This window comes from Petromyzon marinus, unplaced genomic scaffold, assembly GCF_048934315.1.
Source record: "Petromyzon marinus isolate PM22_M1 ecotype Great Lakes invasive population unplaced genomic scaffold, UKy_Petmar_22M1.pri1.0 PM_G_Scaffold_27, whole genome shotgun sequence".
Lineage (NCBI taxonomy): Eukaryota > Metazoa > Chordata > Hyperoartia > Petromyzontiformes > Petromyzontidae > Petromyzon > Petromyzon marinus.
The window spans coordinates 1410370-1482458 of NW_027422839.1; the positions used below are offsets into that span (position 1 = coordinate 1410370).

At 45.1% G+C, this 72089-nt stretch overlaps 1 protein-coding gene and 1 long non-coding RNA gene across 8 annotated transcripts; one reads left to right on the forward strand and one right to left on the reverse strand.

Moving 5' to 3' along the window:
• The first annotated feature begins 29223 nt into the window (after positions 1-29223).
• Positions 29224-47178, forward strand: LOC142913929 (heterogeneous nuclear ribonucleoprotein L-like). 6 transcript variants are annotated; one of them, XM_076061042.1, is made up of 14 exons: positions 29224-29313; positions 30971-31371; positions 33744-33862; positions 36107-36344; positions 36726-36811; positions 36943-37039; positions 38480-38549; positions 40963-41049; positions 41537-41793; positions 42149-42270; positions 42944-43145; positions 43757-43814; positions 44665-44760; positions 45217-47178. In XM_076061042.1, exons 2-14 carry the CDS (start codon positions 31120-31122, stop codon positions 45270-45272), a joined length of 1740 nt encoding a protein of 579 aa, XP_075917157.1. In that variant the 5' UTR covers positions 29224-29313; positions 30971-31119; the 3' UTR covers positions 45273-47178. The 6 variants fall into 6 exon arrangements, with proteins under 6 accessions (XP_075917157.1, XP_075917158.1, XP_075917162.1 ...); XM_076061043.1 differs by having other exon boundaries at positions 30971-31341; XM_076061047.1 differs by lacking the exon at positions 33744-33862 and having other exon boundaries at positions 30971-31341.
• Positions 37482-56378, reverse strand: LOC142913931 (uncharacterized). 2 transcript variants are annotated; one of them, XR_012934986.1, is made up of 4 exons: positions 56089-56378; positions 51759-51963; positions 49446-49568; positions 37482-37560 (listed from the first exon to the last, which is right to left on the reverse strand). It is a non-coding gene; the product is annotated as an uncharacterized LOC142913931 (long non-coding RNA). The 2 variants fall into 2 exon arrangements; XR_012934985.1 differs by lacking the exon at positions 37482-37560 and having other exon boundaries at positions 48399-49568.
• Between the last annotated feature and the right edge of the window lie 15711 nt (positions 56379-72089).

Genomic DNA, 72089 nt, shown 5'->3' on the forward strand with positions numbered 1-72089 from the left:
GCAATCATTGGAAAGATTTGATAAACCATTTCAGGTCTTAATTGATTGTTCACGCTTACAGTGGCTTTCAGACAGCATACATTATAAAAAATTTCGTCTCCCCCCTCCTCTTTTCAGAATATAGATGGACTAGTCCTGGGTAAACTGCCAAATCGTTGCGCGTGGCGCTAACGTTTTTTTTAAATAAATAAATGCGCCGTTTAAAAATACATTTATGCGAACCAACACACCTGAAGACGACCGTTTGAGTTATGGTCGAAACGTCGTGAGAATTTTTTATTGTTTTATATATATTTTATTATTTTGTTGTTTCTCTTCAACGTAACTTTACCGAAAAAACTAAGAATATGAATTACTGCAGTCACGAAAGCTTTAAATCAAAATATAATTTATTCAGTTACAGAGCCGCTCATTATGGGAGGGGCGTGTCTCTTACCCCGGAAGTGACGTCACGTTACCTGCTTACCCGCGTGACGTCGCGAGGTAACAGGAGGCTGCCGATCCGCGCTTGCACTGAAATCCGAGGTGAGAAATTCTCATGGTGGTAGTGGTGGTGGTTGTTGTTGTTTACCAAGGTAGAGCCTCTCTCTCGTAGGGATGTCAGTTGAGTAGCAGCGAGCATGGGAATCGATGTCCATGGTTGAAACTTTACAACGCGGGGCCTAGCCAAGCGGGGCCTTGCCTCCTGCCCTCGCCTGATTGCGTTTACTTTAATTATCTCGCTTAAGTTTAATTTGTCTTCACCCGGCTCGCCACTTTGTAACTTTGTTTTATTGTAAATATTTACGCAGTTTTTATTTTTTTCACCAGGCCAAGCCCGCTTGAGCTGCTATACCGCTCTTGTTATCAGAAGCGACCTGCCCACAACAACACAAGGTGAGGCTTTGTCAACGTGTCTGAATGTTTTGACTTAAAACTTTGGTGACTGCAGGAATTAATATTCTTGGTTCTTTCGGTAAAGTCACGTAGATAGAAAATTAAATGAAAATAACAATAAAAATGAATGTAAATAAAGCAAAAAAACTCACGTCGTTTTGATCGCAACACAAGTCTTTAATGTAATTGTATTATCAATTATTGTTATTTTCTATCTACGTAACTTTACTGAAAGAAACAAGAATACGTGTGTCAATGTCTATCGGTCAAAGACGCTATACGGAGAGACGCGCAATCTCCAAATATACAGCAGGCGTCAGGGTCGGAATCGAACCCACGACTTCCTGTATACCAGGTGAGGTAGTTAACATCACACCACGGAGAGAGACACGCAAACTCCAGTTAGCCTCAGCTATGTTCGTTGATCCTCAATTAATTACTTGGTGGAGTGAGGAAGCATTCATGCCGAGCAGATGAAGGTGGCCAGGCGTGATTCTAGACACGCCACCGCCTGTTTACCCAGTGACAGTGTACAGTTTGTGTTTGCAGTAACGTCTATTAACTCTGTTGAACACGGAGGTTATTACGTAACAATAGTTTACCTTTGTTTTCCTCTGGAACTTTTTATAAGAATGGAAACAGGAGGTGAACACAGTACGCACATGCAGCTGAAATCGGAACTGTTCATCCCAGCATTCAAGGACATCTGAGCCTGGATTCACACCTCTAAGTTGCGATTGAACATTAATTTATGCATAACACAAATGGTATTTTTTCAACACCCTTTGCTATGTCAGCTGAATTTAGCTCTCATAAAAATTCCTTTTGTAGCCAGACAGCCGAAATTGTGTGCTCGGAGTTTTGGGTGAACATTCAATTTGAAGATACGAGGGCTTCCAGGCATGTTTATGACCATTTGCCCTCTTATTATGTGCCATAACAGCCCTGTGATGAATTTGCGAAACTTTTTCACTGCATCATGAATATATGAATAAGTATAGACGTGTAAGTCACATGTTAATGTATATATGCATTCCTCTGTGCCTCGATACTGACGTGTAGATGGTGTGGATATTATTTTTTTCTGTCTGCAGCTGACGCTTCCTCTGACGCTTCCTCCGCAGAATTGGTCTGATGGAGCAAATGCACTCAGCGCAGCTCGGTATGACAAGTCAATAATGCGACCAGCGTGCATACAGCACGGATCGGACTGTAAATTTGACACAGCACCAGAGAACTCGCACAGGAGAGAAACCCTTCAAGTGCAGTGTGTGTGACAAGGCATTTTCACGGTCATCTGCTTTTAAAAGACAACAGAGAACACACACGGGAGAGAAACCCTTCAAGTGCAGTGTGTGTGGGGAGGCATTTTCACAGTCATATAATCTTAAAAGACACCAGAGAACACACATGGGAGAGAAACCCTTCAAGTGCAGTGTGTCTGGGAAGGCATTTGCATGGCCATCAGTTTTTCAGATCCACCAGAGAACTCACACAGGAGAGAAACCCTTCAAGTGCACTGAGTGTGGGAAGGCATTTTCACATTCATCAAATCTGCAAAAACACCAGAGAACACACACGGGAGATAAACCCTTCAAGTGCACTGTGTGTGGGAAGGCGTTTGCACATTCATTAAGTCTGCAAAGACACCAGAGAACACACACGGGAGAGAAACCCTTCAAGTGCACTGTGTGTGGGAAGGCGTTTGCACATTCATTAAGTCTGCAAAGACACCAGAGAACACACACAGGAGAGAAACCCTTCAAGTGCAGTGTGTGTGGGGAGGCATTTTCACAGTCATATAATCTTAAAAGACACCAGAGAACACACATGGGAGAGAAACCCTTCAAGTGCAGTGTGTCTGGGAAGGCATTTGCATGGCCATCAGTTTTTCAGATCCACCAGAGAACTCACACAGGAGAGAAACCCTTCAAGTGCACTGAGTGTGGGAAGGCATTTTCACATTCATCAAATCTGCAAAAACACCAGAGAACACACACGGGAGATAAACCCTTCAAGTGCACTGTGTGTGGGAAGGCATTTGCACATTCATTAAGTCTGCAAAGACACCAGAGAACACACACGGGAGAGAAACCCTTCAAGTGCACTGTGTGTGGGAAGGCGTTTGCACATTCATTAAGTCTGCAAAGACACCAGAGAACACACACAGGAGATAAACCCTTCAGGTGCACTGTGTGGGAAGGCGTTTGCACATTCATCAAGTCTGCAAAGACACCAGAGTACACACACGGGAGAGAAACCCTTCAGGTGCACTGTGTGTGGGAAGGCATTTTCGCAGTCAACTGTTCTTAAAAAACATCAGAGAACACACACAGGAGAGAAACCATTCAAGTGCACTGTGTGTGGGAAGGCATTTTCACTGTCATCTGTTCTTAAAAAACACCAGAGAATACACACAGGAGAGAAACCCTTCAGGTGCTTTTTGTGCGGGATGATGTTTGCACAGTCATCACATCTTCAAGTACACGAGAGAACACACACGGGAGAGAAACCCTTCAAGTGCACTCTGTGTGGGAAGGCGTTTTCACAGTCACCACATCTTAAAGTACACCAGAGAACACACACGGGAGAGAAACCCTTCAAGTGCAGTGTGTGTGGGAAGGCGTTTGCACAGTCATCTCCTCTTGTAACACACCAGAGAATACACACAGGAGAGAAACCCTTGAGGTCCACTCTGCAGGAAGGCGTTTGCACATTCATAAAATCTTCAAGTACACCAGAGAACACAGAAGCATCAGAAGATCTGCAAGGAGTGGAGTCTGAAATCAGCTTGTGAAAGTCAAAGTTCCGCAATAAGCCCATCCCTCATGAAACACGAACCGGAAGAAAATCCCACCTTGGACACTTTTAAAGGTATCAAGGTGCAATATGAAGAGGTGATGGTGAAATATGAAGAGGTGATGGTGAAGAGGGAAGAGGTGATGGTGAAATGTGAAGATGAAGATTCAACTCGAAAATCGGACCTTCACATTGATGGAGGCAACGTGAAGCCAGAGGTGAATTCTGACTGAGGCAGAGCGAGGCAACTCCCAGCAATTCATGGAAGTGGAGGTGTGGGTGGACTTGCTCCTAGACAATACAAAGTCAAATGGAGACCCGGTAGATGTGTAAGCTTGAGACGGTCGCTACAATAGATGCACCTTTGTCATAGGCCTTTAATGACAAGAACGTGAAGTTGAACACTCAATTCCTAGGTTCAACCTGCAGAGTAAGAGCGAGCGGCCAGTCTTTGTGGACCCGTGGATTGTGGAGATCTCTGACCAGGAGTGAGAGCCAAGAAGCCCCCAAGCATTCACTATGTTATAATAATTGCATTTACACGGTGCTTGCTTAATCGCCTCGGCAACTCGGAGTTTCGTATCTCGTCTAAAACACTCGAAGAGCATCCCCAAGTAGCAGCTGCCCCTGTGTGGCACAAGGTGGTGGCCCTGCACCGGCCTGCATTTATTTTTTCCACCTGAGGACGACCGCTTGTGTTACGATCGAAACGTCGTGATCTATTATTATTTGTTCTACCTACGTGACTTTACTGAAAGAACCAAAGAGTATGTGAACAAGAGGCTGTCAGTAGGGGGCGATGATTGATGTTTCATCTCAGTTGTGTAATTTGTCGCTAATGTTTAGAATTCGCCAGCATGCAATGGCCTACTCGTTTTGAATGACACAATAGTATGTTTTACATCCACTGTTAAGCAGACGGTGCATATTTTTTAAAATAGCTTTTTAATCAGATGCTATCTGATGCAGTAGATTTCACTGCAGTTATTAAATTTTGTTAAAATTCCTGTCAATAATTTAGAATGAACATCTTCTTTGGTTCTTTCGGTAAAGTCACGTAGAATGAGAATAAAATAATAAATTAATTAAATAACATATCAATAAAATTCTCACGACGTTTCGGCCACAACACAAGTGGCCTTCAGGTGAAAGGAACAAACCCGTCGGGACGACAGAGCTTCAATGAACATTAAGATTCGTAGCGTCTTTTAAGCTGGTTTAGAGAAGTGAGGCACCTTGACAAAGGGGTTTACATATAAAACAGGAGAATTTAGCATTGAAATAGCTGAGTGATTAGCTTGTGACTGGTCATAGAAATAGACTGGTCTTGTAAATTGCTTTATTGTGTTATTTTATTTATTATTTTATTCTCATTCTACGTGACTTAAGATGAATCCTTGCAGTCACGAAAGCTTTAAATCGAAATTTAGAATGAACACTTGTCTGATTTTGTGTGTACATGCATCACTTTATTTTTTATAAGGGTCAAACATTGAGTGGCTCATTTAACCATCAGGTCTCTTTTTAATTAGGACATCCAAAAAAGGTAGCTTGCCATCTATTTCGACTTCCATGGTAAATCTGATGGCTGGGTGTATGGAATTGATGTGGTCGAAGAATTGGTCTAGAGCAAGCTACCTTTTTTGAATGTCCTAATTAAAAAGAGACCTGATGGTTCAATGAGCCACTCTGTCTACAGGAAAGCTACCCATACGGATGCTTATCTGAAACAGGATTCCCACCACCATCAATCACAGAAGAATTCTCTCATCAAGACTCTGTATCATAGAGCCCAATGCATATCCGACCAGGAGCACATAGGCAGTGAACTCAAGCACCTACACCAAGCTCTTAAGGCTAATGGTTACTCCGACTATACAATCCGCAAAGCTATCACTCAAACCATGAAGAAGGACCCTCTTGAGGAGCCTTTCAAAACCATCACTTTACCCTACATTGCGGGGATCACAAAAAAGATCTCCAAAATCTTGAATAAACACAAGATCCAGCTCCGTTTCAACACATTACATAAAATCCGTGATCTGGTTCCGTCTGTAAAAGATGTGATTCCGGACATACAATACCCCGGTGTCTACAAACTAAGTTGCCTCTGTGGTAGTAGTTACATTGGAGAAACCAAACGCCATGTCTCGGACCGCATTCGTGAACACAAAGCAGACCTTAAACACGGTAGGACCAACACCTCGGCCGTGGCAGATCATTCTTATAATTCAGTAGGCTCACATGACATTGACTTTTCCAAGACAGAGGTTCTTTGTAAGCCATCTGGCTACCATGAGAGATTCGTTCATGAGGCTATCCACATATACAAGCACAGAGACAATTTCAACCGAGAAGATGGATTCTGGCTTAGCAATCATTGGAAAGATTTGATAAACCATTTCAGGTCTTAATTGATTGTTCACGCTTACAGTGGCTTTCAGACAGCATACATAAAAGAAAATTCGTCTCCCCCCTCCTCTTTTCAGAACATAGATGGACTAGTCCTTCTAAATAAACTGCCAAATCGCTGCGCGTGGCGCTAACGTTTTTTTTTTATAAATAAATACACCGTTTAAAAATAAATAAATGTATGCAAACCGACACACCTGATGACGACCGTTTGTGTTATGGTCGAAACGTGAGAATTTTTATTGTTTTATTTATTTTATTATTTTGTTGTTTCCCTTCAACGTGACTTTACCGAAAGAACTAAGAATATGAATTACTGCAGTCACGAAAGCTTTAAATCAAAAGTGTACACACACACAGTGTATGCACACAGTGTACACACACACACATAGTGTACACACACACATAGTGTACACACACACACATAGTGTACACACACAGTGTCCACCAAAACCGGTCCACAGTTGGCTTGCACTGAAGCAATGCTGCAGTAATTATGGACTCGCACGAAGACCGTGGGATTTATATTTCGTGTTAAACATTCCTTTGTTTAGTGGAGAGACCGATTAAAACCGGGAGCAAGCGAGGGCTTTACCATTCTGGCGAATTGCCTGATGATGCTGGATGTATTTACCAGCGAAATGTCGTACTCAAACTGTAAATGTGGATTCACTCTTCAACACACCGGTGGGCTAAAGTAGTGAATTATTTGTCTTTTTGTCAACGTGACACTTTTTTTTGCTGATTGGCCGTGTCGGGTGTTGGAGGGTTACGACACATTTATAAATAAACACGATCTAACCCAAAAACCTTTATTATGAATAATATCGGTCGCGAAAGCCTACATGTTAAACTAAAGACGTCTTGTCTGCTGATCTTGTTCATATCTGCGTACATCGATATCCCACATTGCTTGCACGTACACACCACACGCAATTAAATCAATAAAAATAAGAACAACTTCCGGGCATTGCGATGATCGAGGAATCTCTTTCAATGGAGCGAGTTCAGTGTGTTCGATTCAACATCTCTCTGTCTCTGTCCGTCTGTGTCATCTGTTTGCCTCTGTGTTTCTGCCTGTGTCTCTCTGTCATCTCTGTGTTCCTCTTGTCTGTGTCTGTCCGCCTGTCTTGTCTGTGTGTGTGTCTATCAGCGTCTATCCAACCGTATTCAACGACTGTCAGTAGCAACACGCGCCTGGTCAACTTCCACGGCCCGCGACTCAAACTTGTTTATCTGTAACTTTCGCACCGTACGTAGCCAACCGTGTTAATCCATGGGTCTCTGTGTGTGTATATAACTTCTTTCGCACCATACCTATCCAACCGTGTTAATCTATGGGTCTCTGAGTGAGTCTCTGTGTGTGTATCTGGAACTTATTTTGCACCGTACGTAACCGAACCTGCCCAGGAGGAGCGGCTGGTATCTGTGGAGCTGTGGGCTGGGTAAATCTGTGAGCAGGAGCGAGAGACAATTAAGCTCCCAAGCATTCACTACGTTATAAACAACATATTTGCACTCATAAGTCGCTTGCCCAATTGCACTCAGCAACTCGGGTGTTACGTATCGAACCTCATCTCAAACAATGGAAGGGCGCCCCCTAGTGGCAGCTGCCCCTGTGTGGCACAAGGTGGCCATGCACCGGCCTGCACGTGGACATGAGTCTGTCGATAGGGGGCGATCATTGACGTGTCATCTCCCTGTGGTGTTTCTGGATAGTGTTACTGGAATTGCCACAATTTTGACCGTGACACCAACATGCAATGTGCGTTGTGAGTGACACAGTGGTTTGTTTGACACCCGCTGTTTAGTAGACTGCGCATGTTGTGGTGAATGTTACTGGGGTAGCCAGATATGCCTGTCGGATTTGAACCTCGGCAACGAATAGAGAATGCGCTACCATATTCCTGGTTCTTTCGGTAAAGTCACGTAGCTAGAAAAATAAAAGATAAAAATAATAAATTAACATTTAACGAATAAAATAATAAATAAAAATCATAAATTGATGAAAAAATGCCATGGGTCGACTGACTGAGATGACTGGCCAATGCACCACCTGTGCCCCCCACTACACACAGTGTACACACACAGTGTACACACAGAGTACACACACAGTGTACACACACACAGAGTACACACATACAGTGTACACACAGTGTACACACACACAGTGTGTACGTGTACACACACACAGTATACATACACACAGTGTACACACACACACAGTGTATACACACAGTGTACACACACACAGAGTACACACATACAGTGTACACACAGTGTACACACACACAGTGTGTACGTGTACACACACAGTGTACATACAAACAGTGTACACACACACACAGTGTACACACACACAGTGTACACACACACACAGTGTGCACACACATAGTATACACACACAGTGTACACACACACAGTGTACACACAGTGTACACACACACATTGTACACACAGTGTACACACACACAGTGTACACACACATTGTGTACACACACAGTGTATACACATAGTGTACACACAATATACACACAGTATATACACAGTGTACACACACACAGTATACACACACAGTGTACACACACACAGTGTACACACACACAGTATACACACAGTGTACACACACACACTGTACACACACACAGTGTACACACACACAGTATACACACAGTGTACACACACACACTGTACACACACACAGTGTACACACACACACACTGTCCACACACACAGTGTACACACACAGTGTACACACACACACACACAGTGTACACACACACAGTGTATACACAGTGTACACACACACACACAGTGTATACACACACACAGTGTACACACACACACACAGTGTACACACACAGTGTACACACACACACAGTGTACACACACAGTGTATACACACACACAGTGTACACACACACAGTGTACACACACAGTGTACACACACACACAGTGTACTCACACAGTGTACACACAATAATGTCCACGTTGTTGTAGCTGAGCTCACACACCCAAGGGAGGGAGCAATGAAAATGAATCTAAATCAACTTAAACTCCAATCCCGCTCTGTGACGTCACCACTCAGCATTACTTCATTGGCGTGAAACGCCAGGGGGAGGTGTACCTCACTAGTGACGTCATGTCACAAAGGTATTCCACCGATCTTTTTAGCGTGACGTCACCTCCGCTTGGGTCACTGCCGATTGCGGTCCAGTGCCAATCCTTATTTGGGCAAAGCTACGCCCAGTGACTGGCGGTACATTAACATAATGTATTCGTTAAAGCCGTCGCGAGTTTATTGCGACGGGTTCAGCACTCACAACATATGCGACGAGTAACATTAACATAATTTATTAATTATCTAATTTATTTAGTTACGGAGCCGCTCATTGTGGGAGGAGCGTGTCTCGTACCCCGGATGTGACGTCACGTCACCTGCTCCCGCGTGACGTCACTAGATAACAAGAAGCTACCGCTTCCTGCACTGAAATCCGAGGTGAGAAATTCTCATTGCGATTGTGGTTGTTGTGGTGGTGGTGGTGGTTGTTGTTGTTTACCAAGGTAGAGCCTCGCTCTCTCTCGTAGGGATGTCAGTTGAGTAGCAGCGAGCATGGGAATCGATGTCCAGGTTGGAACTTTACAACGCGGGGCCTAGCCACGCGGGGCCTTGCCTCCTGCCCTCGCCTGATTGCGTTCACTTTAATTATCTCGCTTAAGTTTAATTTGTCTTCACCCGGCTCGCCACTTTGTAACTTTGTTTTATTGTAAATATTCACGCAGTTTTTATTTTCTTTTGTTAGCAGGCCAAGCCCGCTTGAGCTGCTATACTGCTCTTGTTATCAGAAGCGACCTGCCCACAACAACACAAGGTGAGGCTTTGTCAACGTGTGTGAATGTTTTGACTTAAAACTTTGGTGACTGCAGGAATTAATATTCTTGGTTCTTTCGGTAAAGTCACGTAGATAGAAAATAAAATAACAGATAATAATTTTTCTTTTTTACAATGAAGCAAAAAACCCCACAACGTTTCTATGGCAACATTAATGTTGAAGATGCGAGGGCTTACAGGAATATTTATGACATTTGCCCTCTCATTGCGTGCCATGACAGTGCTGTTTGCACAATCACACATAGTCACTGTAAGATGTTTTTCTTGGTCCTGTTTTTGTTTTGTTGCTTGTTGTGGTTGCACCCGATTCAAGAGCCGAATGGCTCACGGGACTATAACCAAAATAAATCAAACTGAAAATCAAAAAACTGAAACCGCGTGATGAATTTTGGGAAAGTTTTTCACTGCATCTCCAAATATATATAAAAGGCAAAGTTGTGATTGTGTGTGTTGTCTGTTCAAAATGTTTAGCGTACTTCCCGACATGCAACAAACTGGAAATTTGCCATGTGGGTACTTTCCAGACTGTACACCGTGCATACATTATACAAATACACTTTTGTTTCTAGGGGTGGGGGGGGGGAGCTCAATAATGTATAGATTTTTTGCACGGCAAGTGAGCTGTAACGTCAAATTTGTCACGTGACCCTCGCATGTGGAAGCGTCACGCATTGTAGTGTAGCAGTTAGCGTTGTCTGTGTGTCTGTGTGTGTCTGTGTGTGTGTGTGTCTGTGTGTGTGTGTCTGTGTGTGTGTGTGTCTGTGTGTGTGTCTGTGTGTGTGTGTAAGCGTAACGCATTGCAGTGTAGCGGTTAGTGCTACGCCGCACTACGAACCCGGCGACCCGAGTTCGATTTCCGCTCACGGCCACCACCGGCGACGATTATTTGAACCGCTTCTGGGCCTCCCCTAGGTCGACTCAGCCTCAAACGAGTAACTGTTGTGGTGTGAACATCGCCACTGGGGAGACAAAGGCGGCCGGACGTGGTGGATCCAAGTCCCGGGCGAAGCCGGGTAGTACAGCTAGTCATGAATACATGAATGAATATAGACGTGTAAGTCACGTGTGACTGTATATATTCATTCCTCCATGGCTCGATACTGACGTGTCGATGGTGTGGATATTCTTATTTTCTGTCTGCAGCTGACCCTGGTCTGATGGAGCAAATGCACTCAGCACAGCAGCTCGGTACGACAAGTCAACAATGCGACCAGCGTGCATACGGCACGGATCGGACTGGAAATTTGACACAGCACCAGAGAACTCGCACAGGAGAGAAACCCTTCAAGTGCACTGTGTGTGACAAGGCATTTTCAGATTCATCGGCTCTTAAAAAACACCAGAGAACACACACGGGAGAGAAACCCTTCAAGTGCACTGTGTGTGGGAAGGCATTTTCAGATTCATTGACTCTTAAAAAAACACCAGAGAATACACACGGGAGAGAAACCCTTCAAGTGCACTGTGTGTGGGAAGGCATTTTCACAGTCATCTGCTCTTAAAATTCACCAGAGAACACACACGGGAGAGAAACCCTTCAAGTGCAGTGTGTGTGGGAAGGCATTTTCAGATTCATCTACTCTTAAAAAACACCAGAGAACACACACGGGAGAGAAACCCTTCAAGTGCAGTGTATGTGGGAAGGCATTTTCAGATTCATTTGCTCTTAAAACGCACCAGAGAACACACACGGGAGAGAAACCCTTCAAGTGCAGTGTGTGTGGGAAGGCATTTTCAGATTCATCTCATCTTCAAAGACACCAGAGAACACACACGGGAAAGAAACCCTTCAAGTGCAGTGTATGTGGGAAGGCATTTTCAGATTCATTTGCTCTTAAAACGCACCAGAGAACACACACGGGAGAGAAACCCTTCAAGTGCAGTGTGTGTGGGAAGGCATTTTCAGATTCATCTCATCTTCAAAGACACCAGAGAACACACACGGGAGAGAAACCCTTCAAGTGCAGTGTGTGTGGGAAGACATTTTCAGATTCATTTGCTCTTAAAACACACCAGAGAACACACATGGGAGAGAAATCCTTCAAGTGCAGTGTGTGTGGAAAGGCATTTTCAGATTCATCTCATCTTCAAAGACACCAGAGAACACACACAGGAGAGAAACCCTTCAAGTGCAGTGTGTGTGGGACGGCATTTTCAGATTCATCTACTCTTAAAAAACACCAGAGAACACACACGGGAGAGAAACCCTTCAAGTGTAGTGTGTGTGGGAAGACATTTCCAGATTCATTTGCTCTTAAAACACACCAGAGAACACACACGGGAGAGAGACCCTTCATGTGCAGTGTGTGTGGGAAGACATTTTCAGATTCATCTACTCTTAAAACACACCAGAGAACACACATGGGAGAGAAACCCTTCAAGTGCAGTTTGTGTGGAAAGGCATTTTCAGATTCATCTCATCTTCAAAGACACCAGAGAACACACACGGGAGAGAAACCTTTCAAGTGCAGTGTGTGTGGGAAGACATTTTCAGATTCATCTACTCTTAAAACACACCAGAGAACACACATGGGAGAGAAACCCTTCAAGTGCAGTGTATGTGGGAGGACATTTTCAGATTCATCTACTCTTAAAAATCACCAGAGAACACACACGGGAGAGAAATCCTTCAAGTGCAGTTTGTGTGTGAAGACATTTTCAGATTCATTTGCTCTTAAAACACACCAGAGAACACACACGGGAGAGAAACCCTTCAAGTGCAGTGTGTGTGTGAAGGCATTTTCACGGTCATCTGCTCTTAAAACACACCAGAGAACACACACGGGAGAGAAACCCTTCGTGTGCAGTGTGTGTGGGAAGACATTTTCTGATTCATCTGCTCTTAAAAAACACCAGAGAACACACACGGGAGAGAAACCCTTCTTGTGCAGTGTGTGTGGGAAGACATTTTCTGATTCATCTGCTCTTAAAAAACACCAGAGAACACACACGGGAGAGAAAACCTTCAGGTGCAGTGTGTGTGGGAAGGCATTTTCAGATTCATCTACTCTTAAAAAACACCAGAGAACACACACGGGGGAGAAACCCTTCAAGTGCAGTGTTTGTGGGAAGACATTTTCACGGTCATCTGTTCTTAAAACACACCAGAGAACACACACGGGAGAGAAACCCTTCTTGTGCAGTGTGTGTGGGAAGACATTTTCAGATTCATCTACTCTTAAAAAACACCAGAGAACACACGGGAGAGAAACCCTTCAAGTGCAGTGTTTGTGGGAAGACATTTTCACGGTCATCTGCTCTTAAAAAACACCAGAGAACACACGGGAGAGAAACCCTTCAAGTGCAGTGTGTGCGGGAAAGCATTTGCACATTAATCAAATCTTCAAGTACACCAGAGAACACAGGAGAGAAACCGTTGAGGTACACTCTGTGTGGGATAATGTTTGCACAGTCATCACATCTTAAAGTACACCAGAGAACACACGGGAGAGAAACCCTTCAGGTGCACTTTGCGGGAAGGCGTTTGCACATTCATAAAATATTCAAGTACACCAGAGAACACGGAAGCATCAGAAGATCTGCAAGGAGTGGAATCTGAAATCAGCTTGTCAAAGTCAAAGTGCCACAATAAGCCCATCCCTCATGAAACAAGAACCGGACGAAAATACCAGCTTGGACACTTTTAAAGGTTTCGAGGTGAAATATGAAGAGGTGATGGTGAAGAGGGAAGAAGTGATGGTGAAGAGGGAAGAAGTGAAGGTGAAATGTGAAGATGAAGATTCAACTCCAAAATGGGACCTTCACATCGATGGAGGCAACGTGAAGCAGGAGGAGAATTCTGACTGTGAGGCAGAGCGAGGCAACTCCCAGCAGTTTGTGGAAGTGGAGGTGTGGGTGGACTTCCTCCGAGACAATCCAAAGTCAAGTGGAGACCCGGTAGATGTGTAAGCCAGAGACGATGTCGCTACAATAGATGCACCTTTGTCACAGGCCTTTAATGACAATGTGAAGTTGAACACTTTGTGGACCCGTGGGTTGGGTAGATCTATAACCAGGAGCCAGAGCCAATAAGCTCCCAAGCATTCACTATGTTCTAATAATTGCTTTTACACGGTGCTTGCTTAATCGCCTCAGCAACTCGGAGTTTTGTGTCGTACCTCGTCTGAAACACTCGAAGAGCATCCCCAAGTAGCAGCTGCCCCTGTGTGGCACAAGGTGGTGGCCCTGCACCGGCCTGCATGTGGACAAGAGCCTGTCAGTAGGGGGCGATGATTGATGCGTAATCTCAGTTGTGTTATTTGTAGGTAATGTTTAGAATCTGCTACATTTTCACTCAGACGCCAGCATGCAATGGCCTACTCGTTTTGAATGACACAATAGTATGTTTTACATACACTCTGAAGCAGACTGCAACTTTTTTTTCAAAGCTTGTTAATACGATGTAATGTGATGCAGTATATTTCACTGCAGTAATCCAATTTTGTTAATATGCCTGTCAATAATTTAGAATGTATACTTGTCTGGTTTTGTGCATACTTGTAACATTTGATCTGTAAGGGTCAAACATTGAATAAGTGATGTTAGGACAAAGTGTGTGTGTGTGTTTGGAAGTAACCTGTACAGAGAACTCAGGTGAGACCCGTTGTTCTTGTGATACAGGTCAAACGGTGTTTTTGTGTTCCACGAAGCATCTGGAGCAACTCATTGTCTTTGAAATAGGTAGTAGGCTCGGATCATTCATCAGTTACAAGGTATACCACTTAAAGGTTACACGTATAGGAGGAGGTACATTCTCTACAACACGAATTGTAGTTTTGTGTTACGTGTTGACGTAGATTTTGTCTAACTGGGACTAGAAATGCTCCTTGCTGATTAACGTCTGGATGTTCGTTACCTATCGGTTGAAGCAAACCCCACTGCTGTTGTTGAGACGTTGTGCACCATTTAATGCTCCAACACATTGACGGCCTTCAGGCCAGGAAAGTCACAACATTTGCACACGAAGGACGCATTCACGCAAGTACCCCATACTCCGTTTTGAAGTTTTAAAATGAAACATCTTTGAATTGTGTTGTGTTTTGAATTAGATAATTTGTATTTCTTCATTAAAAGCTTGTTTCAATTTACATCTGGAAGACTTCATTGAAAAGGACATTTCGTGTGAATTTTCTCTCGTCATTAAGTAGATGGCCTTGCCGGGGGTTCGGTTCAATGCGGACACAAACAGTGAACACACACACAGTGTACACACACAATGTACACACACAGTTTATACACAGTGTACACACAATGTACAGACAGTGTACACAGACAGTGTACACACACAGTGTACACAGTGTGTACACAGAGTGTACACACAGTGTACACACACACTGTATACACAAAGTGTACACACACACAGTGTACACACACAGTGTACACACACAGTGTATACACAGTGTACACACACAGTGAACACACAGTGTACACACACAGTGTCTGTACACAGTGTACACACACAGTGTATACACAGTGTACACACAGTGTACACACACGCACAGTGCACACACACAGGGTACACACAGTGTATACACAGTGTACACACAGTGTACACACACACTGTATACACACAGTGTACACACACACAGTGTACACACACTGTACACACACTGTACACACAGTGTACAAACATACAGTGTACACACATAGTGTACACACAGGGTACACAGTGTACACACACACAGTGACACATACACACAGTGACACACAGTGACACAGTGACACACAGCGACACACAGTGACACACACAGTGTACACACACAGTGTACACACACACAGTGTATACAGTGTACACACAGTGTATACAAATAGTGTACACACATTGTACACACACAGTGTACATACACAGTGTGCACACACAGTGTACACAAACTGTACACACACAGTGTATACACACAGTGTACACACACAATGTACACACACAGTGTATACACACAGTGTACACACAGTTTACACACACGCAGTGTACACACACAGTGTATACACAGTGTACACACACACACAGTGTACACACACACACAGGGTATACACAGTGTACACACACACAGTGTACACACGGTGTACATACAGTGGATACACCCAGTGTACACACACAGGGTACACACACAGTGTATATATACACACAGAGTGTACACACACAGTGACATAGTGACAAGCACACTGACACACAGTGACACGCACACAGTGACACAATGACACACACAGCGACACACAGTGACACAGTGTATACACACAGTGTACACACACACAGTGTATACACAATAATGTCCACGTTGTTGTTGCTGAGCTCACACACCCAAGGGAGGGAGCAATGGAAAATGAATCTAAATCAACTTAAACTCCAACTGTGTGACGTCACCACTCTGCATTACCTCATCGGCGTGAAACGCCAGGGGGAGGTGTACCTCGCTAGGACGTCATGTCACCAAGGTATTCACCCCTCCCCCGTCCACCGCGCTCTTGAGCGTGACGTCACCTCCGCCCGTGTCACTGCCGATATCGTTCTAGTGGCAATCCTTATTTGGGCAAAGCTACGCCCAGTGACTGGCGGCTCATTAACATAATGTTACCATTAAAGCCGTCGCGAGTTTATTTGCGACGGGTTCAGCGCCCACGCCCCCATCCCTCCACATATGGGCCGGCCTCATTAACATAATTTATTCATATTCTTAGTTTTTTCGGTAAAGTCACGTTGAAGAGAAACAACAAAATAACAAAATATATATAAAACAATAAAAAATTCTCACGACGTTTCGACCATAACTCAAACGGTCATCATCAGGTGTGTCGGTTTGCATAAATTTATTTTGAAAACGGCATATTTATTTATATATATAAAAAATAACGTTTGCGTCGCGCAACGATTGGCTGTTTGCCAGGACTAGTCCATCTATTTTTTTGAAAAGAGGAGGGGGGAGACGAAATTTGTTTTTATGTATGCTGTCTGAAAGGCACTGTAAGCGTGAACAATCAATCAAGAACTGAAATGATTTATCAAATCTTTCCAATGATTGCTAAGATAGAATCCATCTTCTCGGTTGAAATTGTCTCTGTGTTTGTATATGTGGATAGCCTCATGAACGAATCTCTCATGGAAGCCAGATGGCTTACAAAGAACCTCCGTCTTGGAAAAGTCAATGGCATGTGAGCCTACTGAATTAGAACAATGATCTGCTACGGCCGAGGTGTTGGTCCTACCGTGTTTAAGGTCTGCTTTATGTTCACGAATGCGGTCCGAGATATGGCGTTTGGTTTCTCCAATGTAACTACTACCACAGAGGCAACTTAGTTTGTAGACACCAGGGTATTGTATGTCCGGAATCACATCTTTTACAGACGGAACCAGATCACGGATTTTATGTAATGTGTTGAAACGGACCTGGATCTTGTGTTTATTCAAGATTTTGGAGATCTTTTTTGTGATCCCAGCAATGTAGGGTAAAGTGATGGTTTTGAAAGGCTCCTCAAGAGGGTTCTCCTTCATGGTTTGAGTGATAGCTTTGCGGATTGTATAGTCGGAGTAACCATTAGCCCTAAGAGCTTGGTGTACGTGCTTGAGTTCACTGCTTATGTGTTCCTGGTCGGATATGCATTGGGCTCTATGCTGGGATCACAAAAAAGATCTCCAAAATCTTGAATAAACACAAGATCCAGGTCCGTTTCAACACATTACATAAAATCCGTGATCTGGTTCCGTCTGTAAAAGATGTGATTCCGGACATACAATAGTCTGGTGTCTACAAACTAAGTTGCCTCTGTGGTAGTAGTTACATTGGAGAAACCAAACGCCATATCTCGGACCGCATTCGTGAACATAAAGCAGACCTTAAACACGGTAGGACCAACACCTCGGCCGTAGCAGATCATTGTTCTAATTCAGTAGGCTCACATGCCATTGACTTTTCCAAGACGGAGGTTCTTTGTAAGCCATCTGGCTTCCATGAGAGATTCGTTCATGAGGCTATCCACATATACAAACACAGAGACAATTTCAACCGAGAAGATGGATTCTATCTTAGCAATCATTGGAAAGATTTGATAAATCATTTCAGTTCTTGATTGATTGTTCACGCTTACAGTGCCTTTCAGACAGCATACATAAAAACAAATTTCGTCTCCCCCCTCCTCTTTTCAAAAAAATAGATGGACTAGTCCTGGCAAACAGCCAATCGTTGCGCGTGACGCAAACGTTATTTTTTATATATATAAATAAATATGCCGTTTTCAAAATAAATTTATGCAAACCGACACACCTGATGATGACCGTTTGAGTTATGGTCGAAACGTCGTGAGAATTTTTTATTGTTTTAAATATATTTTGTTATTTTGTTGTTTCTCTTCAACGTGACTTTACCGAAAAAACTAAGAATATGAATTACTGCAGTCACGAAAGCTTTAAATCAAAATATAATTTATTCAGTTACAGAGCCGCTCGTGGGAGGGAAGTGACGTCATGCTACTTCCTGCTGTCGCGAGGTAACAGGAAGCTGCCGTGTGAGCGCTTGCACTGAAATCCGAGGTGAGAAATTCTCATCGTTGTGGTTGTGGTGGTGGTGGTCGTTGTGGTGGTGGTGGTTGTTGTTTACCAAGGTAGAGCCTCGCTCTCTCTCGTAGGGATGTCAGTTGAGTAGCAGCGAGCATGGGAATCGATGTCCAGGTTGGAACTTTACAACGCGGGGCCTAGCCATGCGGGGCCTTGCCTCCTGCCCTCGCCTGATTGCGTTTACTTTAATTATCTCGCTTAAGTTTAATTTGTCTTCACCCGGCTCGCCACTTTGTAACTTTGTTTTATTGTAAATATTCACGCAGTTTTTATTTTCGTTCTTTTGTTAGCAGGCCAAGCCCGCTTGAGCTGCTATACCGCTCTTGTTATCAGAAGCGACCTGCCCACAACAACACAAGGTGAGGCTTTGTCAACGTGTGTGAATGTTTTGACTTAAAACTTTGGTGACTGCAGGAATTAATATTCTTGGTTCTTTCGGTAAAGTCACGTAGATAGAAAATAAAATAAAAATAACAGATAATAATTTATCTTTTTTTAAATGAAGCAAAAAACCCCACAACGTTTCTATGGCAACATTAATGTTGAAGATGCGAGGGCTTACAGGAATATTTATGACATTTGCCCTCTCATTGCGTGCCATGACAGTGCTGTTTGCACAGTCACACATAGTCACTGTAAGATGATTCTCTTGGTCGTGTTTTTGTTTTGTTGCTTGTTGTGGTTGCACCCGATTCAAAAGCCGAATGGCTCACGGGACTATAACCAAAATAAATCAAACTGAAAATAAAAAAAACTGAAACCGCGTGATGAATTTGGGAAAGTTTTTCACTGCATCTCCAAATATATATATAAAATGCAAAGTTGTGATTGTGTGTGTTGTCTGTTCAAAATGTTTAGCGTACTTCCCGACATGCAACAAACTGGAAATTTGCCATGTGGGTACTTTCCAGACTGTACACCGTGCAAACATTATACAAATACACTTTTGTGTTTTTTGTTGGGGGGGGGAGGGGAGCTCAATGCATTTATTTTTTGCACGGCAAGTGAGCTGTGACGTCAAATCTGTCACGTGACCCTCGCATGTGGAAGAGTAACGCATTGTAGTGTAGCAGTTAGCGTTGTCTGTGTGTGTCTGTGTGTGTATGCGGTCAAGGGATGGCTCTCTATTGCTCAACCACGTTATGTATGCTGATGATTTGGTAATAGCTGCACATTCGGAGGAGTTGGAGACGCTGCTGCTGAGACTGGAGCGTGCCACTAAGAGGTGGGGCCTTACCATCAGCCCCACCAAAACTAAGCACCTGCCTGGGTATTTTGTACCATCGGACACTCCACCCCCACAACTCCCAATCGGTGATGGGGCAGTTGTGGAGAGAGTGGAGAGTTTCCCATACCTGGGCAGTGTGCTTATGACCGGCTCCAGTTTAACAGCAGAGGTCTCACTCCCAATCAGTCGAGCGGCAATATCTTTTCATCGGTTGCGTAACGCTGTGTGGAAGCTACCTGGTCTGTCGCTCCGCACTAAGCTTCAGGTCTTCTCGGTCATTCCCTCCCTTCTCTACACTTGAGAAACGTGGACCCCCCTAATGGAACATCTTCGCCGGTTAGAAACATTTAGGCTGGCCTGCCTACGATCCATCCTGGGTTTAACCAGATTGGATTGTGTGAGGAGCTCACAAATCCTTGAAAGATCTGGGCAAGGTCCCATCGGTGAGCTCCGGCGGGCAAGGCTGCGATGGCTGGGTCATGTAGCCCGCATGCCCAGACACCGCATGCCGAAACAGCTTTTGTTCGGCCGGATTGAGGGGGCTAAGCGGGCGCGGCACGGGCTAGAGAAGAGATGGAGTGATGTGGTACAGGAGGACGTGGAGCTGAGTGGATTTGCCGATGACTGGTACCAGCGGTGTCAAGATCGGCCTCTGTGGAGGAGGCTCGTGAAGGATGCTACTGGGCAGTTGGAGGTAGTCGCCCTCCAACAACAACGGAGGGCGGAGGAGCGACGCTCAGAACAACGAGCGGAGCGCCGGGTGGCTAAAGCACAGCAGGTTGGCACAGTAGGAGGCACAGGTGGTGCATCAGCCAGTCATCTCAGTCAGTCGACCCGTGGCACCTGGGTCTGCCCCGTGACCTCCTGCCAGCGGGCGTTCAACACTTCACGTGGCCTCAGGGTGCACATAGCCTGGCACAAGCGTCGTGGTGACGTCACCGCCACTTAGTGGCGAATGGCGGTTGTTGTTGTTGTCTGTGTGTGTGTCTGTGTGTGGAAGCGTAACGCATTGTAGTGTATCGGTTAGCGCTACGCCGTGCTCCGAACCCGGTGACCCGAGTTCGATTCCCGCTCACGGCCACCACCGGTGACGATTATTTGAGCCGCTTCTGGGCCTCCCCTAGGTAGACTCGGCCTCAAACGAGTAACTGCTGTGGTGTGAACATCGCCACTGGGGAGACAAAGGCGGCCGGACGTGGTGGATCCAAGTCTTGGGAGAAGCCGGGTAGTACAGCTAGTCGTGAATACATGAATGAATATAGACGTGTAAGTCACGTGTGACTCTATATTAATTCCTCCATGGCTCGATACTGACGTGTAGATGGTGTGGATATTCTTATTTTATGTCTGAAGCTGACGCTGGTCTGATGGAGCAAAGGCAGTCAGCACAGCAGCTCGGTACGACAAGTCAACAATGCGACCAGCGTGCATACAGCACGGATTGGACTGGAAATTTGACACAGCACCAGAGAACTCGCACAGGAGAGAAACCCTTCAAGTGCACAGTGTGTGACAAGGCATTTGCATGGCCATCAGTTCTTCAGACCCACCAGAGAACTCACACAGGAGTGAAACCCTTCAGGTGCAGTGTGTGTGGGAAGGCATTTTCACGGTCATCTGCTCTTAAAATACACCAGAGAACACACACGGGAGAGAAACCCTTCAAGTGCACTGTGTGTGGGAAGACATTTCCAGATTCATCTACTCTTAAAACACACCAGAGAACACATACGGGAGAGAAACCCTTCAAGTGCAGTGTGTGTGTGAAGGCATTTTCAGATTCATCTACTCTTAAAAAACACCAGAGAACACACACGGGAGAGAAACCCTTCAAGTGCAGTGTGTGTGTGAAGACATTTTCACGGTCATCTGCTGTTAAAACACACCAGAGAACACACACGGGAGAGAAACCCTTCAGGTGCAGTGTGTGTGGGAAGCCATTTTCAGATTCATCTGCTCTTAAAACACACCAGAGGACACACACAGGAGAGAAACCCTTCAAGTGCAGTGTGTGTGACAAGGCATTTGCATGGCCATCAGTTCTTCAGACCCACCAGAGAACTCACACAGGAGTGAAACCCTTCAGGTGCAGTGTGTGTGGGAAGGCATTTTCACGGTCATCTGCTCTTAAAATACACCAGAGAACACACACGGGAGAGAAACCCTTCAAGTGCACTGTGTGTGGGAAGACATTTCCAGATTCATCTACTCTTAAAACACACCAGAGAACACATACGGGAGAGAAACCCTTCAAGTGCAGTGTGTGTGTGAAGGCATTTTCAGATTCATCTACTCTTAAAAAACACCAGAGAACACACACGGGAGAGAAACCCTTCAAGTGCAGTGTGTGTGTGAAGCCATTTTCAGATTCATCTGCTCTTAAAACACACCAGAGAACACACACAGGAGAGAAACCCTTCAAGTGCAGTGTGTGTGACAAGGCATTTGCATGGCCATCAGTTCTTCAGACCCACCAGAGAACTCACACAGGAGTGAAACCCTTCAGGTGCAGTGTGTGTGGGAAGGCATTTTCACGGTCATCTGCTCTTAAAACACACCAGAGAACACACACGGGAGAGAAACCCTTCAAGTGCAGTGTGTGTGGGAAGCCATTTTCAGATTCATCTGCTCTTAAAACACACCAGAGAACACACACAGGAGAGAAACCCTTCAAGTGCAGTGTGTGTGGAAAGGCATTTTCAGATTCATCTCATCTTCAAAGACACCAGAGAACACACACGGGAGAGAAACCCTTCAAGTGCAGTGTGTGTGGGAAGACATTTTCAGATTCATTTGCTCTTAAAACACACCAGAGAACACACACGGGAGAGAAACCCTTCAAGTGCAGTGTGTGTGGAAAGGCATTTTCAGATTCATCTACTCTTAAAAAACACCAGAGAACACACACGGGAGAGAAACCCTTCAAGTGCACTGTGTGTGGGAAGACATTTTCAGATTCATCTGCTCTTAAAACACACCAGAGAACACACACGGGAGAGAACCCCTTCAAGTGCACTGTGTGTGGGAAGGCATTTGCACAGTCATCTGCTCTTAAAAAACACCAGAGAACACACACGGGAGAGAAACCCTTCAAGTGCAGTGTGTGTGAGAAGACATTTTCAGATTCATCTGCTCTTAAAACACACCAGAGAACACACACGGGAGAGAAACCCTTCAAGTGCACTGTATGTGGGAAGGCATTTGTACAGTCATTTGCTCTTAAAACACACCAGAGAACACACACGGGAGAGAAACCCTTCAAGTGCACTGTGTGTGGGAAGACATTTTCAGATTCATCTGCTCTTAAAACACACCAGAGAACACACACGGGAGAGAACCCCTTCAAGTGCACTGTGTGTGGGAAGGCATTTGCACAGTCATCTGCTCTTAAAAAACACCAGAGAACACACACGGGAGAGAAACCCTTCAAGTGCAGTGTGTGTGAGAAGACATGTTCAGATTCATCTGCTCTTAAAACACACCAGAGAACACACACGGGAGAGAAACCCTTCAAGTGCACTGTATGTGGGAAGGCATTTGTACAGTCATTTGCTCTTAAAACACACCAGAGAACACACACGGGAGAGAAACCCTTCAGGTGCAGTGTGTGTGGGAAGACATTTTCAGATTCATCTACTCTTAAAAAACACCAGAGAACACACACGGGAGAGAAACCCTTCAAGTGCAGTGTGTGTGGGAAGGCATTTGCACAGTCATCTGCTCTTAAAAAACACCAGAGAACACACACGGGAGAGAAACCCTTCAAGTGCAGTGTGTGTGAGAAGACATGTTCAGATTCATCTGCTCTTAAAACACACCAGAGAACACACACGGGAGAGAAACCCTTCAAGTGCACTGTATGTGGGAAGGCATTTGTACAGTCATTTGCTCTTAAAACACACCAGAGAACACACACGGGAGAGAAACCCTTCAGGTGCAGTGTGTGTGGGAAGACATTTTCAGATTCATCTACTCTTAAAAAACACCAGAGAACACACACGGGAGAGAAACCCTTCAAGTGCAGTGTGTGTGGGGAGGCATTTTCACAATCATCAAATCTTCAAGTACACCAGAGAACACAGAAGCATCAGAAGATCCACAAGGAGTACAGTCTGAAATCAGCTTGTGAAAGTCAAAGTGCCGCAATGAGCCCATCCCTCATGAAACACGAACCAGAAGAAAATCCCAGCTTGGACACTTTTAAAGTTATCGAGGTGAAATGTGAAGAGGTGAAGGTGAAGAGGGAAGAAGTGATGGTGAAGAGGGAAGAAGTGATGGTGAAGAGCGAAGAAGTGATGGTGAAGAGCGAAGAAGTGATGGTGAAGAGCGAAGAAGTGATGGTGAAATGTGAAGAAGTGATGGTGAAGAGTGAAGAAGTGAAGGTAAAATGTGAAGAAGTGATGGTGAAGAGCGAAGAAGTGAAGGTAAAATGTGAAGATGAAGATTCAAATCCAAAATGGGACCTTCACATCGATGGAGGCAACGTGAAGCAGGAGGAGAATTCTGACTGTGAGGCAGAGCGAAGCAACTCCCAGCAGTTTGTGGAAGTGGAGGTGTGGGTGGACTTCCTCCGAGACAATACAAAGTCAAGTGGAGACCCGGTAGATGTGTAAGCCAGAGACGATGTCGCTCCAATAGATGCACCTTTGTCACAGGCCTTTAATGACAAGAACGTGAAGTTGAACACTTTGTGGGCCCATTGGTTGGGTAGATCTGTAACCAGGAGCGAGAGACAATAAACTCCCAAGCATTCACTATGTTATAACAATGGTATTTACACGGTGCTTGCTTTATCGCCTCAGCAACTCAAAGTTTCGTGTCATACCTCGTCTGAAACACTCGAAGAGCATCCCCAAGTAGCAGCTGCCCCTGTGTGGCACAAGGTGGTGGCCCTGCACCGGCCTGCATGTGGACAAGAGCCTGTCAGTAGGGGGCGATGATTGATGCGTCATCTCGGTTGTGTAGTTTGTAGGCAATCTTGATTCGAAGCTTTCGTGACTGCAGGAATCCACACTCTTGAGTTCTTTCGGTAAAGTCACCACGTGGGTAGAAACATAACAGATCACGGCGTTTAGATCACAACACAAGCAATCATCATCAGGTGGGACACCCACAGCAAAAGAAACTGCTGAAGTAGTAGGCGCCTACTCCAGCAGTTTCCTCTTATTGCTGCTGTGCTTGTCCCACCTGATGACGATTGCTTGTGTTGCCATCGAAACGCCGTGATCTATTATTTGTAGCGTAATGTTTAGAATTTGCTACATTTTGACCCAGACGCCAGCATGCAACGGCCTACTCGTTTTGAATGACGCAACATTAGTACGGTGTACATACACTGTTAAGCAGACGGTGCGTATTTGTAAAATAACTTCTTATTAATACGATGTTATGTGATGCAGTCAATTTCGCTGCAGTAATTCAATGTTAATATGCCCGTCAAGGATTTAGAATGAATGCTTGTCTGATTGTGCGCGTGCATGTAACATTTTGTCTGAGGGTCAAATATTGACTAAGTGATGTTAAGACAAAGTGTGTGTGTGTTTCGGAAGTAACCTGTACAGAGAACTCGGGTGAGACCCGTTGTTCTTGTGATACAGGTCAAAGGGTACTTTTGTGGTTCACGAAGCGTCTGCCTCTGGAGCAACTCATTGTCTTTGAAATAGGGAGCACGCTCGGATCATTCATCAGTTACAAGGCATACCACTTGAAAGTTAAACGTATAGGAGGAGATACATTCTCTACAACACGAATTGTAGTTTTGTCTTACGTGTTGACGTAGATTTTGTCTAAGACTATGAATGCTCCTTGCTGATTGACGTCTGGATGTTCGTTACCTATCGCTTGAAGCAAACCCCACTGCTGTTGTTGAGACGCTGTGCACCAATAAGGGTCCAACACATTGACGGCCTTCAGGCCAGGAAAGTCACAACATTTGCACACGAAGGACGCATTCACACAAGTACCCCATGTCCGTTTTGAAGTTTTAAAATGAAACATCTTTGAATTGTGTTGTGTTTTGAATTAGATGATTTTATTTCTTCATTAAAAGCTTGTATCAATTTACATCTGGAAGACTTCATTGAAAGGGACATTTCGTGTGAATTTTCTCTCGTCATTAAGTAGATGGCCTTGCCGGGGGTTCGGTTCAATGTGGACACAAACAGTGTACACACACACAGTGTATACACACACACAGTTTATACACAGTGTACACACAGTGTATACACACAGTGTACACACACACACAGTGTACACACACAGTATATACACAGTGTACACACAGTGTAGACACAAACAGTGTACACACACACTGTACACACACAGTGTATACACACAGTGTACACACACACTGTGCACACACAGTATACACAAACTGTACACACACAATGACCGGTGTGCATACAGCACGGATCGGACTGGAGATTTCACACGGCACAAGAGAACTCACACGGGAGAGAAACCCTTCAAGTGCACTGTGTGTGGGAAGGCGTTTTCACGGTCATTTGTTGTTAAAAAACACCAGAGAACACACACGGGAGAGAAACCCTTCAAGTGCACGATGTGCAGGAAGGCGTTTGCACAGTCATCACATCTGCAAAGACACCAGAGTACACACACAGGAGGGAAACCCTTCAGGTGCACTCTGTGTGGGATGGCGTTTGCACAGTCACATCTTAAAGTACACCAGAGAACACCGAAGCATCAGAAGATCCACAAGGAGTGCAGTCTGAAATCAGCTTGTGAAAGTCAAAGTGCCACCATGAGCCCATCCCTCATGAAACACGAACCGGAAGAAGAGGTGATGGTGAAGAGGGAAGAAGTGATGGTGAAGAGCGAAGAAGTGAAGGTGAAATGTGAAGATGAAGATTCAACTCCAAAATGGGACCTTCACATCAATGGAGGCAACGTGAAGCAGGAGGAGAATTCTGACTGTGAGGCAGAGCAAGGCAACTCCCAGCAGTTTGTGGAAGTGGAGGTGTGGGTGGACTTCCTCCGAGACAATACAAAGTCAAGTGGAGAACCGGTAGATGTGTAAGCTTGAGACGATGTCGCTACAATAGATGCACCTTTGTCACAGGCCTTTAATGACAAGAATGTGAAGTTGAACACTCAGTTTCTAGGTTCTACCTGCAGAGTAAGGGCGAGCGGCCAGTCTTTGTGGACCTGTGGGTTGGGTAGATCTCTAACCAGGAGCGAGAGACAATAAGCCCCCAAGCATTCACTATGTTATAATAATTGCATTTACACGGTGCTTGCTTAACCGCCTCAGCAACTCGAAGTTTCCTGTCGTACCTCGTCTGAAACACTCGAAGAGCATCCCCAAGTAGCAGCTGCCCCTGTGTGGCACAAGGTGGTGGCCCTGCACCGGCCTGCATGTGGACAAGAGCCTGTCAGTAGGGGGCGATGATTGATGCGTCATCTCAATTGTGTAGTTTGTAGGCAATCTTGATTCGAAGCTTTCGTAACTGCAGGAATCCACACTCTTGAGTTGTTTCGGTAAAGTCACCACGTGGGTAGAAACATAACAGATCACGGCGTTTAGATCACAACACAAGCAATCGTCATCAGGTGGGACAACCACAGCAAGAGAAACTGCTGAAGTAGTAGGCGCCTACTCCAGCAGTTTCTTCTTCTTGCTGCTGTGCTTGCCCCACCTGATGACGATTGCTTGTGTTGCCATCGAAACGCCGTGATCTATTATTTGTAGCGTAATGTTTAGAATTTGCTACATTTTGACCCAGACGCCAGCATGCAACGGCCTACTCGTTTTGAATGACGCAACAATAGTACGTTGTACATACACTGTTAAGCAGACGGTGCGTATTTGTAAAATAGCTTCTTATTAATACGATGTAACGTGATGCAGTCAATTTCGCTGCAGTAATTCAATGTTGTTAATATGCCCGTCAATATGCCCGTCAATAATTTAGAATTAATACTTGTCTGATTGTGCGCGTACATGTAACATTTTATCTGAGGGTCACACATTGAATAAGTGATGTTAGGACAAAGTGTGTGTGTGTGTTTGGAAGTAACCTGTGCAGAGAACTCAGGTGAGACCCGTTGTTCTTGTGATACAGGTCAAAGGGTACTTTTGTGTTTCACGAAGCGTCTGCCTCTGAAGCAACTCATCGTCTTTGAAATAGGGAGCACGCTCGGATCATTCATCAGTTACAAGGCATACCACTTAAAAGTTACACGTATAGGAGGAGGTACATTCTCTACAACACGAATTGTAATTTTGTCTTACGTGTTGACGTAGATTTTGTCTAACTGGGACTAGAAATGCTCCTTGCTGATTCACGTCTGGATGTTCGTAACCTATCGGTTGAAGCAAACCCCACTGCTGTTGTTGAGACGCTGTGCACCATTTAAGGGTCCAACACATTGACGGCCTTCAGGCCAGGAAAGTCACAACATTTGCACACGAAGGACGCATTCACGCAAGTACCCCATGCTCCGTTTTGAAGTTTTAAAATGAAACATCTTTCAATTGTGTTGTGTTTTGAATTAAATGATTTTATTTCTTCATTAAAAGCTTGTATCAATTTACATCTGGAAGACTTCATTGCAAAGGACATTTCGTGTGAATTTTCTCTCAACGTTAAGTAGATGGCCTTGCAGGGGGTTCGGTTCAATGCGGACACAAACAGTGTACACACACAATGTACACACACAGTGTACACACACACAGTGTACACAAACAGTGTACACACACAGTGTACACACACAGTGTACACACACACAGTGTACACAAACAGTGTACACACACACAGTGTACACAAACTGACACAGCGACACACAGTGACAAAAACAAAGATACAAAGATCCCCCATATAGCCTTAGACTGTAGGGGCAAGTGCTGTTAGCGAGCACCTATGAAGGCCTGAACAGTACACGAGGGGGTGGGCGGCCAGCACCACGCCCGACCGCCTTTGTCTCCCTAGTGGCAATGTTTACACACCGCACCAGGTACTCATTTTAGGCTGAGTCGACCTAAGGGAAGCCCGGGACCGGTTCAGATAATCGTCACTGGTGTTGGCCGTGAGCGGGAATCGAACCCGGGTCGCCAGGTTCATAGTGCAGCGCGCTAACCGCTACACTATCGCTCCCCACACACAGTGACACACAGCGACACACACAGTGACACACAGTACACACACACAGTGTATACACACAGTGTACACAAACACAGTGACACACAGTGTACACACACACAGTGTACACAAACAGTGACACAGCGACACAGTGACACACAGTGACACGTGGTGTCAATAAAGTTACAGACACCACGTGGTGTCAATAAAGTTACAGTAACTGCGTGGTGTCACTAAAGTTACAGCCACCACGTGGTGTCAGTAAAGTTTACAGCCACCACGTGGTGTCAATAAAGTTACAGCCACCACGTGGTGTCAGTAAAGTTTACAGCCACCACGTGGTGTCAGTAAAGTTTACAGCCACCACGTGGTGTCAATAAAGTTACAGCCACCACGTGGTGTCAATAAAGTTACAGCGGCCTAGAGGGGCGGACCGCGAAGCCTCCTCGGCGAAAACTTCGTGCCGGTAAAACCCCTCACACCCCTTAGGCAGGGATCCCCTTGACCCCTCACACCCCCTAGGCAGGGATCCCCTTGACCCCTCACACCCCCTAGGCAGGGATCCCCTTGACCCCTCACACCCCTAGGCAGGGATCCCCCTATGGGCAGTGTTGAGTCTATGGTGCAGTGTTGAGTCTATGGGTAGTGTTGAGTCTATGGTGCAGTGTTGAGTCTATGGTGCATTGTTGAGTCTATGGACAGTGTTGAGTCTATGGTGCAGTGTTGAGTCTATGGTGCAGTGTTGAGTCTATGGTGCAGTGTTGAGTCTATGGTGCAGTGCTGAGTCTATGGGTAGTGTTGAGTCTATGGTGCAGTGTTGAGTCTATGGTGCAGTGTTGAGTCTATGGGCAGTGTTGAGTCAGTGGGCAGTGTTGAGTCTATGGGCAGTGTTGAGTCTGTGGGCAGTGTTGAGTCTATGGGCAGTGTTGAGTCTATGTTGCAGTGTTGAGTCTATGGTGCAGTGTTGAGTCTATGGTGCAGTGTTGAGTCTACGGGCAGTGTTGAGTCTATGGTACAGTGTTGAGTCTACGGGCAGTGTTGAGTCTATGGGTAGCAGTGTTGAGTCTATGGTGCAGTGTTGAGTCTTTGGTGCAGTGTTGAGTCTATGGTGACGTGTTGAGTCTATGGTGCAGTGTTGAGTCTATGGTGCAGTGTTGAGTCTATGGTGTAGTGTTGAGTCTATGGTGACGTATTGAGTCTATGGTGCAGTGTTGAGTCTATGGGCAGTGTTGAGTCAGTGGGCAAACGTACAAAATCAGCAGGGGATCAAATACTTTTTCCCTCACTGCAGTAGAGACGATGAGACGATGGGGTGTATCTACTTCATGTAGCAGAAGGTTTCAACGAGAACTGTTTGGTTTGATCAATTAATGCGGTTGAATCAGAAATGATTTTGTTGGATTGTATGACGAGGCTGTTGGTGGGATCTCTTTTTATTTTTGTATAGCTACCATCGTTGAGTAATTCTTGAATTTTGTTGTTATATTGTATTTTATCCACGATGACAGTGGCATTGACCTTGTCGGCTGAGAGGATGACAATGTCATCCCTCTTTTTTAATTCATATAATAATCAGATTTGATTATTTTTATATATTTATTCTTATTTAAAAATAATCAAATTTGATTAGTTACATACTAAAGGAAAATTTATTTATTATTTAAAATAATCAAATGTGATTATTTGTAAGTTTTATTAATTATTATTATAAAATAATAAAATTTGGTTATAAAGAAAGGCGAAATTATTAATTAAATATTTCTGCCTTGATTTATTATGTTAAAGTGATCGAAATTGGGCAATTATTTCATTATTTATTAATTATTATTTAAAATAATCCAATTTGATTATTTTAACTTATAATGGATATTCATTTATTATTTAAAAAAATAATCAAATTTTACTATTTTAATTTATAAATTTTTACTTATTTAATCTTATTTTTAAAATAATCAAATTTGGTTTTTATTTATTCTTATTTAAAAGTAATCAAATTTGATTATTTTTAATTTATTTTTATTTATTTATAATGATTTTACAATAATCAAATTTGAGTATTTTTATTTATCATTTTTATTATTATTTATTTAATATTATAAAAATATAATCAAATTTAATTGTAGTCTGAGTCCGACCTAGGGGGAGGCCCACGACTGCTTCAGATCTCCGTCGCCGGCCCCAGTCGGCCGAGAGAGGCGTCACGTGACGAGTGGCTGTGGGGTCACACCAAGCCGCGCGAACATCGCCAGAGGACACATCGATCCGAGAATCGATGTCACGCGTTGGAATCGCCCCGCCGCCGCCCGCTGCTGCTGACGCTCGGCGATCCGCGCGGGCGTCGGTTTCGAGCGACAGGATCGCAAATCGATTCCCTCCGGCGCTCTACGCCACCACGACGATGTCGACCACTGCCGCCGCCTCCTCCCCCCGGCACGCGGCCAAGCGCCTGGGAGTCAATGGCGAAGGCAACGACCGCGTCCAGGCGGGCGCGATGGTGAGCATCAGTGACGAGCGACTTGACGAGGTGTTTTTATAACGAGAAGATGTTTCTTTTACTCCTCCTCGCCCAGAGCCTCGTTGTGAGGCCTGGGCCAGAGGCTTCACTCAGGCGACGTGCCACCACCACCACCAGCCGTGTTTATATTATTTAACGTGATTGTTTAGCTTTGTAACTCGCACATTCCAGTGCCGTTGCGAAGAGCTTCTCGTTGTTGGTGTTGGGGATGGACCACGCGGACCACAGCATCGCTAGGCTCTGCTTACGTTCAGTAAAACGCGTTTTGGTAAACGTGGATTTCGTGTTCGTTAACACTTTGGGCTATTTCCAGTGTAATTTTTTTAGACGGCGTTTTCTCTTCTAAGGGTGTGTATTCTCTTTGCACTGAACGTTAAAATACTAAAATAATAAAAAAATATAAAACAATAAAAACATTCGTGATTGCAGTAATTCATATTCTTAGCTCTTTCGGTAAAGTCACGTTGAAGGGAAACAATAAAGTAATAAAATATATATAAAACAATAAAAAATATCACTATTGTTTTATATATATTTTTATATTTTATTGTTTCCCTTCAACGTGACTTTACCGAAAGAGCGAAAAATAAAAAACATTGCCTACCAGGAGAGATTCGTTCATGAGGCTATCCACATATACAACAAGCACAGAGACAATTTCAACCGAGAAGATGGATTCTGGCTTAGAAATCACTGGAAGGATTTGATAAATCATTTCGGGTCTTAATTGATTGTTCACGCATATGGTGACTTTCAGACCGCATCCATTATTTTCCTCTCCCCCCTCTTTTCCGAACATAGATGGACTCATATTCTTAGTTTTTTCGGTAAAGTCACGTTGAAGAGAAACAATAAAATAATAAAATATATATAAAACAAACAAAATTCTCACGACGTTTCGACCATAACGACCATTTGAGTTATGGTCGAAACGTCGTGAGAATTTTTTATTGTTTTATATATATTTTATTATTTTGTTGTTTCTCTTCAACGTGACTTTACCGAAAAAACTAAGAATATGAATTACTGCAGTCACAAAAGCTTTAAATCAAAATAGATGGACTCGTCCATCTGAATAACTGCCAAATCGCTCTCCGTGGTGCTGACGTTAAAAAAATAAAAAACGCCACTTTTTTTCAAAATTTCTTGCTGTGGTTTTCACACCTGATGATGATTGCTCGTGTTGCAGTCGAAACGTCGTGAGAATTGTATTGTTTTATATTTTTATTATTTTATTGTTTCCCTTCTACGTGGTGACTTTACCGAAAGAACCAAGAATATGAATCCCTGCAGTCACGAAAGCTTTAAATCAAAGGTTAAAATACTAATGAAGTTAAAATACCAATGTGTTAAATGTCCCACGCGATGGCGTCGTAGGGTAGCTCTTCGACCCTCCCCAATATGTTTAAACACTTTGTGGAATAATAAAACTTTACAGCGTCTACAAAAGCGCACCTGGCGGTGGGGGATGCGAGTTCCAGAGTTTATAACTCGAGGGCCGTTTAGATTTAAAGTTAAACTCGCGAACGTTCTTAGCGATTACTGAAATGGCACTGAGCTATGGCCACTTTTTTGCCAAACGGATGGAGATTTAAAAAGCCCTTTAATGCAAGTGTCTGCATCTGCTCCGATATCACTTGCCGGCGATGTCAGCCGTGGCTCCGCAAACGAACTTGTATCTCCCGGTTCATAGTGGAACGCGCGTTGAAAGCACTGCACCACTTTACCATGTCTGTCTGAAATGTTTCGCTCCGGATGACCGCTGCAAAGTATGATCTGTGTTTTTATTTAGCGTGCTGATCTTAAAGGTGCATTGAAAAATGTGATACTCCGGCTGATGCTCCTGTTGTTGTGGAGTGACTCATGCAGCCAGCTGTGGCTCTAGGGTTTGGTGTTACATGTTGTTTATGTGGTTTATTGTTAAACATTCGGTCACAGTCCCCGTGATCACTGTTACATTGCATTTATGGCTTTATTTTGGTGATTTTGAAAAAGTTTTATGGTTTGGCCATGTTTTGTTGTAGTACGGAGTTAGACTGATGTCCTTAATCTTAGTTGTCTTGTGGTTGTTGTTATTTGACTTGCATCCCACTGGGATTTTTGCACACAACGTTGGTGTACGGTGCTATTTCAGGAATATTTTGATGTTTTTTTTTTAACTGGATTTTCTGTTTGCACAGTCACACGTAGTCACTTTAAGATGTTTTTCTTGGTCGTGTTTTTGTTTTTTTGTTTGTTGCGGTTGCACCTGATTCAAGAGCCGAATGGCTCACAGGGCTATACCAAATAAATGAAACTGAAAACTGTCTTCTCGGTATAGGAGGAAACAACAGCTTTGCACAATAGTCGTGTTGAGTTTGCTTCCTTGCCGACGTGCACAGGACACGTTTGAGGACCCACACAAGCCCCCACCGTCGGCTGTGGTTCACGTGCGGGGACTCTCGGACACAGCCCTCGAGTCGGACCTCGTGGAGGCCGTGCGGCACTTTGGCCTAGTCAGGTGACCAGTCGGTGGTGACCGTTGCCCGCATGGGGAAGGAAGCTGTATTATTATTGTTATTATTGTTGTTTACCAAAAAAAACAAAGATTTATTCCTGCAGTCACGAAAGCTTCGAACCAAGTTTAAACCGCCTCTACGGGGAGGTATAAGGTCTGTATCTTTGTCTCTGTCTTTGTGTTGTCTTGTGTTGTCTGTGTGTTGTCTCTGCTTGTGTATCTGCCTTTGTGTCTGTGCTTGGATTTGTTTATCTGTGCTGTCTCTGCCTGTGGGTAGGTCTTGGTGCTTCCGAATGTTAGCTGCCGTGCTCCACTTTGCTCTATGCATACCTCATGCTAAAATGTCCCATTGTCTCTCAGCCTTGCCTTCTCATGCAAATATGTCCCATTGTCTCTCAGCCTTGCCTTCTCTGCCTATTTAAGACGACTTCATTGTGTGCTTGTACCTATGCTGGTCCGCTCTACTTGAATGTCTGTGTGTGTGTGCCGTCTGTATCTTAAATTTCATACTTAACTTGCAATTTAGCAATCTTTGAAATAACGTAATCAACCAGGCTTTGCGTTAATTGTGTTTTGACCGACCGTCTGTGTTGCTTCATATGGTTTCCAAATTCTGCTAAACTCTTGTCTGTTTGGTATGCTTCTCTCTCTGTGTCCCCTATTGTGTCGGTGTTAGTTCCCCCTACTTGGGTGTCTGTATATACATCTGAGGTTATGTTTCCCCTCTCTCGTAAATTTAGCTCTTCTTTACCTGATGATGGCTGCTTGTGTTGTAACCGAAACGTCGTACGCTATTATGTTATTTTATTATTTCTTATTTATACGTGACTTTACCGAAAAAAACAAAGATGATTGTTATTATAGTTATTATTATTGGTGTTATTATTGTTGTTATTATTGTTGTTATTATTATTGTTGTTATTATTGTTGTTATTGTTATTATTGTTGTGGTGGTGTTTGCGGACGTGGAGTGAACGTAGACCTTGGAAATTCGAGTATTACCAATTTTCGGTTCAACAACTCAAGAAATTGCATAACACGAAAATACTCGATGGTTCTTAAGCACGGGGTGGGAGATGCCCTTCCTGGGGGTGCAAGACATGCCAGATTATTTTTTACAAGGTAAATCATCGAAACACATTGAGCACGGGCACGTAAGCACCGCTACTTTGTTCCATCAAACCTCTAAATTAATAAACATTGTACGTTTAAAAAAAAAATATTGAGAACCAAAGGGGGGGTGGCAAGGCTGCAGGTTAAAGCTCAAGAACCACTTCCGTAAATAAAAAGTCGTGGCCGCGTGTGGCGGTGGACGAGAGGGCGCGGCGTTGCCCACGTCACGGCGTGATCGGCGACGCCGTGCGTGGCTTACTCGGGGCCTTTACAGCCTGAAGTGACCAACCAAAAACCGCTTCATCTTCTTTGGGGTTCTTTCGGTAAAGTCACCACGGCGTAGAATGAGAATAAAATAATAAATCGATCAAAATTAAAATAACACGATAAAATTCTCACGACGTTTCGGGCCACAACACAAGCGGCCTTCATCAGGTGAAGGGACGAGACTGCCAAACTGAAATAGGACAGTCTCGTCCCTTCACCTGATGAAGGCCACTTGTGTTGTGGCCGAAACGTCGTGAGAATTTTATTGTGTTATTTTATTAATTTATTATTTTATTCTCATTTTACGCGACTATACCGGAAGAACCAAAGAAGATGAATCCTTGCAGTCACGAAAGCTTTAAATCGAAACAAAAACCGTTTGTTTTTCAATTTCCCCAAGTCACGAATTCCCTCCGAATTAAAGTGCCGCTGCTGCTTTTGTTGTGCCGTCTGACAAAAGCGGCACACGTTCAACTGCGATTAGTAACCGTGTTAAAAATTAATATCTCGTATTGAAATGGTGCACACACGTACCTTGTTTATGTACGTTTGAAGAGGCTTCGTTTGTCAGGTGATACATCGACAGAAGAAGACTACATTACCCTCAAGATGTATTTTAAATATAATTATATTCTTACAGTACATTCAATTCCAACGTACTACACTGCCAAACTGAAATGGGACGTAGCATCTAACCTGCATCCAACCAGTCTCCACTCCGTTGCATGCATTGAAACATTTCTTGAGATCAAATGAGGTGACTTGGAGCAGACCAACCTCGTGTTTAACATTAACAACAGGCATGCGTTTTAAAGTCGGCCACATCTTTGAATAACGGCACTCGTTTGAATCGCTCCCTCCGTGCAGCTTCGTGGTGATGATACCCAAGACGCGGCAGGCGCTGGTGGAGTTTGAAGACCCGGAGAGCTCCCGCAGCTGCGTCGACTACTCGTCCAAGGGCTCCGTCTACGTGTGCGGGCAGCCGGCCTACTTTAACTTCTCTACCAGCCAGAAGCTTTGGCGCCCTGGCGTCCCGGGGGACAACGGCAACAGCAACCACATCCTGCTCTTCACCATTCTCAACCCCATCTACCCCATCACCACGGTGGACATTGTTACACTTACAGCAGCTGGACATTAATGTGTGAATAGTTTGTCGGGTGTGCCACGCACACACGCGCATGTTTCATTTATACGAGTGAAATTATGTCCGTTTTGGATTACAGTGAATGGCTTTGCTAAGGAAATTACATTGATCCTTTGGTTCATTTGAGGCAATTGAAGTCGTGTTTTTTGTTTGTGCTTTGAAGTCTACCAATGGCATTGAATAAAAAACAATATATAGACCTAATGTTGATTTTGGAAAGCGTTGATGTCCTGTATGGCTCGATCTTAAAAATTCACTGGAAAAAAAGCTTTTCAAATTTACTTGGTAATGCGTGCAAAATCACCTCGCTGCATTTGTGTGCTCCATGTGGTCCTGCAGGATGTGCTTTACAACATTTGCAAACCATTTGGGCCTCTGCAACGCATTGTTATCTTCAGGAAGAATGGCCTGCAGGCCTTTGTGGAATATCCTTTCAACGAAATGCATAACCGTAACGATATGTCCGCCATTCACGTAATTTTACGTGTTATTTTGGAGATGCTAAATGTATTGTTTTTAAAATGAAATGGTCGTGTTTTCCTTAATTTTTGGCCACGTTTGTTTCGGTTGAGAGCGCCGAGAGAGCGAACTCATCTCTGAATGGAGCGGACATCTATTCGGGCTGCTGTACTCTTATAGTGGACTATGCAAGGGCAAGTACAACCGATACTTTGTACATTCACAAGTGTGTGCACCACAACCTGGGTTTTTTCACCCGCAGACCAAAGATTTCATTTAATATTCTGAATTGACCACTTTGGTGAGCAAATAATGCTGAATACACACGGCAATTCATTGCTAGATGAGGGCTTCCGCACTCGATGCCTGTTGTGGGGGTTATTTGACTTGTGTGCGGGGTAAAGGAGTGTAGCATATATTGTGGCAGCATAGAAATACAATGCACCCAATGGATTTTACAGCTGCCCACCACACAGCCCCACAACCTACAACAACCCATTGTGCATGACGGGCATCCTTGCCATTGTCTAAAGTCAAACTTTTCCCAATTGATATTACCGTGTGAGGGTGGTTCTTATCTGAGCCAGTGCCCTGAGCCAGTTAATGGAAAATTCGCATCCAGTGGGAAGGGTAGAGTTGGTTTTCAATTCGATTTTATTTGGTGACGGGTGATTAACATTCAGCCATAGGCTGCTTTGCGAGACCTGCAGAGTACCTGAGGGGAGATGTTACATTGTTAGCAGGAAATAAAATTACAGAACAGTAATAACGAATGCATCATTTTCATAACGGGGTTATGGCACTTCAACATTTTTGAGGTATACGATCAAGGCTAACGCTTTACAGTACACGAGGAACACTGCAAATAAATAATACCGAGTTAGGCAGAGCATGCCAAACTTATGTGCGATTAAACAAGTTTGGAATTTAAATAGGCCACCGAGGGATAGCGATTTTTATCTGCAAACACGAAGGGAGCTTGTTCCAACGAAGAGGGATAATCAACACGTGATCTTAAAAAAAAAAACTGGTGGCAGAAGGCCACTGTTTTCCCACAACTCCGATAAGCACGCTTTTGCTACGTACGGTGCGAAAGTTTAGCTTATCGTTGACTTGCTACGTGTGGCAGCTCTTATTCATTCATCTCCCAGGAAGTTAAGGGTTGCGTTAAGTACCTCGGCTTTACCGCAAGTTGCGTGCCGTAATTGTCTCAGGGGTAATGACCGCTTAATAATTATTAAGCTTGTAAATTTTAAATGGTTCTAAAGTTTCGATTTAAAGCTTTCGTGACTGCAAGGATTCATCTTCTTTGGTTCTTTCGGTAAAGTCACCACGTAGAATGAGAATAAAATAATAAAATAAAACAATAAAATTATCGCGACGTTTCGGCCACAACACAAGGTCGGGATGACAGGTTTGTTCCTTTCACCTGAAGAAGGCCACTTGTGTTGTGGCCGAAACGTCGTGAGAATTTTATTGTTTTATTTTATTATTTTATCCTCATTCTACGTGGTGACTTTACCGAAAGAACCAAAGAAGGTTCTAAAGTTATATAATTTTTTCCCAGCATCTATGCCCTATATGCTGGCCACGAATAATGTTTATCTTTTCCCCCTGCTGTGTCCTCTTTACAGGCGACGCGTCTGAATGTGTTTAAAAATGACTCTGAGACCTGGGACTTCACCAACCCTGGCCTCAAGCAAGGTAAGACCAATATTGAGCATATCAGAGCCGCGCTCTCTCGACAGCTGGTGGTGGTGAGCCCTCGGGTGTGTGGGGGGGGTGACGTTTTTAACGCAAGGGCTGGGGGTGTGCACGGCGTGATGAAACAGGCATTGACTTTCTGTACGCGGCCGGCTTTGCCGTGTTATACTTGAAGATCAGTGGCCAAGTAGAGGGGGAAGTTTGGAGCGTTCTCAAGAGGATAATGCAGCTTCTGCACTTGAGATTTTGGTTGCAGAAAAATGTCACACCTGCAGACACTTGGTTGTCTTGAAGCACATTGGTGTACTGTTTACAATCTACAGAACTTGGTCGTTGTCACAGGAAGTTATTTGAAACGCCATTCCCCTCTTTTGTATCAATCATGCAATCACTGCAATTGTGTAGAGCTGGTCAAGGTTATTTTCGTTTATACCTATCTTCTCCATATATATAAAAGGCAAAGTTGTGAATATGTGTGTCTGTTCAAAATGTTTAGCGTACTTCCCGACATGCAACAAACTGGAAATTTGCCATGTGGGTACTTTCCAGACTGTACACCGTGCAAACATTACACAAATACACTTTTGTTTTTTTTGGGGGGGGGGGGGAGCTCGATAATGCATTTATTTTTTGCACGGCAAGTGAGCTGTGACGTCAAATCTGTCACGTGACCCGTAGTGTAGCGGTTAGCGCTACGCTGCGCTACGAACCCGGCGACCCAAGTTCGATTCCCGCTCACCGCCACCAACTTTCACTGGCATATTTGAGATGCCAACTTTCACTGGCATATTTGAGGTGGACATTGCACGTTGCGTTTTTATATTTTGTAGGGTTGAGAAACCTTGACTGCGTTATGTGGTGTCTGGGTACTAAGCGGAGAAGCTTAGAGGATGTCAGAAAAGCCGATATTTACGATTGAAAATATCACTTATTATAAAGTAACCCTTTTAATTTGGTACGATTGAACCTGAACAGGAAAATGGTATCTTTGTCCCGAGTACATTGTGTGTACGCACAGATATTAGTTTCCGAAGAGGTAAGTCTTGCCACTTTATCAAGGGAGCTTCAGGGACACGGTGCGGTTTGATTTTATCGCCAAATTTTCGTAAACGTTTCAAAGGGTATTTTCCTCACTCCCAACATCAACGCTACAAGGAGCATCTGCGAGCATTGCCGCACACAGAAGCACACGGAGGCAATTTGCAAGCAACACACGAGCAATCAAGCGCCCGGCAGCCAACAGCCACCGACGTGAACGGCGACGACACGAACGGCGACATTGGCGACATCCTCGTCGGCACTTGGGAGGCACCGGGGACCAAGCAACCAACATGCCGCCGCCGCTGTGACACGCACGGCCGACCCGCGCCCCCCCACGCCTGCAGCGCCACGTCACGGAACACTCGGCGCAGCACGCCGCGTCCGCTGCACCGCAACCGCCACGTGCCGCTTGGCAGAGGCCATCGGATAACCCGCGTCCAGCCGCAGGCACCGGGGGACACGGCGCTGACAGACCGGCAAAGCACCGGCACCACCGCGAAGAAGCCGGGAGCGACGAAAGCCCGCATTCACCGCGAACGGGACTTGGAAATAAGCCGAACGGAACGCGTGCCGATGCGTTTGGGGCTTAAAATCGCTCCGTTGGTGAGAATTTACCTCGACGCTCGTACGTTTAGACTGCCTTGCTAAAGTTTTGTTTGCAAACGAGGCTTTTGACATTGCAGATGCCAGACACAACGCATTTCGCATCGGTTTATAAGCGGCGATCTTTTTCATTTTAAAGGTTTGTAAGGCCCCGTCGCCCACTTAAGTGTCCCAATTTTAAGCCCCAAACCAAAAAGGGTCGCCGGAGAGCGAGAGGTGCGGTGGCACGGACAACGCGGGGGGGGTCCATTTGTGCCGAGCGTGACTGCTGTTGGCGCAGGAAAGAAGCCGGCCTTTCTGTTGCATCCTCCTCGCGATGGGTTGTCAGCCGCCGCCCGACTCTGGGCAACTTTGTGTTCCCGTCGAAGTGTAGACTGGGTAAGAAACGAGCGGGCATCGCAGGCGGCAACCACGGACACTCGCTGACGCCGCACCTCGGAACAATTTGTCGCGTGCATCTGTACACCTCCAATAAATTTTGTTTTTTCTTCTTCTTGCGATGAGCGTTTCTTTACGCGCTGTATTTTGTATGGTGCTCGTTATTTATGTTGCACCGTGTGAAATCTGCATTTTAAAAATACCGCCAATTGTTTTTATCGACAGACGCAGCGCGCCCCCGTGTGGAGTGTGCCCGGAATTTCTTAATGTGTTGGTCATGTGAATGTTCTGGGTGCAGAATGCATTTTTTGGATTGTCCTTATTTTGTGCAGCAATGAGCGCTTATGTTTCCCGTGGGTGAATTTGGTGATCGTTTTTTTGTTGTTTTCAGAGGACAATGCAGTGATGCCAGCGAAGCAAACGTCTCTCCTTGGCGACCATCCCAAAGCACACGCTTGCGGTGGTGGCGACTGTGGAGGTAATCCCCTTGTTGCGAATGCTATAATTTCGGTTTCCTTCAGCTTGCTGTCAGATTGAAAGAACCTGCTGCCTGTTGAGAACATTTCTTATTTGGAATTAGTGTTAAGGTGCATCCTAAAAACCTTTTTTTGCGATTAACAATTGCAACGTATGAGTTGCTTTGTGTTTTAAGAGACGATATTTCCAATAGCTATCAGATGTATTGGGTATTTAAAACAAGCTATGCTGAATAAGAGGTCTAGCTTGGTGGCCCTCAACCTAAAATAAAAACTAGTTTAGTCTATTCCCTAGGCAACTGAGTCTTCTGGACCAATGTTTTCCAGTGTCTCCAAGGAGTAGAGTGGTGATTCCTGGGTTACCTGACCTTATAGGAAAGGGCACACGTGTGTAAGATGATGGCTGTCATAAATCTGTTTTTCAGAGAAGTTTAGAGAGTTTCAGCTAGTTCACGATGCGTTTCCCCCTCTTGTGTGTTTGCGTCACAGGCCACCAGCAGCCACCACCACCGGGCGTCGACTACGGATCTGGCGGCGACGGCATGGGCGGTGGGGGAGGAATGGGCATGGGAGTAGGCATGGGCAACCAGGTTGGGCCCCAGGGTGGTACCCAGGGCCAGCACGTGCAGGCCATGATGAACCAGCAGGCCGACAACAAGGTCCTCATTGTGTACGACTTGGACGCCGAACGCTTCAACTGCGACCGCGTGTTTAACATCCTCTGCCTCTTCGGCGACGTGGAGAAGGTGCCTTCGCTGGGTGTTGCGCGCACCTGCTTTGAAATGAGTCCCCGTTTTTTTTCTTCCAAAGGTTCAACCGCGGTGCAATGCGTACGCACGCGTGTGGTGCACGTCGTGCGCTGATCGTGTTATATAAAGTGGGAGATTCACACGACCAAATTTGTTCACCGATTGACAACATACACATTTGGTCATTTTCTTTACAAAAATGTACCCAATGCGAAGTGTTCTTTGTGCATGTTTTCTAATGGCCCCTCGGCCAACACTTCACATTTCAACAATGCGTTACAACGAAACTTGTAGATATTTTCGTGCAAGATTGCGCGATGCTGAACCATCTTACGGGTTGTTATTTTTGTAGGTTAAGTTCCTGAAGAGCAAGCCGGGAGCCGCCATGGTCGAGATGGGAGATCAGTACGCCGTGCACAGGGCGGTTTTTCACCTCAATATGTCTCAGATCTTTGGAAATAAAATCAACCTCTGGTGAGCCTTTTTGTTCCCGTGTTAAATTGGTAAATGTAACTCGTCATATCCTGTTAATGTAATTGGATACTGCTTTCCATTTAGAGAAGACAACTTTAGTAAATATTTAGTGCAAGTGACTAAATTTTAGGACGGTGAAAAAGAGAGCTGATGAATACCGTGAACGAAACACTTGTCACACAGCTCACGAGGACCCCGGTGACTTGCTGTCCAGAGCCTTTATTGAAGTGGCGAACATGAAATTTGGATTCTAGATTTGAAGCTTTATGGGGAGGGCCTTTATTGAAATAGCGAACGTGAAATTTGGATTCTAGATTTGAAGCTCTACGGGGAGGGCTTTCACCTATCTGTTAGAGCTTTCAACAGACAACGGGACAAGAAGTCAAAGCTCATCAAGACGCTGACCTTCCTCAAAAGATGCCGCGACAACAAGCTTAAAGGACGCGACCTGGGCTTGCTGTCTTCACTCCAACGCTGTCCTCTGGACAGTCCGGTCCCTTCACCTGATGAAGGCCACTTGTGTTGTGGCCGAAACGTCGTGATTTTTTGTTATTTTATTTTTTACCCACGTGACTTTACCGAATCGAACAAAAGAGCACGTGAAATTTGGAACGTGATAAAATAAAAACAGTTTCTTCGCGCTATTCCCTCCCTTCCGCCCTCGTCTCGGCAGCGTGTCGAGGCAGCGGTCGATTGTGCCGGGCCAGGCGTTCGAGCTGCTGGACGGCACCGACAGCTACAGGGACTACGCAGGTTCTCACAACCACCGCTACGCCAACAGCGAGAAGGCGGCGAAGAACCGCAACCAGCGTCCCACCGCGGTGCTGCACTTCTTCAACGCGCCCACGGACATCACGGCCGAGATGTTCGCGCAGGTCCGTGCCCCCGCCGCCCCTTCAGCCTGCTGCCAGCAGCGCAGAAGGGGAGCGCGTTCGGTTTCTTTAAAAGTTTTCCCAGGTGAAGCTTTTATAAATATTCAAGTCCAAAGTTTGCACGTGAAACAATCCTGGGTTTTTAAGATGAGCCTATTGATGTTGTGGAGTTTGTGGTGGCCAATGACACGTTTCCTGTGACGGGACAAATGTAAAATGGTGTAATGTAGTTTCCTTTCAGCGGTTAAAACATAAGATGTATAAATAATGCAGTCGATGTTCCAAAGGGACTTTTTTGTTACAGACTAGACAACACCTCGCGTTAATTTGTCCTGTTTAATACATTACGATTCATATTCATTCGTATTCGAAAGGTTTATATTTAAGTCTTTGGACATTGTTTCTGCAAATGGTTGCATTCCCCCTGAGTCTATGCTTGGTGTTCACAATAATCTGAGCACTTTAAAAGACTGCTCCAAAGCTGGCGAATGTAAATTTAAAAATGGACAACGGGATTTGTGCCTGCAATTAAAATGACATCTCCCGAATGCTTTACCGGTGCACGTTAACTGTTACCAACTATAACGTGAACGCCGCCCGTTCTGTCCCCGCAGCTGTGCGACGAAATGTCGATTGCGAGGCCCCGCTCTTTCAAAGTGTTTTCTGGAAAAAGTAAGTCCCGCAAAGTATGTTTATTATTTATCTTACGTGTCATGGCACAGAATAAATCGTGTACTGTATTCTCCATGCAATCGTCGCTTGATTTACAGCACGACACCAGATGATCTGCAACGTGTGCTATGAGGCCATGCTCAAGAAACCCTGTGAGAAATTCTCTCCCGAGAGCAATCCTTGCTATTCACTCGCGCCCAGGCTGACTGGACCGTGTTAGCGTAGCCAAGGCATCGGACTGAAGCCTTCCTGCTGCAGAAATTCACCGACGACTGACACCACCCTTTAAACACGGCAAAGGGTTTCATATTCTTGGTTCTTTAGGTAAAGTCACATAGAAGGGAAACAACAAAATAATAAATATATACAAACACAGACAATTTCAACCGAGAAGATGGATTCTGGCTTAGCAATCATTGGAAGGATTTGATAAACCATTTCGGGTCTTAATTGATTGTTCACGCTTACGGTGGCTTTCAAACCGCATCCATTATTTTCGTCTCCCCCCTCCTCTTTTCAGAACATAGATGGACTCGTCCATCTGAACAACTGCCAAATCGCTCTCCGTGGTGCTAACGTTAAAAATAACCGCCACTTTTTTCAAATTTTCTTGCTGTGGTTTTCACACCTGATGATGATTGCTTGTGTTGCAGTCGAAACGTCGTGATAATTTTATTGTTTTATATTTTTATTATTTTATTGTTTCCCTTCTACGTGGTGGTGACTTTACCGAAAGAACCAAGAATATGAATCCCTGCAGTCACGAAAGCTTTGAATCAAAATGGTGAAGGGCGTTGCGTTTTACACGACCCAAATGACTCCATGAGCGACGGTCCGTCCACGTGTCCAGCCGATAGGAGTGTGTCCGGCCTGACGGAGTGGGAGACCAAGAACGATGCCATGGAGGCTCTGGCGTGCATTAACCATCACCCCCTGAAGAACGCAAGTAAGTTGTGGGGTGTTGGCCATTTGTGTTGGTGCGATGACATTGAAGCGGTGCTGCATTATCGGCAAATCTTTGGTCGTACGCTCTGTTGAGCACCTAATGTTCAGATTTGGGGGGGGGCGCTTGTTATTACCATAGCACCATCTGTGTACACTGGCTGCCTAGCAGCCTTGGGTGAAATTGCAGGAAGTGAAAGCAGTTGTAGATTGTTGTATTATATATTAACAGGTTGTTATTTATGGGCGATTTGGATTTCGTTGTTGTTTGCATGTACAGAATGGGATTGTAAGTTGACATATCCAACCACTTTCACTTATCACAACTCAACGTTATCTTAGCTCCCTGAACGAGTTTGTTGACATCAACAAAGACCCTCCTAAGAATCGCTTCATTGTTTTAAGTTTTTGTGTGCTCCAGTGAAGACGTCATGTGGCTCCCCTGTTTTTATTTTCTCAGATGTTCCATACCTCTACACCCTCAAACTGTGCTTCTCCACTGCCCAGCCTTCATAGAAGACAACTCAACATGTTTCATGCCGTATTGAACGTCGGTGTCAACATCATTGTCACTTTGTGTACTATTTGTGAATGTCCCATCACTCTTGTTGAAAGTTAACCGTGGGTATAGGTCGAAAGTGCAATTTGACGCGTTTACATTTTAGTTGTCATTTTTTGGAGGATTAATTTAGATTTCTATATTGACTGCACCGAAAGATTTTAAAGGTCGCAGTGGAAATGAAGAATGTTGAAATTAAAATAATTATGATTAGTCTCCTTAACCTGCCGAGTTTGTCTGCCGTGTGCATTGCTATTTTGTCCATGAGCCCCAAACCAGATTTCACTTGGCAGTCCTCGGGTGCCGTAACTTTAGCGGCTCCAATTAATTTACAATTTGGGGGGGTTCTCAACTTGCTCATAGCCAAAGTTTTTGCTCCCACCACGAGTGATGCTCCTTTCTTGCTGTAGCCCATGGCACTAATATGCCCATTTAATTTCATAACGGAGAGCTCTGAAATAAATGCCAAAGAGACCCTTTTGGGGGGGGGCTGGTAAAAATATACCCCGACTCATTGAAAATCCCATTGAAAAACATGGGTTGCCATTCTGTACAGTGCGTGTATTTAGCAGGTTAATACGCTTGCAAATATAAACCCCAAGAGAAAATAGAACAGTGTTTGAAAATAAAAGTATGGAGAGATGCATGTTTGACATCGAACTGGAATCGATTGAACATGAGCGTGGAGACATGAAGGAAGTTGGGCATAGGGTAGGTGAGTGACTGTGTGGGTGGCTAGGTGAGTGACTGAGTGTGTGGGTGGCTAGGTGAGTGAATGAGTGTGTGGGTGGCTAGGTGAGTGACTGAGTGAATGAGTGACTGAATGTGTGGGTGGCTAGGTGAGTGACTGCATGAATGAGTGACTGTGTGGGTGGCTAGGTGAGTGACTGTGGGTGGCTAGGTGAGTGACTGAATGAGTGACTAAGTGTCTGTGTGGGTGGCTAAGTGAGTGAATGAGTGAGTGTGTGGGTGGCTAGATGAGTGACTGAGTGTTGGTGGCTAGGTGAGTGACTGTGTGGGTGGCTAGATGAGTCACTGAGTGAATGAGTGACTGTGTCTGTGGGTGGCTAGGTGAGTGACTGAGTGAATGAGTGTGTGGGTGGCTAAGTGAGTGACTGAGTGAATGAGTGACTGAGTGTGTGGGTGGCTAGGTGAGTGTGTTAATGAGTGTGTGTGGGTGGCTAGGTGAATGAGTGACTGAGTGTGTGGGTGGCTAGGTGAGTGAGTGACTGAGTGTGTGGGTGGCTAGGTGAGTGAGTGACTGAGTGTGTGGGTGGCTAGGTGAGTGAATGAGTGACTGTGTGGGTGGCTAAGTGAGTGAGTGACTGTGTGGGTGGCTAGGTGAGTGAATGAGTGACAGTGTCTGTGTGGGTGGGTAGGTGAGTGACTGTGTCTGTGTGGGTGGCTAGGTGAGTGAGTGTGTGGGTGGCTAGGTGAATGAGTGACTGTGTGTGTGTGTGTGCGGCTAGGTGAGTGAATGACTGAGTGTGTGGGTGGCTAGGTGAGTGAATGACTGAGTGTGTGGGTGGCTAGGTGAGTGACTGTGTGGGTGGCTAGGTGAGTGAGTGACTGAGTGTGTGGGTGGCTAGGTGAGTGACTGTGTGTCTGTGTGGGTGGCTTATCAGGGACGGGTCCCGTGTGGCCAGTGGTCAAGACCTGTACCTTGGCTGGGTCAGGTCAGACTAGCCTCCCCTAGGACCCCCTTAGCCGGAGGACCCCGAGACCCTAGCCCAGGAATAGGGCGAGTTAGACCGAAGCCGTACCTCCTCAGCTAGCAGCGGGTGAAGGGGCCGTTACCCCTTCAAGTAGAAGGCTGTATTGTATTGTGTTAAGCACCTTTGTAATAAATAAGCATTGCCTCTACCGATTCGTCTCTACGCTGTCTTAAAGAACCCACTACACATGTACAGGAATAACTCTTACGTCTTTAACCATTGAACTTGTTTTAAATACATATAAAAACTCTAAACATTTATCATGTGCACAGTATCGTAATTAAGGCGGGTACTGATACCCCAATAAAGTGCTCATATTTGGTCAGAGGAAAACCAATGCTCATTCGGTAATGCATCTCCATTGGAAGCATGTTATGATGACCTCCTACAGCGCTGTTTCACGAAGTGTTCCGTTTATCAAGAACGCATCCTGGCTGCCATAAGAGGCACGCAAAAAACTGAAGGCCGCCTGGGATCAAACTTACAAAATAAGCGGATGAGAGCAGGTTGGTGCGCTTTCGGAAAATGTAACTTGATAATGAAACGCAAGACCCAATCTAGATGTGACTCACTTGCAGCACTCCACTGCCCCTACTCCACACCCTCCACTCTCTCCTCCCTGGCTCCTGAACCCCTCTCTTACCTACATAGCCTCTTGTCACAGCAGCCCTTTTGCCCACTTCAGCAATTGTTTTCTTGCTGTGGTTGTCCCACCTGACGGCGGACGCTTGTTGCGTTGCGCCCGAAACGTCGCGGATTTAATTTATTTTATACCTACCACGTGACTTTAACTAAAGAACCAAAGAGCGAGGCCCAATGTTTAGAGCGTTAAAGGGTATGTAAAGCAAGGCCAAAGGCACGTAGAGGCACAACCATAAGATAACATAACACATTCTCCTGCGGAGGGAGGGAGCTGGTTGTAGGAACGTTGGGCTGCTCAGTCAATGGCCAGGGTCAACAATGGCGGCACCACCACGTGGTGCATTCAGCACAATACGCCCGACTGTGAGGGCGGGCGCAAGCCGGCGTGAGTAGGTGAAACGTTGAGTTTTATAAGGGCACCACGGGGTGACCAGCCCCTCCCCACCCAGCCCCACCCCTCCCCACTCAGCCCCTCCCCACCCTCCCCACCCTCCCTCCCCACCCTCCCCTCCCCACCCAGCCACACCCACCCCACCCAGCCCCTCCCCACCCAGCCCCTCCTCACCCTCCCCACCCAGCCCCTCCCCACCCTCCCCTCTCCACCCAGCCCCACCCCTCCCATTTTTGGATGTCACGACGGACGGACACAACAATAATCCCCTGTGGGCTGGTGGTGTAATAACCAGGAGGTTCCTACCAGTATTAACTTTATAACCAAGTGTAAGCCCAGAGTCTCGATGTATTTTATTTCAGTGAGCCCTGGGTCAACACTCATGAAACATCACGAAAGCACAGCAAGTACAAAGCAATTTTAAAAGCAGTTGCAGTAACAGCTAAGAATATATTAGAATACATTTCACAACATTCTACAATTAACATTGCCGAAAAGGTCTAACTAAAATCTGAAAACTCATACTATCTATGCAACAAATCTGAAAAGCGCTCAAATTTATAACATCCAATTTTGGAATTAATAGCTTATTAAAAACCAATAAAATCCTAAGGTTGGGGGTTGACTCAGCCTATGAGCCCTCAAGGGCCAATACAATTAGTACTACTAAGTAGGGAAGTAAACAGTGGTTGTCCTATGGGTCGACTCACACCCATCATTGAAATGTGACATTTCTAACACTGGCTAAGGGCTGTAAACACAACACCATTGAACATTTAAGCAGGACATCAACTTTAACTTGACAATTATAAAAACTGAGTGGGCCAGGATCATGTTTAGATGTTGTGCTTGAAGGATTAGCCAACAATTTGTATTTAAGTTTTGGAACCTGGCATATGAATGTTTCAAGTGCTGGTCTCGTGTAATCCCCCCTGCCAAACACGCACATCTGCACCTCCACAGATGGTGGAGTCCTCCGGCTCGATTCCTCTATAGGGTTTTTTTTCCTCTGCCAGTTTTCTCCCATTACTCTGCACCTCGTTAGGCTCAAGTGAAGCCTCAATCCGGTACGAACTCAGTCAGAACATGGCATGGCCAATATGAACCCTGATGACGACCGCCGCTTGCGCTGCGATTGAAACGTCGTAGGTTTTATTTTTATTCATTTCCTTTTATTATTATTATTTCTATTTTACGTGACTTTACCAACAAATCCGTTGTTAATCCGCCATGGGCGTTGTGAACTTCCTACGTTGCTTTTTCTCTCTGTAAATAAACACCCCAGGGCTCATGTCTGACACGACCATTACTGACGCCCTCTAGGGCCTCTGTTGTAACTGCATGATTGAGTCCAGGGCTTGCCACGAGGTGGCGAGGGCTACCTCTTGTTGTCGAGCTTGTTGCAGCACCGTCGCCATTTCCCCAAACTGCATGGTCAAGCGGATATTGTAGCCTTCGTGACGTGACATGACGGAGGAGCGGAAAGCATCGCACACCTGAGACACCTACAGTGAGGGGAGGGGGGGGGGGCGAAAGGGCAATTTTACAAGCAATAATGGAGGGAAATGTTTTCAATTCCTCATATGATCGTGTTTTGTTTTCGTGGAACTGAACACATTTAAAGGAACATTTTGCATCGGTTTGAAACATTCAGGCTGGCCTTCCTCCAATCCACCCTGCGTTTAACCAGGCTGTGTTGTGAGGAACTCACATGTTCTTGAAAGATCTGGACAAAGTCACGCCAGTGACTTCCTCAATGAGGCTAGACTGTGTGTTAGCTGGGACACATAGCCCACATGCCCAGCCACCGCATGCCCAATCAGTTTCTGTCTAGCCAGAAAGAAGGGACTTGAATGGTCATGGTACAAGCTACAGAACACAGGGGCTGCTGTGGTACAGGAGAATATAAAGCTGATTGGACTTGCCAAGGATTGGTACCAGTGTTGTCAAAATCGGCCTCTGTGGAGGAGGCTCATGAAGGATGCTACTGGGCAGTTAGAGGCAGTCGCTCTGCAAGCATCAATGTAGGGTGGAGGAGCGACGCTCGAGAGTGGAGCAGTGGGCGGCTAAAGCACACAAGTTGGCACAGTGGGGATCACAGGCCATGCATCTGCCATTTACCTCGGTCAGTTAACCCACAATGATCTGGGCCTGTCCAATGACCTCTTGCCTTCGAAACGGGCACCATGGATTCAAAGGCGCAAGCTATTTGGTGACATTACCACCAGTTAGTGGTTGAGCGGTGAATGGCGGCTGCTGTTGTTTTTTTTCTGCCGATTTTTTTAAGTGATAATTTCTGTACTTTCTTTGTTGCTTACTCTTTTGTCAACCTTGGACTCGGGGGATCGATTTTGAATAATGAGACTATCCTGGTTCCTTGAGTTCTCACCTCGTTAAATATTTATTTGAACTAAACTTGAGGGAAACACACATTGTTACGGTAAGTAAATGCGCAACCGGTGGGCTGTAAGTCAAATGCTCTTGGAGTGTCCCACTGAGTGTTTTTTGTTGTTAAATAGCTGGAGATAAGAGATAAAGCGAGATGACAGCCAAGCTCCCCCAAGACAGAGATAACGTGCGTGATGTCACGTAGCCTAATAGCCAATGTGAGGAATCCTGCCGTATGGTGAAAGAGTTGTGTCTAGCTCAGACGTGGGAAAAGTACGGCCCCCTGGGCTTTTTAATCCGGCCCGCCGAACTTGTCCAAATATTATTGTTAAATTAAATTTTACCTTTATCCTGTAATGCCCCCATTTCCCCATTAGATGGCGAACTTTGACCGCGAGTTACGACACGTTTTTGTATTTCATATTCTTAGCTCTTTCGGTAAAGTCACGTTGAAGAGAAACAATAAAATAATGAAATATATATTTAAAAATAAGTAAATTACTGCAAACCGACGCACCTGATGACGACCGTTTGTGTTATGGTCGAAACGTCGTGAGAATTTTTATTGTTTTATATATATTTTATTATTTTATTGTTTCCCTTCAACGTGACTTTACCGAAAGAGCTAAGAATATGAATTACTGCAGTCACGAAAGCTTTAAATCAAAATGTATGTTTTTGTATTGTTTATGTTCGTGCAACTTGTTAAATTGCCTTGCAAACGAATGCTTTGCTACCTGTTAAAGGCCAAATCCTTTCACGTAATGATTTTTAACACGTCATTTATATTTAGTTCACACAAACACTTAATCTGTTCCTGGCCCGGCCTGTCAAATTTTAGAACCCACTGTGGCCCGCGAGTCAACAAATTTTCCCACCCTTGGTCTAGCTGGTAAAAAAAAACGAGTTTGTTGCTACGTGGGTTCCAGGAGCGACCACTGGGTATCTGAAGAGTGCACCTCAAGAACGGTGACTTTCTAAGATCTCAACGGAAGTTGCTTACCCAAATGTAAAAAAGGGAGATCAGTCATCAGATTTGAGTCAGTTTTTTTTTAAAGATACAGCATTTCTTTCACATGTGATCATCATTGATGATTTTTGCCAACCGTTTCCTGAAAATTGCCCTCGTACATTTTGGTCTGAAGGCTCCCCGTCAGGTTTAGTGTTACAACTCTGAGGCTTGTTTCATAAATCCTTCGCACAGTTTCAAAGCCAGAATGAGGGCGCCTAAGGACCCAGGTGTTAAGCCCCAGAGGCTCAAGAGAGCCAGATTAAGGCGACCCTGGGTCGTAGTAACATCCTCTCACCTCGAATAATAGTGAATTCTGGAACTCGTTCAACATCTCCAAGTCCCTGGCGCGTTTATCGTTCATCTCCTGCACCAGTGCTTCCAGCTCGTTTGTCAGATCGTCAGAGGTGGGCCTACCCGAGGGGCTTGAGAGCAGGGTCAAGGCTTCCTCGGCGGCTGAAGATAATTGGGTGGAAGGGTCATAGTTGGTGTTGGAATCGTACCTGGTGTTGGGATTGTGACAGGTGGGAGAGAAAATGTACGAGACACAATGTGATCGTGAATTTCTGTACGGGGAGAATACGATCCACTAGGGAGCACAATGTCCAATAGTGCAAAACTGTTGGAAATTATACTCCCTGAGAAGGTAATTATACTTCACAAAATGTATACTCCCTGGTCAGGAATACATCTTTTTTTTGTATTGCCTAACTGTCGTCTATGACTTTCTATGGCCCTGATGACCACGATCGCCATCATAACCATCCCCATCACGTGCACCATCGTCATGAACATCATCGCCATCACGATCACCACCATCATCACGATCACCACCATCACCCTCACAATCACCACCATCACCACGACCCTCACGATCACCACCATCACTACCACCCTCACAATCACCATAAAGATCTCCAACCATCACTACCATCATCATGATCACCACCAACCCCATCACGATAACCACCCTCACAATAACCACCCTCACAATAACCACCCTCACGATCACCACCATCACTACCACCCTCACAATCACCATAAAGACCTCCAACCATCACTACCATCATCATGATCACCACCAACCCCATCACGATAACCACCCTCACAATAACCACCCTCACGATCACCACCATTACTACCATCCTCACATTCACCATAACGATCCCCAACCATCACTACCATCATCATGATCACCACCAACCCCATCACGATAACCACCCTCACGATCACCACCATTACCACAATCATTACGATCACCACCCATCACTACCACCCTCACAATCACCACCACCAACCCCATCACGATCACCACAGAGCCATCACCGGCTGTCAGAAGCAGCCTTGCTGCTGCTGCCACCACGGCCAAGTTCGTCACCTGACGTGTCCATGGCGAGGCTCTCCCACTGGCGTCCTTCACCCACAAAGACAAACACCGTCACCATCAAGATTCCCTCTCGATGGCGCAGCTGTCAACCCCTCATCAGTTGCCCCTACCTTACAACAGGCCAATTCAGAACTTAATAAAGTATTAAAGCTTTCGTGACTGCATGAAATTACTCATTGGTTTCTTCGGTAAAGTCACGTATGTAGAAATACAAAAAAATTATATTAAAACAATAAACAATCACGACGTTTCGATCACAACGCAAGCGATCTTCATCAGGTGGTATGTGCAATCCAAAGGTTGAACACGAAATTTAACACTCTTCTGAAATTCGTGGTCTGCCAGGAAGTGTCTAACTGTGTTGTTGGCCTGACTGGATGTGCTCCACGTAATGTTGTTTCAGGTTTGTTGAATTCTCCTTACCTCTTGGTGGACTTGTATATGTATTTCTACTCACCGTGTACCTCGTATTTTTCATTCTATCTATGCTGCTATGTGCAATCCAAAGGTTGAACACGAAATGTAACACTCTTCTGAAATTCGTGGTCCGCCAGGAAGTGTCTAACTGTGTTGTTGGCCTGACTGGATGTGCTTCACGTAATGTTGTTTCAGGTTTGTTGAATTCTCGTCTCTCATCTTTTTGCTGTATTTACCTCCGCGATTTGTTCTTGACACCTGATGAAGATCGCTTGCGTTGTGATCGAAACGTCGTGATTGTTTTTTTTTGTTTTAATGTAATTTTATTGTATTTCTTCACGAGTGAGAAACACAAAACATCATTCTAATCTCCCAAGTGAGAGGTTGAGGGATTTGCTTGACCATACTTCACCACCCTGGTCAATGTGTACTGACCATACTTCACCACGCTGGTCAATGTGTACTGACCATACTTCACCACGCTGGTCTATGTGGACTGACCATACTTCACCACGCTGGTCAATGCGACCTGACCATACTTCACCACCCTGGTCAATGTGTACTGACCATACTTCACCACTCTGGTCAATGTGTACTGACCATACTTCACCACTCTGGTCAAAGTGGACTGACCATACTTCACCACGCTGGTCAATGTGTACTGACCATACTTCACCACTCTGGTCAATGTGTACTGACCATACTTCACCACGCTGGTCTATGTGGACTGACCATACTTCACCACGCTGGTCAATGCGACCTGACCATACTTCACCACCCTGGTCAATGTGTACTGACCATACTTCACCACTCTGGTCAATGTGGACTGACCATACTTCACCACGCTGGTCAATGTGTACTGACCATACTTCACCACCCTGGTCAATGTGAACTGACCATACTTCACCACCCTGGTCAATGTGTACTGACCATACTTCACCACGCTGGTCAATGTGTACTGACCATACTTCACCACGCTGGTCAATGTGTACTGACCATACTTCACCACCCTGGTCAATGTGACCTGACCATACTTCACCACGCTGTTCAATGTGTACTGACCATACTTCACCACTCTGGTCAATGTGTACTGACCATACTTCACCACGCTGGTCAATGTGTACTGACCATACTTCACCACCCTGGTCAAAGTGGACTGACCATACTTCACCACCCTGGTCAATGTTGACTGACCATACTTCACCACCCTGGTCAATGTGGACTGACCATACTTCACCACGCTGGTCAATGTGTACTGACCATACTTCACCACCCTGGTCAATGTGTACTGACCATACTTCACCACGCTGGTCAATGTGTACTGACCATACTTCACCACGCTGGTCAATGTGTACTGACCATACTTCACCACCCTGGTCAATGTGACCTGACCATACTTCACCACGCTGGTCAATGTGTACTGACCATACTTCACCACTCTGGTCAATGTGTACTGACCATACTTCACCACTCTGGTCAATGTGTACTGACCATACTTCACCACGCTGGTCAATGTGTACTGACCATACTTCACCACGCTGGTCAATGTGTACTGACCATACTTCACCACTCTGGTCAATGTGACCTGACCATACATCACCACGCTGGTCAATGTGACCTGACCATAGTTCACCACGCTGGTCAATGTGACCTGACCATACTTCACCACGCTGGTCAATGTGAACTGACCATACTTCACCACCCTGGTCAATGTGTACTGACCATACTTCACCACGTTGGTCAATGTGTACTGACCATACTTCACCACGCTGGTCAATGTGTACTGACCATACTTCACCACCCTGATCAATGTGACCTGACCATACTTCACCACGCTGGTCAATGTGTACTGACCATACTTCACCACCCTGGTCAATGTGACCTGACCATACTTCACCACGCTGGTCAATGTGTACTGACCATACTTCACCACCCTGGTCAATGTGGACTGACCATACTTCACCACCCTGGTCAATGTGGACTGACCATACTTCACCACGCTGGTCAATGTGTACTGACCATACTTCACCACCCTGGTCAATGTGTACTGACCATACTTCACCACCCTGGTCAATGTGGACTGACCATACTTCACCACCCTGGTCAATGTGACCTGACCATACTTCACCACCCTGGTCAATGTGTACTGACTATACTTCACCACCCTGGTCAATGTGTACTGACCATACTTCACCACGCTGGTCAATGTGTACTGACCATACTTCACCACCCTGGTCAATGTGTACTGACCATACTTCACCACCCTGGTCAATGTGGACTGACCATACTTCACCACGCTGGTCACTGTGTACTGACCATACTTCACCACTCTGGTCAATGTGTACTGACCATACTTCACCACCCTGGTCAATGTGGACTGACCATACTTCACCACCCTGGTCAATGTGGACTGACCATACTTCACCACGCTGGTCAATGTGTACTGACCATACTTCACCACCCTGGTCAATGTGTACTGACCATACTTCACCACCCTGGTCAATGTGTACTGACCATACTTCACCACCCTGGTCAATGTGGACTGACCATACTTCACCACTCTGGTCAATGTGACCTGACCATACTTCATCACCCTGGTCAATGTGACCTGACCATACTTCACCACCCTGGTCAATGTGTACTGACCATACTTCACCACCCTGGTCAATGTGACCTGACCATACTTCACCACGCTGGTCAATGTGACCTGACCATACTTCACCACGCTGGTCAACCTGCGCAAATATTAAACGCCGTGTATATTACGATGATAAAATAAACATTAGGCGAGTAATTTAAGAGTTGTGTTTAATTAAAAGTTTACCTCACGCGAGCCCCCAGTGCAGCCGTTTTCACTTTTCCCGCCAAAAACAAACCGTCACCAAAACCAACGCCGCAAACTCTTCACGTTCCCACTTGGACGGCTAACTTCAGCTTAATTATTAATTATCTATCACTCGTGACTCACTCTCTCTCTATACACACACACGTGTGTACATGTACAAGATGAGGAGATTATTTACTTTGTTAACAAAACAACCTCGCGGTGGCCTTCAGGGACTGAGAGGCGCTGCCGAGGGCGCGAGGGGGGGTGGAGGCAGCCGGGGCCACGTGACCCGGAGTCACAAAAAGCGCGGGAAATTTTTAAAACCTCGCCTGGTCTACAGGAGGTCGTAGTTCATAGTTTAATTTATTTGGTATAGCCCTGTGAGCCATTCGGCTCTTGAATCGGGTGCAACCTCAACAAACAAAAAAACATGAACATGAAAACATCTTAAAGTGATTATGTGTGACTGTGCAAACAGAAAATACAGGAAAAAAAAAACATCAAAAATATTCCTGAAATAGCACCGTACACCAACGCTGTGTGCAAAAAATCCCAGTGGGATGCAAGTCAAACAACAACAACAACCACAAGACAACTAAGATTAAGGCCATCAGTCTAACTCCGTACTACAATAAACAAAAACATGGCCAAAAATAAAATAAAAACTTTTCGAAATCACCAAAATAAAAGCCATAAATGCAATGTAACAGTGATCATAGGGACTGTGACCGAATTTTTAACAATAAACTACATAAATAAATTATAACACCAAAATCTAGAGCCATATTTTAGGCCACTGAATAGCAGTGGCAGCTAGGGGTGTACAACTCCTCTAGAGCAGTTTTGAGTGAAGATCTCATAGGTAGTGATTCAAGTTGCAGTTTATTGGCAATAGCATTCCAGACCCTGGGGGCATCAATAGCAAAGGCCCTTCCTCCTGTTTTTGTACGGCAATAGGGAATGTGAAGCTGGTAAATGAGCGAAGACCTGAGGTCAAATTTGTTCTTTGAAACAGAGAGGAGATCCAGTAGGTAGTCTGCGGAATTTTTTGTAAGTACATCGTGAATAAATAAGATCTGGTGCACAAGCCGTCGAACATTAAGATATGTTAAGTTTGACCCAATGTAGAGATCACAGTGGTGAGTCTATGGGGCAGTGTTGAGTCTATGGGCAGTGTTGAGTATATGGGCAGTGTTGAGTCTACGGGCAGTGTTGAGTCTAGGGCAGTGTTGACTCTACGGGCAGTGCTGAGTCTATGGTGCAGTGTTGAGTCTATGGTGCAGTGTTGAGTCTATGGGGAGTGTTGAGTCTATGGGCAGTGCTGAGTCTATGGGCAGTGTTGAGTCTATGGGCAGTGTTGAGTCTATGGTGCAGTGTTGAGTATATGGGCAGTGTTGAGTCTATGGGCAGTGTTGAGTCTATGGGCAGTGCTGAGTCTATGGGCAGTGCTGAGTCTATGGGCAGTGTTGAGTCTATGGGCAGTGCTGAGTCTATGGGCAGTGTTTATCAATTCTACAGAATCTGAGCCTCGCTCGCACTGCGTGTTCGCCTATCCACACTACGATTTATAAAAGCGCCCTGCTAAGGCCTCACGTGATAACAGCCCCGCCGAGTCGCCTGCCCGTGATTCGAGGCACGGAACGTCGAATCTCCTCCTCCACCACGACCACACGAGGACATTGTTTTGTTTGTAACCTCACCACGAAGGAGGATATAGCTCAAGACCCCCTCCCCAGCACCTACGCAGCGTTGCGCTGGTGAGTGCCGCGTTGAGGCCTATTCCGGGAGTGTCACCGGTCTCGGCTAGATTGCCCAGCCGGCCGAGGCGGCACTTTGGCCGGCTACAGATGCCGCTGTCATGCGATGGTCTCCATGGAGACCTGGAAGATGGTCTCTAGGTTATGTTGTGGGTTAGCAAGCTTCCAAAGGATGCGTGAAGGCTGCCGCTCGGCTTTTTGTAACGAATCTTTGCTGCGTGTTTTAAACTTTAATTGTTTGCGATGCACGCGTGTCAACGTGGTGATGCGTCGCTCAAAGACTTCACTCGAGCGCGTCGTGTTCAAGCTCACTTTGTCTACCTTAGCAGCTTACAAAGTGCCGCCCAATAATTTACCGTGCGTCTGCCTCTTAGGCCGAGTGAACCGCTTGAACAAGGGCACATTCAGAAGCGTAAACTCTGTGAGTATCTCGTTTTAAATTTTGATTTGAAGCTTTCGTGACTGCAATAATTCATATTCTTAGCTCTTTCGGTAAAGTCACGTTGAAGGGAAACAATAAAATAATAAAATATATATAAAATAATTAAAATTCTCACGACGTTTCGACCTGATGACAACCGTTTGTGTTATGGTCGAAACGTCGTGAGAAATTTTATTGTTTTATATATATTTTATTATTTTATTGTTTCCCTTCAACGTGACTTTACCGAAAGAGCTAAGAATATCTCGTTTTATTCATAGTTCGTGTTTCCAAGGACAAAAACAATTGCACATTCTCATTACCAATACATCGACCTGGCTGGTGGTCACACTTGCCAGGAGCCCCTTTCCCTGTCGGCTTGACATTTTTTTCAACTCAATTGTTTTTTTACACAGCTCTTGGACAGACGTGCGGCAGTGTTGGTTTATATCCTGGAAGGTGCTCTCACTCCAGGGGCTGTTTCATTGATGGGAAAATAACCTGAGCTGGGGCTGTAATCAATGTTGTTTTATTGATCTAGTTTAAAACATCAGCACGAACATCGGTGCCAAACTAACACGATGTGAGGCGCTAGATTTGAAGCTTTCGTGATGTGCAAGGATTCATAGTCTTTAGCTTTTTTTCGGTAAAGTCGCGCTGGTAAAAAAAATAAAGTTAAACCCAAGTTAAACTTTAGCAGCCTTATAGTTTACAGCAGTATGCTCCGCAAGGCAACCAGTTTGTCAGCTTAACTACTGCCTTCTGCCTCTGGTTCACGTGTGTAACGCTCTTCAACCTGCACACGGCCATCTCTCCGTCCCCAACCCCCTGCAGCATAACAGAAGGTGGCTTAACTTAGCCCCCCCCCACGGCCCTTCTTGTCTCTCCCCCCCCCCTTAACCTGTATACAATCTCGGGTGTCTTAGAGTTCTCTTCACCTGATGCAGCAATTTTGCCGTGACGGTTTCCACCTCAAGACGGAAGCTTGTGCTGCTGCCTCCGAAACGTGATTTTAATTGAGTTGTTTTTTTCATTTATTTATTTTATAGATATTTTTTTTACCTACGTGACTTTAGCAAAAAAAAAAGAAAGAGTCCGATGCGAGGAGGCGTTTCCCCCAACGTTCGTTTTCTGCGGTGGCAAAAAATGCAGCCTCTGCGAAACGATGAGAACCTAAACATTTTGCTCAACACAGGAGGAACGTGTCCATCAGTGAGGGAGCCTTAGGCATGCATCCAATTGTCCCTTGTGAAGGAGGAGGTCTTTAACCCGGCATGGTTGTCACCTGGTGTACAGGAGGTCGTGGGGTTTGATACCGACCCTGACACTCCCTGCTCTTTCTTTGGGGTTGACGTTTCTCGCTCCCCGCGGCCGCGTGGATTTTTCTCCCAGAGTCCTCCGGTTTTTCCCCCTCCGCATTCCGAAACGCCACGCGTTTAGAGTATTTTGCCCTGAATGTCCACTTGATATCAGCCCACCATTTATGGGCCAAGGTCTCTTCTTAAAAAAGAGCTATGTAGCACGGTGGTGTGCTTCCCGTGGCAACATTAAACATTGGTTAGTTTTATTAGTATATATATTTTTAAAGTGATTTGTTTTACTCTTCCTGTAACTCTGCACTCACGCCGTGTTTTTGTTTTGTGTTTGTTGTCATGTTCTGACCCAGTGCCACAGCTGGACATCTGTGACAAAAAGAGCTTCGTAGCGCTTTGGATTCCTCCTCTTGCAGTCTAAATAAATATCATTCCCACTGCTCCTCCTACTCCCTCCCCTTCACCCCTCCTAGCCAAGTGAAGGAAGCCGCCAGGCCGACCATCTGCCACCTCCCCCCAATGGAGACTTTCTCCACCACCACCCGTTTAGTGGCCTTGCTGGTCGTTGTGCTGGGCGACCGTCGTCACAACCCCTTCGCCCTGCCCCTTGACCGTGAGTAGCAAACAGCGCCGCTACCACACTTGAGACGATGCCCCCTCTCAACGCTACTCCCACTAAAGGCCATCGACTAAACTCGACTCTTTTGACTTCACCAGGCAATGCCCACTGAGCTTCGTGGCGCTTTTTTTTTTCAGAAGCGCTCCGGCTCTTGCAAATGATGGCTTCAACGAAGCACTTCGACGTTCAAGCGGGGCCGAGTACTCGAAACACTTGTAGGTATCTGTGTGACACACACACTACACACACTACTCACACACAGAGACCCACAGACTTCTCACACAGAGACCCACACACTACTCACTCAGAGACCCACACACTACTCACACACAGAGACCCACAGACTACTCACACAGAGACCCACACACTACTCACACAGAGACCCACAGACTACTCACACAGAGACCCACACACTACTCACAGAGAGACACACACACTACTCACACAGAGACCCACACACTACTCACACAGAGACCCACACACTACTCACAGAGAGACACACACACTACTCACACAGAGACCCACACACTACTCACACAGAGACCCACACACTACTCACACAGAGACCCTACTAACACTCTGCTGTATTTTCGCCCACAGCTGCGGTTATCATCTCTGGCCACGTACGGTACCAAAGAAGCTCACATCAGGTGTATGCAGCAAAGCAGCAACCTCCGGACACACGACGGAAAGGTGCACGGTTGCGACATCACACACACACACATACACATGTACAGGGCCCAGTTGAGTACGCAGTTTGTTAAGGTGCAGCACTGCAAGTACTTGCTCGTGCCCCTGTTGGCGGAAGGAGGAATAGGAGGAGGAGGGAGGAGGATGAGGAGGGGGAGGAGGAAGGGGAGGAGGAGGAGGGGGAGGAGGATGAGGAGGAGGAGGGGGAGGAGGATGAGGAGGAGGAGGATGAGGAGGAGGGGGAGGAGGGGGAGGAGGATGAGGAGGAGGGGGAGGAGGGGGAGGAGGAGGAGGAGGGGGAGGAGGATGAGGGGGAGGATGAGGAGGAGGATGAGGAGGACGAGGAGGAGGAGGGGGAGGAGGATAAGGAGGAGGTCCTTCACTGCACAGAGCGCTGTAGGGAGCTCCCCTCTAGGCAGGGCACGTTGGACCCCACTCCTCCGCCACGCCAGCCAAACCTCTTGAAGTGTCCCACACTTCACCCCACCACGTGCCACCCGCCTAGACGGGAAGCACCGCGGTGAGCTCACTCCCACCGCCGGGCGGACAACAACGGAGTTGTCGCTCACGACCCGCGACCCCAGCGTGACCCCCCCCACGTCGACCCCCGGGGGCCGGGCCGGCGTCCCCTCGTTAGGAAAACTAAAACTGCGAAAAACTTTGTTTTTGTGTTTGACCGGCAGGTAAGGGCCCCACCGAGCTACGTGGCGCTTTTTCACCGGCGACCGGGCCGTCGCCGTCGTCAGCGGGCGCGGACATTTTTTTGTTTTGCGGCCCAAACGCTTTGAAACGCGCGACGTCGATTCTGAGTGCGGCGCGGGGGGAGAGACGCCCGGAAGGACCCGGAGGGAGAAATCCACGCGACCGCCACGGTGACGAGAGGCCAACGCGAGAAACAACCACTCCGAGCCGCAGAACCTTGCAGGCGAGAGGGAGAGAGAGAGGGTTCTGAAAATCGATTTTTTTATATTTTTAAAAAACCCACTTTGTGCGAATCGCCTTCTATGACCCCCCCCCCCTCCACGACTCGTAGGGGGGGACGCGGCAGCCCCCCGACGACAGCCTCACACAGCCAGCGCCCCGCAGATGCTGTCGGAGCCAGACAGGATGTACAGAGCGAGAGAGGGAGAGGCGGTGTACATGGAGTGCTCGGTGTTGGTGTGGCCGCCCGCCACCATCCTGTGGTGAGACCGAACGCCGCGCCTGAGCGTCCGTCCCTCTCCGCCTCTCCTCTCGCTCTCCGCTCGCTGGAGACTCTTTTTGTTTATTTCACCGCCTGATGCCCACCGAGCCGTGCAGCTGTTTTTCAGAAGCTATCCGGCCATGTCGCAAACGACGGCCCTGACGACGCGCCTCGAAGCTCCCTGTCGCGAGGGCTGTACGTGCCCTGAACTTCTTTCGCACCCTACGTGGCCAACCGTGCTAATCAGAGGTACGGGTGCTGGGTCTGTTTTGTGAATGCCGCCAGTGGGTTTGCATGGCTGGCCACGTACGGAGCGAAAGAAGTTCAACATAGAACACTCCCATAGACTTCAATGTTAAAGGCTCCCATAGACTTCAATGTCAAAGGCTCCCATAGACTTCAATGTTAAAGGCTCCCATAGACTTCAATGTTAAAGGCTCCCATAGTCTTCAATATTAAAGGCTCCCATAGACTTCAATGTTGAAGACTCCCATAGACTTCAATGTTAAAGACTCCAATAGACTTCAATGTTAAAGGCTCCCATAGACTTCAATGTTAAAGGCTCCCATAGACTTCAATGTTAAAGGCTCCCATAGACTTCAATGTTAAAGGCTCCCATAGACTTCAATGTTAAAGGCTCCCATAGACTTCAGTGTTAAAGGCTCCCATAGACTTCAATGTTAAAGGCTCCCATAGACTTCAATGTTAAAGGCTCCCATAGACTTCAATGTTAAAGGCTCCCACAGACTTCAATGTTAAAGGCTCCCATAGACTTTAATGTTAAAGGCTCCCACAGACTTCAATGTTACAGGCTCAAATAGACTTCAATATTAAAGGCTCCCATAGACTTCAATGTTAAAAGTTCCCATAGACGTCAATGTTACAGGCTTCCATAGACTTCAATGTTAAAGGCTCCCATAGACTTCAATGTTAAAGGCTCCCACAGACTTCAATGTTAAAGGCTCCCACAGACTTCAATGTTAAAGGCACCCATAGACTTCAATGTTAAAGGCTCCCATAGACTTCACTGTTAAAGGCTCCCATAGACTTCAATGTTAAAGGCTCCCATAGACCTCAATATTAAAGGCTCCCATAGACTTCAATGTTAAAGGCTCCCATAGACTTCAATGCTAAAGGCTCCCATAGACTTCAATGTTAAAGGCTCCCATAGAACAAGGATTTATGTCTACTGCATTAACCACAATACCTGCAGTCAAAATGCAAAAATAAAACATACTATGATAATATATGATGATGCATTGTCCTTGAAACTGATTGGTCCACACCAAGGGACGGCTTTCTTTTGAGCCTTTTGGCGTCATCTGGTCGAGCACCAATTGGGTCGAGGCTTCAATGCCACATATTTATTATCATAGTATGTTTTTTCGTTTGCATTTTGACTGCAGGTATTGTGGTTAATGCAGACATGAATCCTTGCTAAAAAGGCTTCAGTTTTGTTGCCAGAAAAAAAGAGGAAAAACCCTATTATTATATTTTGGTACTGGCAAAGGAGGTCTAATGATGAACAAAACATCAATGAAGCAATCTGATCTCATCTTGAACGGCTACTGTTGGCCTGCAGCCCGCCAAGTAACGCACTTGTGTAACGTATCTCGACAATAAAATGACTGGTCACTGTCCACTTCCAATGGAGCTTGGCTCTTTAACTTATCAGCCGTCTTTTCATTTGTGGGTGTGTCATTAACTTTGATAATTGATTCTTGTCAACACCACTGGGTACAAAGTTAATAAGTAACAATTTTTTTAAACAAAAATTAAACAGAAAAAACCGCAACACACACGCACATTTCATTCCGAGATCTATAGAAATGTATAAAGTAACCTGTTGCAGAATTTGCCACTTGCTGGTTTTATCCACCATCAATTTATTATGAGAACCCTGTCTACATCTCAGATACAAATTCAGTGTAATGACAGTTCATTGGCTGATTGATATGAAAATAGGTTTTCCCATTTTTTTTCTGGCAACAAAACAGGTCACATTTAAAGCTGAACTTTGAGCTGAAATCCTTCAGAATGTGAGATGTTTTTATCTTCCATTATTTTCATACTTATTGTGTATATTGAGCATCACTTTGTGAGAAGCCAAAAAATGTAAACTGGCCACCATCAGCAACGTGGAATTCCAGGCTACAGATACAGGGTGGTCCAAATGTCTCATGTCTCCTCTAAAGCTTAATATTGTAATAGGAGGCTTTATTTAAAACGCAACATTTAATATGCAAATATGTTCGGGGTCAATTAATTTTGGGAGTCACAAGACATCAGGACCAATCTGCACAGCACGAGTTCAGGATCTACAATGGGAATAGGGTGCCACCCAGCGTTGCTTCAATAGGGTCGCAGTGAGGGTTGGAGTTTAACAAGAAGGAAAGATTTACATTATGAGACCTCCTTTGTCAGTAACAAGATATAGTAATAGGTTTTACCCAATCAAATTCAAGGACAGTGCATATTTTTATGAGAGTTGTCGCTTTTGTTTGCATTTTGACTGCTTATGTTGTGGTTATTGCAAACATGATGCCTTGAATAAAGGTGTCAGTTTTTGTGCCAGTTAAAAGGGTAAAACCTATTACTATAACAAGGAAAGACATTTGCCCTCCCCTACCCCCCAAAGACTGGGTACAGTCTGTGAAGTTAAACCTGCAATTCCTACAGTATGAAATATTTCTTCATACATCATTCCACTGTACATCGTCAATTAATCGTGGAGCGTTAATCCACAAACTGCACATCTTCTAAGACTCGACAAAGCAGGCTGTAACCAAAATTGATTTGTGGGTCCATCGTACTGAAGCGAATTTGACAGAATCACTGGTGCCGATTAGACACGGGGACATTGACAAGAACAAACGCATTGATGCATCGCTCAAATTTTTTAATGAAATGAAAACATCGATTTTACACGAACAGATTCAGAATAAAAAGATCAAAAACATTCAATGAACGATTTACAGGAGACAGCAAAGTGATTGTTCAGAAGTAAAGTTAATTATCGTAAATAACGAATGATAAAATAGCCAACCGTCTAATAATTAATCGGAAGGATGTGGTTGCAGGGTCAATACAAACGGACATTACTTTTAAAAATATATAGTTAAAAAACATTATAAATGCCTTTACATTAAAAAAAACATCACAATGGCACAAGGCTGTTGTAGAAGGATCAACAATCAGCCGAAATCGTAAGGTTCCCCATCCCTTAGTTACTGATCCGTGGCCAAGATAGGTTGCATGGATTAAATCCTGTAATCTCGCCTGGATAAAATAATAATAATGAATGATTGTGACTTGTCTGTGTACTGCTGTAATGTGAGCTCTACTGTAATATTGTATTTGTACTGATGCGTTCTGATCTCGAAAATAAAAAATTTCCAAAGTGAGCATTTAGACGGTGCTCATCTCCAGTTTAAGAGCTCTGAGCCACGTGGTGGAAATTCGACGTTACTATGGCGGGGGCAAGTAACCCCACTGTTGACTTCTCCACAGTGTGTTACTCATTGTATCTACCCCCGACAGATGATGGGCTGATCCAGTCTAGGTTGTCTTCATAATTATGCCAGAAGATGCAAATACAATACTTTTCGAAGCACCGCACATTATTTTTGCATGTTGAATATTTACCGCCACTGTAAATATGTAATTTTAATCAATGCATTGCTATAATGTTTTAATCAATCGTATTGTTATTAAGGTTCGGGTCAGGATTTTAGAGCAGTGTGTTTCAAATAGGTCGACCAGATTTGAAATCGCTACATCTCTGCAAACCACGAACTCTTCATAATAATCCACAATAAAGGTTTTCTGGGTTAGATCGCGTTATTTATAACTGTGTCGTAACCCTCCACCACCCGACACGGCCAATCAGCAAAAAATAAGTGTCACGTTGACAAAAGACAATTAGTTCACTAATTTATTTGCTGATTGGCCGTGTCGGGTGGTGGAGGGTTACGACACATTCATAAATAACGCGATCTAACTAAAAAAAACCTTTATTGTGAATAATATTGGTCGCGAAAGCTTGCTACGTGTTAAACTGACACAATCACAACTTTGCCTTTTATATATATGGAGATATACTGTATGTTATTTTAATTAACTTTAACAATACACTACTGTATACAGTATGCTTTTCTCAAATGTGTCTTTACTGCCCCATGCTGTATATACCATCTTAAATCAGGACCAGTACTAAGAGTTTAGCCACGTGACAATACAGCAGACTCTCTGTTGTGTACTATACAGGACGGTCCAGATGTCTTATAACCCCCAATTAACTGACGCCGGAAAATGTGTTTCATTTGCGTATTAATTTCTGTTTCTAAATAAACCTTACATAAAATATATACCGTATGAAGATAATTAAGTGTGTGGGGGGGGGGGGTCACAAGACATCTGGAGCACCTTGTGGAACGTGACTATTTTATGTTAATAAAAAACAAACGACACTTATTAAAGACGAGTTTTGTGGGCAGCAGATGACAGCGAAGTAAAATAAATTGTGCTGCACTTCTAAAACTGCCACGTCTATGACTCCCTGCCTTCACCATCCTGCAAAATCGTGTCCATGACCCAGACAGCGTGGAGAGGGCCCTCATCCAAACAGCACATTGCCAAAAGGGGTTTTGTACGTGCAGTATACATCAAGTATACAGATAGTACTCCTGTATATTGTAACATACCTTATCGACTGACAGTTACCAGTGTCTTTCAGGGCTAGGTGCCTTCCACCCACACAATGGTCATCCTTCTTTACACACACACACAAATATATATTTAGCTACTGGAATTTTCACATTCTGTACACACGTAAATTGAAAGCTTCCATCTAAAGAACACTGCACCGTAGAGGCAAAATCTCGAATGTATGATCTGTGTGCGAGTGTTTAAACTGTGGTGATGCTGGCATGGCTCCGAGAGAGACTCCAATCCAGTAATAACAAAACAACTATAATAATAATAATTGGGGTTTTCCCCCTTTTTTCTGGCAACAAAACTGAAACCTTTTTGCAAGGATTCATGTTACTGCATTAACCACAATACCTGCAGTCTCAATGCAAAAATAAAACATACTATGATAATATATGATGATGCATTGTCCTTGAAACTGATTGGTCCACACCAAGGGACGGCTTTCTTTTGAGCCTTTTGGCGTCATCTGGTCGAGCACCAATTGGGTCGAGGCTTCAATGCCACATATATATTATCAGAGTATGTTTTTTTGTTTGCATTTTGACTGCAGGTATTGTGTGTGGTTAATGCAGTAACATGAATCCTTGTTAAAAACGTTTCAGTTTTGTTGCCAGAAAAAAAGGAGGAAAACCCCTGTTATTATATTTTGGTACTGGCAAAGGAGGTCTAATGATGAAACAAAACATCAATGAAGCAATCTGATCTCATCTTCAACGGCCACTGTTGGCCTGCAGCCCGCCAAGTAGCGCACTTGTGTAACGTATCTCGACAATAAAATGACTGGTCACTGTCGACTTCCAATGGAGCTTGGCTTGTTATTTTATTTTTTTACCTACGTGACTTTACCCAATAGAACCAAAGAGTATGGAGCTTGGCTCTTTAACTTATCAGCCGTCTTTTCATTTGTGGGTGTGTCATTAACTTTGATCATTGATTCTTGTCAACACCACTGGGTACAAAGTTAATAAGTAACTTTTTTTTAACAAAAATTAAACAGAAAAACCGCAACACACACGCACATTTCATTCCGAGATTTATAGAAATTTATAAAGTAACCTGTTGCGGAATTTGCCACTTGCTGGTTTTATCCACCATCAATTTATTATGAAAACCCTGTCTATATCTCAGATACAAATTCAGTGGAATGACAGTTCATTAGCTGATTTATATGAGAATAGGTTTTCCCATTTTTTTCTGGCAACAAAACAGGTCACATTTAAAGCTGAACTTTGAGCTGAAATCCTTCAGAATGCGAGATGTTTTTATCTTCCATTATTTTCATATTTATTGTGTATATTGAGCATCACTTTGTGAGAAGCCAACCAATGTAAACTGGCCACCATCAGCAACATGGAATTCCAGGCTACAAATACAGGGTGGTCCAAATGTCTCGCGTTCTTAATTGAATTCTCTAAAGCTTAATATTGTAATGGGAGGCTTTATTTAAAACCCAACATTTAACATGCAAATTACAAATATGTTAGGGGTCAATTAATTTTGGGAGTCACAAGACATCAGGACCACTCTGCACAGCGCGAGTTCAGGATCTACAATGGGAATAGGGCGCCATCCAGCGTTGCTTCAACAGGGTCACAGCGAGGGTTGGAGTTTAACAACATGGAAAGATTTACATTATGAGACCTCCTTTGCCAGTAACAAGATATAGTAATAGGTTTTACCCAATCAAATTCAAGGACAGTGCATATTATTATCAGAGTTGTCGCTTTTGTTTGCATTTTGACTGCTTGTGTTGTGGTTATTGCAAACATGATGCCTTGAATAAAGGTGTCAGTTTTTGTGCCAATTAAAAGGGTAAAACCTATTACTATAACAAGGAAGGACATTTTCCCTCCCCTACCCCCCAAAGACTGGGTACAGTCTGTGAAGTTTAACCTGCAATTCCCACAGTATGAAATATTTCTTCATGCATCATCCCACTGTACATCACCAATTAATCGTGGAGCGTTAATCCACAAACTGCACATCTTCTAAGACTCGACAAAGCAGGCTGTAACCAAAGTTGATTTGTGGGTCCATCGTTCTGAAGCGAATTTGACAGAATCACTGGTGCCGATTAGACACGGGGAAATTGACAAAAACAAACGCATTGATGCATCGCTCAAATTTTTTAATAAAATGAAAACATCGATTTTACACGAGCAGATTCAGAATAAAAATATCAAAAACATTCAATGAACGATTTACAGGAGACAGCGAAGTGATTGTTCAGAAGTAAAGTTAATTATTGTAAAATAACGAATGATAAAATAGCCAACCGTCTAATAATTAATCAGAAGGCTGTGGTTGCAGGGTCAACACAAACGGACATTACTTTTCAAAATATAAAGTTAAAAAACATAAATGCCTTTACGTTAAATAAAAAACATTACAATGGCACAAGGTTGTTGTTGAAGGATCAACAATCAGCCGAAGTCGTAAGGTTCCCCATCCCTTCGTTACTGATCCGTGGCCAAGATAGGTTGCATGGATTGAATCCTGCAATCTCGCCTGGATAAAATAATAACAATGAATGATTGTGACTTGTCTGTGTACTGCTGCAATGTGAACTCTACTGTAATATTGTATTTGTACTGATGCGTTCTGATCTCAAAAATATTTTTTTTACAAAGTGAGCATTTAGGCGGTGCTCATCTCCCGTTTAAGAGCTCTGAGCCACGTGGTGGAAATTCGACGTTACTATGGCGGGGGCAAGTAAACACATAAAGGCAACCACTGTTGACTTCTCCTCCACAGTATCTACCCCCGACAGATGATGGGCTGATCCAGTCTAGGTTGTCTTCATAATTATGCCGGAAGATGCAAATGTAATACTTTTCGAAGCACCGCACATTATTTTTGCATGTTGAATATTTACCACCACTGTAAATATGTAATTTTTATCAATGCATTGCTATAATGTTTTAATATAATCGTGTTATTAAGGTTCGGGTCAGGATTTTAGAGCAGGGTGTTTCAAATACATTGACCCGATTTGAAATCGCTACATCTCTGCAAACCACGAACTCTTCATAATAATCCACAATAAAGGTTTTCTGGGTTAGATGGTGTTATTTATAACTGTGTCGTAACCCTCCACCACCCGACACGGCCAATCAGCAAAAAAAGCGTCACGTTGAAAAAAGACAATTAGTTCACTACTTTAGCCCCACACCGGTGGTGGTTGAAGAGTGAATCCACAACATTTACAGTTTGATTAGTACTGTGACGTTACGCTGGTAATTACATCCAACGTCATCGGGCAATACCACTTGAAACGGCGGGGCATAGAGTTTAAAATGATAACCGCTAGATGCTTCTGCCAGCGCACAAACATCCCCTAGCCTCAGTCATTCACCGGCCACACCCTGCGACTTGTCCTTGTGGTGATACGTCAAAGACCCGTAGAGTGATTTTGGTGCTACCATCAGCGACTCATCTGGATGACCTCAAAAACAGAATCACGGCAAGCGGTGACTTCAGTGGAAGAGAAGACTTCGCTTTGAGAGGCGTTTGGGACGAATTCAACTATCGTCTCGATGTTGGTGGAGGGCACATAGAGAATTTATAAAATGGTTAGTAAATCTTGATAACTCATTAAAGCGTTTGTAACTTCATTAGACCTCCTTTGCCAGTACCAAAATGTAACAATAGGGGTTTTCCCCCTTTTTTCTGGCAACAAAACTGAAACCTTTTTAACAAGGATTCATGTCTACTGCATAACCACAATACCTACAGTCAAAATGCAAACAAAAACATACTATGATAATATATGTGGCATTGTCCTTGAAACTGATTGGTCCACACCAATGACAATGCATCATATATGATCATAGTATGTTTTTTGTTTGCATTTTGACCGCAGGTATTGTGGTTAATGCAGTAGACATGAATCCTTGTTAAAAAGGTTTCAGTTTTGTTGTCAGAAAAAAGGGGGAAGACCCCTACTGTTACGTTTGTAACTTGTTGTGTAATTGTAACGTGTTGTTGCCATCGTGAAATATACCGCTTTGAAATTGGGTCCACATTTTTTTAAACCACCCTGCATTAGCGTCTTACAAATTTACCCACGATAAGCCAATTTGGTTGACCCATCATTTGCGACGATATGCAGATCTCTTCTGGAAAGACAAATAAATTAAAGCAGATCTAACAGAGCCCAGTGAGCCTTACCCTGGTAAAATTAAACACGGCTTGAGTTTATGAAGCGCTTTGCTGCACTAATAAATCTGAATGTTTGTTTTAGTAACCACCCACCCCCACACACCAAGTTGGCTTCAAGTCTCAGCCGTAGTGGGCGGGGTCACACTAGGGACGAGGAGGGGGCGGTGCTGTAGTAGGCGGGGTCACACTAGGGACGAGGAGGGGGCGGTGCCGTAGTGGGCGGGGTCACACTAGGGACGAGGAGGTGGCGGTGCCGTAGTGTGACCCCGCCCACTACGGCACCGCCCCCTCCTCGTCCCTCCCCTCCCCCTCCTCCTGCCGCTCTCATCAACTCCACTTCGCTCTCTCTCTCACAGCTCCCATAATCTCTCTCTCCTTCTCTCTCTCTCCCCTTCTCTCGCTCATCCGCTCCGTGGGCCCCTTCGCGCACACGACGACGGGACTACGCAGCGGTGACGGGGCCCGTCTGAGACCGACCGTAACCGAGGTCCCGGCCACACTGCCGTCGAGTTCTGTTCACGCTCCCGCCCGCCCCGCCCGCCCGCCTCCCGGCTTCCAGGGAGGAGTGAGAGACGGCAAGCAGCCAGCAGCAGCAGCCAGCAGCCTGTGGAGTTACAAGGTTTTGTCTGGAGACCCGTTAAGACAAAATCCACGACTACAAACAACCACGTGACCAGCACCACCACCACCAGCACGTGATCACCAGCACGTGGTAATGGCTACCTTTTGTCGCACGCTGCTGCTGTTGTCGCTGTCTGTGTGAGCAGCAGCAGCAGCACGTGGAGGAAGTGGGGTTGGTTGCAAGTGTGGAAGTGGAGAGAGACGGAGAAGTTTGTACTTGTTTTGTTCACGATATTAATTATAAATAGATGGTGATGCTGCTGCTTGCTTGCACAGCGTCACAAACTCTTGCGGTTCTGCGAGGTCGCATTCGTAAACAACAACAGTTTGTAAAGTTGTTGCGTGGTGTGAAGTAAACAAGTTTATGTCGTCCGTGATGATGGTGTGGTTGTTGTGGTTGTTGGTGGTGGGGTGTTCTGGGCTCCCTTATTTATGTTTAATGATTGTTGTTTGTGACAATCTTTGAAGCCGTAGCAGCTATACGTTGATGATGGTGTGGTTGTTGTTGGTGGTGGGGTGT

Excerpts from the sequence above, each read along its gene's own strand:
- LOC142913929 (XM_076061042.1), top strand. The coding sequence starts at position 31,120 with ATGTCACGCGTTGGAATCGCCCCGCCGCCGCCCGCTGCTGCTGACGCT. Across the intron at positions 38,550-40,962 it reads CAACCCTGGCCTCAAGCAAG|AGGACAATGCAGTGATGCCA; the intron begins GTAAGACCAATA and ends TGTTGTTTTCAG. Across the intron at positions 41,050-41,536 it reads CGGTGGTGGCGACTGTGGAG|GCCACCAGCAGCCACCACCA; the intron begins GTAATCCCCTTG and ends TTTGCGTCACAG.